A 72,089-nucleotide genomic window follows, 5' to 3' on the forward strand; every position below is an offset into this window, starting at 1 on the left:
TTAGATATTATTTTAAACATTGTGTATCTGCATGGGAAACTTTAATAACCATCATCATCAATCATCCTCCCAATAATCACTTTGGATTCTATTTGCATTATAAATGTTTCAGATTAATGAGAAGTCTTCTCCTTCTAATTACTTCTAATAGAACTGCACTGTGTTTTCTTTTGTTTTCTCTTGTCTGTTTCCTCCATCAATTGTATACACCCTTCCATTATTGTTAATTATTCCATGCTTCCTTTTAACTTTCCATATCTTTTTTCCTCATTTTTGCTACCTTACATACTTTTCAATCAATTATTTTTTAAATAATAAATCATTAAAAATAATTTTAAGCCATTCTTTCTTTTTTCTAAACCTTTTCAATATTTTTAGATTCATTTTAGATTTTTCTTTTATACTTTTTTCTTTGATTGTTAATTCTTTCCTTACTTTCCTTCTTCCTCTGTATTTATTTGTTAATTGTCCTTACATTACCCCCTTTCTTTCTTTCTTTCTTTCTTTCTTTCTTTCTTTCTTTCTTTCTTTCTTTCTTTCTTTCTTTCTTTCTTTCTTTCTTTCTTTCTGTCTGTCTGTCTGTCTGTCTGTCTGTCACCTGCAAAAATCTCTGGTGATTCTGATTCTGTAAATATTAATCCCAGAATAAAGGCCACGGTCCTCTTACTTAAACTACGACAGGTTAAATGGAGACATCTGTTTGTTTGTTTGTTTGTTTGTTTTTACAATAAAATTATCTCCATCTTAACATAATCAAATATACAAATATACACAAATGCAAATAAATGTAGATTTGAGAAAAGCACATCAAAAGAAATTCTGATTAATGTCATGAATCCCCAAATAGTAGCATGTTATATTAATACAGTATGATTCATGATAATCAGGAATACTGTCACGTGTGCGTTTTTGCCATTAAGCGCAGCAGCATGAAAATGTTTATAAACACTAACATTAAGTGGTTTTAACACAGGGCGGTCTGAGCGATCATGTTAACATGGAGGAAAAAAGCACTCTTCTCATGTATACTAGCCTTTAAAACTAAGGGTCTTGTTTTTGTTTTATTATTTCTTTTAAATATTAATTGGTATTTCCAATTAACTTTAAAAACGTGTTTACTTAACCCTTTTCAGATGAATAAATGAGAATTCTCTACTGTTATAGATCACATATTAACATTATTAATGCAGAAAGATGTAACTGGTTAAATATTTAGCTGGGGTAAAAGATGATTAAGAAGGATATGGAAAATGCAAGGTATTTGCTAAATGCTAATTTTATAGCTGAATTATTAAAATTAAGATGATCATTACATACAATAAAGTGTGCATTTATTTATGTTTACATTTTTTATTAAATGAAATGAAATGAAATGAAATGTAATCAAATTTTATACAATCACAGGCTTTTTTTTTCTTTTTTCATTTTCATTGTTTTTGAAACATCATGGGAAAAAAATCTCTTGCTGTCGACCATGAAAAGCAAATGACGTGTTTGTAAGACATTCGGAAAGCTGTTTTGCAGACATTGCTGATCTTGAATTTCAGTCATGCCATCAAAATGACTAGACCCAGAGTCAGTGTGTGATCTTTGGCCTTTAGAGAATCGAGATATCCTATCAGTCTGATTCATGCCATTCATTCTCAATCACAAGCAGCTCCATCTTATCTCAGTTAGCTGAATTTAGCTCAGAAAAATCCAAATAATGACTTTATAGCATAAGGACAATAAGGAGAGAAAGATTTGTATTGCTCTATAGCAGAGGGCTGTTGAATGTGCAAAAGATCAGTCAGAAGTTCTTTCTAAACACATAGGCATTGATTTATGGAAGGAGTCTCCAGTGTCAGCAAGAAAGTCTTATTTTAAAATTGCTGAGATGGGCACTTTGAAAGTTGATGATAAGTCAATAAGCTGGAAAATTCCGGATCATTTGTCTTTATCAGGGGTCTAGATGATAGCAGTAGCGTAAATAAATGCCTGGCTCAAGTGAAGTTCCTGAGTGACATCATAGGATATGAAGCACAAGATTAAGGCTTGCTGTAAAATTAGCAGGTTGAGGCTCCAGAGAAAAGCTGGAGGAACTCAATAATGCAAAGAATTAGGTAAAAGATAAAGCACATAGTCTGACACAACGCTGGTCGCACACCTGGTGCAGTAGGATTCAAGAGCACTCAATTTTTCTCTTACAGCAAAATATACAAAAGCTGAAAACTGTTTAGATGAGCTGAGGCTCAAATTGATTTCTATGACTTCATATCTAAAAGTATGGACTATATATTAGTAATTTGTACTTTAGATAGTTTTTATTTCTGGTAGATTAGACAGAGCCTAAATTACTGACTGTCTAGTAAGAAAGGATCCAAATATATACTTTTTATGAACACTAACTAATCCTATATTTCTACCATTTGGGAAAACCTTAAAATATCTGCCTTAGCAAAACCAACTAAATATGACTTGTAGAATTCAGGCTACAGACGGGTTCATTTATATAAACATTATTGCTGAATTCTAGCATTCAGGACAGAGCCAAAATGTCTGATACTCAAAATCCTAGCTAGTGATAAATTCTTATGTTTGGGACAGAGTCAAAAGCAGAACAAATGCAGTAACATTGCAATTTGTCTTCCATCACATTCCTTGTAAATGTCTATTTAACCTCCTTGTCATTCAGCCATTCCCCAGGCTGATGCTTAGTGTTTGTAAATATTTATCAGACGTCTTAAAAAAACCAGCACATTTTTCTTTAAATGTGCACCATCTCAAATTGCCATCTGTTCTTTTACACTAAGCTCATCTGCACTTCGATTTGTTTAGATAATCTTGGCCCCAGAATGGACTGGGTGGAATTTCAGGTTGCCTGCAATGATTTTAGAGTATACATGCCGTTCTCCGGCACAAAGCCATACAATTTCTCAGAGTACACAACACTTTATAAAGTTTACTTTCCTTTAAGTAGACTTTAATTTAAGTCCATTATGCAACCTACAAGTCGTACTCAAGGGCCCAAAAAAGTGAACAAATGTCATGAAATCAAAATAAGTACAGTGAGCCAAAAACGTTGTCAAATTTTTGCAAGCCAGACTAAACATAACTTCAGATAAAACAGATAAAAAAAAAAAACCCTGAATGAGTATAGTTGACTGGGTGATTGAAACACATCCAATTGTCAATCCTCAGTTTGTACAATATCAAGACTTGAGCATTTCAATACCAAACCTCACCTCACCAAAACACACTTACACACACCCAAGTCAAGTCAAGTCACAATTTATTTTTAAAGTACATTTTAAAATAACAATTGTAGACCAAAGTGCTGTATAGAGCATCAAAGAAAGGTATGGGCAAGCAGATAAAACATAAAATAGACTTGACACTGATTCATAAGATAAAACAAATATGTTTTAATATGTGGCTTAAAATCATCAAGATTAATTGAGGACATGATGTGGAGCACCAACTTATTCCACAGTTAAGGTCCAGCAACTGAGAATGCTCTGTCATCCTTTGTTTTTAATCAGGTCTAGGGGAAAGTGAACTGCAAGCTATTTGAGGACCAAGTCTCTCTGGGAAAATGAATGGAGATGAGTTCTGGCAGATAGGCAGGTACCAGACCATGTAGGCTTTTATACAAAAATAAAACAATTGATTTAATATGGGAGCCAGTGACGAGAAGCAAGACCTTAGCAGCAGCATTTTGAACAAGTTCGAGCCAAGATACAGACAACTTAGACGCCACCAGAAAGAGTGCATTTCAGTAACCAACTTGACGAAATAAAGCATGTATCAATGTCTCCAAATTCTTAAAAGTTACAAATGTCTTTAACTTAGCAGTACACCTTGATGATCAAAGATGCCTTTTATGAAACAATTAATCTGTCTTTTAAAATTTAGCTGAGTCAAAGATAACACACACACACACACACACACCCACACACACACACCACTATTTTATTAGATTTTTCATCAAACACACAAACATTAGCTGCATCTCAATTCCCAAAAGCACACAAGCACTAACAGGGGTCACAGTCTGGTGTGGAATGCCACATAGCTCTACTTATTGTTTCAGCCGCTTATTTTAGCTTCGTGGTCAGTTTATTTTTACAGAGGGGTAAAAAAAGAGGGGGACAGGAAGGGAAGGGCAGTGTCCTTAGGGGGCTATATTTGGGCAGTGACACTTTATCTTGTTCCCTTGATGGCCTGTCAGTGAGCATGAAGGTGTTTGATTATCTCCCTCTACTAACAACGCGGCGTAAAGCTTTGTAGTGCGCAGGATTGGGGGAAAGCCCATTGTTCTCTCACACACACACACACACACACACACACACACACACACACACACACACACACACACACACACACACACAATCAGTGTTTGCTCCTCCTGCAGTTTGCCTAAGACCTAAACCTTTTTGCACACTATTTACTCTGTACTTGGAACTTCACCCATTTATTCTGTACACCGGTCGGGCATACCATTATGACATTATAACATTATAACTGAATATCTTTTCATCATGGCACCTGTTAGTGGGTGGAATATATTTGGCAACAAGTGAACATTTTGTCCTCAAAGTTGATGTGTTAGTAGCAGGAAAAACTGGCAAGTGTAAGGGTTTGAACAAGTTTGGGGCCAAATTGTGGCTAGACGACTCGGTTAGAGCATCTCCAAATCTTGTGGGGTGTTCCCGGTCTGCAGTGGTTAGAGTCTATCAAAAGTGTTCCAAGGAGGGTACAGTGGTGAACCGGCGACATGGGCATGGGCGGCCAAGGCTCATTGATGCATGTGGGCCCGTTTGGTCCAATCCAACAGACAAGCTCCTGTAGCTCAAAATGCTGAAGAAGGTAATGCTGTTAATGCTCAATTGTCAGAACTGTTTTGGAGCAAAAGGGGGACTAACACAATATTAGACAGGTGGCCATAAAATTATGGCTGGTCAGAGTATGTGGCTTCATTCACAATAGATCTTAATTTAATTGTTAACTATTTTGTTAAAAAAACACCAACTAGGGCGCTCTAGCCTTTAGGACAGAGCCAAAATGGCTGACCTTCTAAGACTAGCTAAATACATTAGTTGGAATTAAAATAGCTTATGGTGTAATAACAACTAACACTAACTCGTCATGAATTTGTTTGGGACGAAGCCAAAAACATTTACTAAGAAGACTAAACAGACCCAACCTTTTAACATTTGGACCAGAACCAGCTAACTAGCCACTAGTACAGAACCTAGCATTTGGTGATGAACCGAAATGGGCAGCATTTTAGTGATGACCTGGTAATCGTGTTGCTTTAATATAATTTGGGTTTGAACCAAAATGGCTTGACATTTAGTAGGACCAGTAACAAAAAGGAGACCAATATGTCTGACTGTTGGTAAAAAAAGCTTTCAATTTTATAAATTGGGACAGAGCCAAATCACCTGAAATGTAAGTAGAAAAAGCTAAAAAAAAAGAAAAAAGAAAAAAAATAATGCAGCCTCGAGTACAGGGGTCACCCACGGGCCTTTTCTAAAAATAGCTTTTTCCTACTTTGTTAAATCATTGTTGATCATTATTATGAGAAATCATTAACATGATTAGTGTATTCACATAGATGAATATCATTAATTATTAATAATAACATATAATAAAAGGTAAATTGAGCAAAATTGTCATTTCAGATCAAACTGAAAACTGTGTGTATCAAACTGGTAGCCCTTCACATTAATCTGTAACCAAGAAGTAGCTCTCAGTTTCAAAAAGGTTGGTGACCCCTGATATAGTATTTAGGACTCTAGTACATTTATGGACAATATTGCTAGGTGAATAATTATACAGTAGAATCTGACTTGTGATTTGGAAGTTTTTCACAAATCAGATTGTGTGGATCAGAATCAATAGTTTTTGGGAGAGAAACAGATACCAAGAAGATTTGAAATGCATCACTTTATAGTGAGTTTACGATTCATTCTCAGGTTACAGCATGAGAACATTAGCATGCTCACTGAAGCAGTGACTGTTAATGAGCGGAAAACAGGTAAGCTATCTCTAAAGGAACACCGAGAGGAGGAGTAAAGGAGAGAGAAAAATAGAAATGACTAAAATTGGAAGAAGTGAATAAAGAGGTTGGGTGTGTTCATATAAACCAGAACATCAGAACGCACATTTCTGTAATTGGAAGAAAGCAGTAGACTGGAAACAATCACAGTCACCCAAAGTGACTCCCTTTTTTTTCTCTCTCTCACACACACACTTTAGACAGGGACAGGAACACACACACACACACACACACACACACACACACACACACACACACACACACACATTCACACAGCCCTCAGACAAGGACAAAATATTCACATCTCAGCCAGGGTCAGTCTATGCCCAGACACACACACACACACACACACACACACACACACCAGACAGGGCCAAAGTACACACGAATCACTGTATCAGAGATCATACACAATAGGATGAGAACATGAAACAAGAACATGGTTAGACTACAGGCACACACACAAACACATTACACAACACATTAGCAATGTGACAACAAAACATTAGCAATGGGACAAGGTCACAACAGAAAGCCAAGTCCTGCACGGAGTTACTCACTGCAAACAAAACCAAAACATGGTCAGACTTCACACACAGCTAAGGAGACTGTTCTGACAGAAAAGTGAGAAAGGTCCACAGTCTGGTTGTTCTACACGGCAAATTGGACACACAGGAGGAATTCAGTGTGAGTACACATTGAGTAAAGATTTTGTCCCAGCTCCTCCAGACTCAACACAGCCATACACACACTTTAGATGGCAAGACAGACTCTCTCTCTCTCACACACATTCTCAGACAACAACTGTAGACGTAACAGTTGTTATAAAATACTTTATATAGCAGAAAATAATGAAATAGCATTTTTTAAAACCTTTTTTTTTTCTTAAAAAATGTATGACTTTTTCTGTTTTTCTTTTTTTTTTTGCTAATCCGATTCACAAGAACACAGCACAGTATAAGGTCTAACAACTTGTTGGTCAGTTTGCGCCTTCTGATTCCAGGAAAGAGTTAAGATAGCCATCTCTCTTTCTCTCCCTCTCCCCCGCCCCCCCCATGCACTCCTACAAAAGAAGCAATTCTTCCTCTAGTGCTCCAGGTCGCCTAAAGTTCAACAGCTATTATTTTTAGCTGGAGGGAAAGAGAGTCAGACAGGGCAACCATGAAAACCAAACACACAACATCTCAGTGCTGCTGCAGAGATTCATTTGATTAAATAAATAATGAATTTTCACTAATTTAGACACTTTTCTGAAAATACTCCATTAGCAGTAGATTTATCCGAGTGCGTTTGTTTGTGTTGATTAATAGCTTTTTTATATCTAGTAGGAGCCACTTGAGGAATGCAGCTTGGTGTATCGTTGCCTTATTTAATATGCAAAGTGGCTCTACAGCCCTTATGGAATTGCTCTTATCAGTAAATAATCAACAAATGACAGGTGGTGGTGATTATTTAAAGTTCTTCCAATATTACATCTTTATTATAGCAGCTATAAACAGTTGTTCCCTCACCAGCCTCATCTCACACAGAGTTCCTGCAGGTATCATAAAATGTATTTGAATGCCCTTTTAGTGCCAGATTTTACACACACACACACACACACACACACACACACACACACACACACACACAAATTAGAAACGTTTGGAATTTGGTTTAGGAGACAGCTTACAGGTAGTCGTCGACTTACGACCACGATTGGGACCGACAGACCGATCGTAAGTAGAGTAGGCTATATGTACAGTAAGTAGAGTAGGCTATATGTACAGTATTGTGAAATGATGCCGGAAGCTGGTACGCACTGTCGTATGCCGCGGCTAGCGATTGTGGTCGTAAAGTCGAATGGAATAAGTTGCATAGGTCGTAAGTCAACGACTACCTGTCAATCAAAAAAAAAAATCAAAAAGCAGACCACAACTAAGGAGAAAATAAACATTTATCTCTATGTATATCATACTGCCATTGAATACGTATGACCTCTTTCAACTGTATCCCCAGATTTTATCAGTCTGAACGACAAAGATTTGACACAGGCCATAGTTATTTAGTGTCTGTCTTTTACAGCCAATTTGCCTTAATTTGTACTTCATCATTTGACACCAAATTGACTTTCTCTTCTCTGTCTGCTGCTGCCCAAAAATCTGTTACAACAATTTTTCACTGGCTGTTGATAATTACCAAACTGGTTCCATTTGTTAATCAAATTAATGTACAAATTTTATGACAGCAAATCAAAGTTATTAATTGTTAAGCCTATATACAAAATAATTGCAAAGGATTCTATCTGCAAGTAGGAATACAATTTCATTGTTTAATTAAATGTAATGCCATTTATGGCCTTATTGGTTCCCCCCCCTCATCATGGAATTAATAATAATAATAATAATAATAATAATAATGATAATAATAAAAAAGAAAAATGCAACTTTTCATGTTTCCAAAAATCCACATATTAGTACAGCAGCTATACGTTTCAAGGGAGTTTTATTCAATACCAAAATTGTGTATGTATTAATTATAACCCTAACCCTATTTCAGGTCAGGCTTTATATGCCAACCATTATATTTTATATGCTATCCATTGTTGCAACACAATAAAAAATATATCAAAAGAATAAGCTACAATAACAATGGCATTCTCTTTTCTGTGGGTGTTGCAGGACCTGTGTATACAGTACATTGTTCCTAAAAACAGAAGATATTCTGGAACATTGGTTAACACAATGTATTGGAAGAGAAAGCACAAGGAAAAGTTTACAAATTACATGATTTTATTATAAAATATATCCCACAGAATCATGAACAGCTGGAGATCTCGCCCTCACACAATCCTCTGTTCAACACCTCATGGGTTTGTGTGCGTTTCAGAAATGGTCCTGGTTACTGCGGCTCTCTCGGTGCTCTGTCAGTGATGTCACCACGTCCTCCACTAACATTTGTCCTAGTTGTTTTCCTCCTCTTGTTCTCACGCTGACTGTCCTGCTCTGCCGCTCCTTCTCTCCAACCACTAGGAGAACCAGAGACAAGGATACAAGAAAAGAAACAGAGAGGAGGACATATGATGAGACAGAGAAATTTTATAAATATATTTAATGAAGCTTAATTAACTACACATCAGCAATAAAACCCAGCAACCAATCACACATCAGAGTTAAACAACTTATTTGTGTCTCTTACCAAATATATAGTTGTATTGGGAAAGCTGTGCTGAGCGAATCTTTTTATTTAAGGTGGAACCATGGTCAGTGTCAAGGTCAGCCATAAAACCTTCTTTCTTCAATCTCTGGACCACCTTAAATTTACCACAAATGATTTAAAATGAACTTAAGGTAGTAAGTTATTTATTAAATTCACTAAACAAATTTTAATCATGTAAACTAATAACGTTATTTTCTAACAACAGTGAGAAATGGTGGACTCACGTCCAGGCCGTACTGCTCACTTTCATCCCCTACTGGCAAAACCATGACCTGCGCTGGGGAAAGCCAGAAGGGCCTGAGAGAAATGAACAAAGGTCAATTGCATGGTCAATCACTTTCAGCCAATCGCAACACACTTTACCCACGAGTGTCAATATAATTTACTATATATTTCTCACCATTTTCCACCAAAGTTTTCAGCTAGAATGGCTATCATTCTCTCCAGTGAGCCCAGAACGGCACGATGCACCATCACAGGTTTGTGCATCTGTCCATCCGCTCTGAAAGAGAAAGCATGAAAGCAAAACCAAATTTTGTTATACCGACATGTTAGAATGCGAGAGAAAGAAGTAATATAGGAAGAGGAAAAGGGAGAGAAAGTTTGACAAAGGGAAAGAGAATGTGAGACATTTATAGAGGTAGAAAGAGAGACAGAAAAAGACAGGTAAGAAGGTGAAGAAAGAGAAGGAAGGAGGAAAAAAAAGGAAAGGATGAGTAAGAAGAGAAAATGTAAGAGAGACAGACAGAGGGGTAGACAAAAAGAGAAATACAAAAAAAACCCCACGTCTACAAAGAAAGGAGAGCCAGAGCTAGAAAAGGAGAGACTGTTATCAAAGAAAGAATGTTTCAGTGCGAGTGTACGTACCCTACATACTCCAGGTTGAATCTAATTGGCAGCTGGAAGTCCAGCTGGATGGTGGCACACTGATGCTGTCGACCAATTGCATCTCGGATTTGGATATCAATCTTAACACACACACGCAAACAAAGGGTGAGACCTCAAAGTCTGTGGACGCCTCAGTGACACTAAGTATTTGTGTGTTTGTTTGTGTGAGCCTAAGCATGGAGGAGATTACACACGACAGTGTGTTCTGGAATGTGTTCCTCGAGGACACACATGCACACCACCCAACATTGATGATGATCATGATTGAAACCATGTGTGGTTGTTTATGCACATGTTGTGTGTGGCACCTTTGGACCATAAAATGCTCCATCACCGGGGTTAAGCTCCCAGCGCTCACCAAAACACTGCAGACTCTTCTCTAACTGCTACTCTGACAGGCAGAGAGAGGGAGGGACAGACAGTGAGAACGACAAGGGAGAGAGAGAGAGAGAGAGAGAGAGAGAGAGAGAGAGAGAGAGAGAGAGAGAGAGAGAGAGAGAGAGAGAGAGAAAGCATCAGGGTTAGGGTAGCTTGTGTGCCTATGGCTCGACTGGCGTGTATGATCAAAATGTTACCTGTTCTGCAGTATCCCAGAGGGCAGAGTCTCCAAGATACTGAGTGGGGCGAGTGGAGAGCAAGCAATGGAATGTGAAACCAAACACATGATACACACTCCTTACAAAGTCCAAACATCCGGTGATCTCTTCTTCTAACTGCAGAGAGAGATTAACATGTAAATAATGATGCAGAGGCCACATCACTTTACTGAAACAGATATAAGCACCAATCACTGAACAGCACACTTCAAAAAAGATTTAACTATAATGAAGGGATATTTGGTGCCACCCAGATGAGTATTGGTTTCCTTTCAAGTCTGGCTCCTCTCAAGGTTTCTCCCTCATACCAGGGAGTTTTCCTTGGCACGGTCACCACTGGCTCACTCATTAGGGATAAACTTGTACATTTCAACAACATAACCTTACTATAGGTGTAAAGCTGCTTTGGAACAATATCTAACGTTAAAAGTGCTACACAAATAAAACTGAATTGAAACTAATAGAATAAAAACAGCAGCCACGCGCACGGACACTAACACTAACACACATCTCCTTCACATTAAGATCTCATGTCCACTTCACTAAGATTAACTAACAAGAGTCTACTTTACTGGGAACCAACATGGCAAAGCCACACCCTCTTCCTTTGCTGAAAAGCAGAAGCCGCAGCTGGTTCACCTTTCACTAACAGCCAAAGTATTAATACCCATTTCACTAACGGGGACTGAAACAGAGACCACACCCCCCTGACTTGGACAAGTGTAATTTAACTCTGTTATTTAGAGGCTCGTGACTGTAGCACGCATTCACATTTTTGGACTATATCAAATTATCGTGTGTGTGTTTGTGTGTATACCTGCTCTGGTGTGCAGAAGATATGTGCATCATCCTGACAGAAACGTCGTACCCTAGTGAGGCCCCCCAGTGCCCCCGAGTGTTCGTTACGGTGCAGTGCACCAAAGTCGGCCCAACGGAGCGGCAGCTCACGCCAAGATCTCACTCTCTGCTCGTACATCACACTGCAGTCAATTAACACAGAGACATTTTATTACAATAAAACAGATCATTATTTTACACATATTTAATTAATTAACACAAATAACCTCATTCATCAGGTTGATATGATATATATTACACAATTTAAAAAAAACTGTCTAAATTGTGTGTATACATTTCTATATATATTTTATTTATTTGAATATTTTTTATTATTGAATGTTTTGAGGAAGTCAGCTGTCACATCCAATAATAAAGAGAAGCACGTCTCATATATATTTTGAGTTACATCAGTCATTTGGAGGGCGAGTTTTCTTGTTAATATATACATATATAAAACTTTATAATAAATAGTTAATGAATCAAAGTAAAATCTATTGTATGATGGAGTTTTGCCGCTAGCACACATTGCCATAAGAACATATGTGGAATTAAAGCCGCTGGCTGAGATTCTACCAAAAATACGTAAACAGCGTTCATGCAGTCTGTTGTGTAAGAGAAGGGGGCATGTCCTTACCAGTGCGCAGGGCAGTTCATAGGCTTGAGGGCAAAAGTGTGTGGCTCACATGTAACTGTGAACATGTTCTCGCTGTAGTGTTCCCAGTGACCTGAGCGTTGCCATAACGACGTGCTGTACAGAGTTGGGGTCACAACCTCACTGAATCCACGCTTCCTGTACTCACTCTAATGGAAAGAGGACAAGACAGACACTTTTCCAGTGTTTTTACCCCCAAGTGCCCACCTTATATAATGAGCTATTACAAAGAAATAAAATAGAAATTAAGTAAAACATTTATTTGCATAGATCTGGATTAATAATTCAGAAATTTAGATCATTAAAACTAAACAATAAATAATAAGTTCTTACATATAAATATGAACAACAATATATATTTATTTCTACTGATATTGTTTTCTGGTAACTATATATATATATATATATATATATATATATATATTAGGGATGTCAAAGATTAATCGACGATCGATTAATTGTCGATAAATATTTTAATCGATAAACCTTATCGACGGTCGATTAAGCATGATCACCATTAACGTACATAGTTTGAGACGTGGGCAGCTAGCTGGTTTGCCAACCGCCAAAAGAGGACGACGCACGCGGCTTATGCCAAAACATGTAAAGTACAGCAGTTGTGAAGGAAAATGAAGCGAGCACGCAAGAGTTTTTTTTGGGCTCATTTTATTTCAAATGGTGATAATGTTAATTGCAAACATTGTGCCTGTGTTTTAAAATATAATACATCAACGAGCACCATGATATATCATTTGAAAAAAGTGCATCCAGCGGTTTCCGGGACAGGATTTGATTCGACACAGCCAACAATAACCTCCATTTTAGCCGGGAAAAAGGTAGGAACTCAGAAGGCAGAAGAAATAACTAAACGACTGTGCAAAATGATTGCAAATGACATGTTGCCTATAAGCGTCACCGTAACAAAAACTTGCTGACATGGACGCACGCTCGCTACGATTTCCGCTCTATGGAAGTGCGCTCCACTCAGTCGCTAACCGCCCGAGCAAGCGCTCCGTTAATATTCCGCTGACGCTCGCCGTAAACCAGTTCCAGCTCCGACATAAAGTTTTTCTAGTAGGCCTAATTGTTTACTGTTTGTACCAAAATTCTTTTATAATTGTCTAAAATTATGCATGCTGATAAATAGCAATTATGTTTCCAAACTAATTTTTTAAATTCTTCTTAATTGTATTAATTGTATTAATTAAAATGTATTAAATATATTAATCTATCCTTAGCAAACATTCCTAAAATGCAAAAACTGAAAAAGTGTATTTGATTTTCATTCACTTTATTTCCGTGAAAATAGCTGCCGTTGTTGTTCAATAGAATATTCAAAATAGGCTCATTAAAACACAAACGCACACACTCACACGAGATGAAATGTGCGAGATCTTTACAAAATACACATGGATTATAAAGCATGTGAAAAGCACACACAAGATAAAATGCACTTAGAACGCTTGGATTATGAACTGGGTTGAGCGAGCGGAGTGGAATCTTCAGAAAGGCGCTCTTAAGGAAATATTACCACTCCGCTTCGCTCAGCTCATATGCCAGAGTGCATCTGAGACTGCGTTATATTAGTCATTGTATTTGAATTAAATAATTATATAAAATGATCAATCGATTCATTTTATAATCCTACTAGCCTTTTATTTACAGTAAAAACCCTTTCCTTTGTGGGAGGACGCTTGCGTTTTTAGTGTCATTGCACAACAATTCATGCGATAACTACTGTAGACGCATCTTGCAGTATGAAGGTTAACGATTAATCGATTAATTGATCGTTAATTTAAACGACGATCGATCATGAGAATTTGTCGAAATTGACATCCCTAATATATATATATATATATATATATATATATATATATATATATATATATATATATATATATATATATATATATACAGGAGTGCAGAATTATTAGGCAAATGAGTATTTTGACCACATCATCCTCGTTATGCATGTTGTCTTACTCCAAGCTGTATAGGCTGGAAAGCCTACTACCAATTAAGCATATTAGGTGATGTGCATCTCTGTAATGAGAAGGGTGTGGTCTAATGACATCAACACCCTATATCAGGTGTGCATAATTATTAGGCAACTTCCTTTCCTTTGGCAAAATGGGTCAAAAGAAGGACTTGACAGGCTCAGAAAAGTCAAAAATAGTGAGATATATTGCAGAGGGATGCAGCAGTCTTAAAATAGCCAAGCTTCTGAAGCGTGATCATCGAACAATCAAGCGTTTCATTCAAAATAGTCGACAGGGTCGCAAGAAGCGTGGAAAAACCAAGGCGCAAAATAACTGCCCGTGAACTGAGAAAAGTCAAGCTGCAGCTGCCAAGATGCCACTTGCCACCAGTTTGGCCATATTTCAGAGCTGCAACATCACTGAGTGCCCAAAAGCACAAGGTGTGCAATACTCAGAGACATGGCCAAGGTAAGAAAGGCAGAAAGTCGACCACCACTGAACAAGACACACAAGCTGAAACGTCAAGACTGGGCCAAGAAATATCTCAAGACTGATTTTTCTAAGGTTTTATGGACTGATGAAATGAGAGTGAGTCTTGATGGGCCAGATGGATGGGCCCGTGGCTGGATTGGTAAAGGGCAGAGAGCTCCAGTCCGACTCAGACGCCAGCAAGGTGGAGGTGGAGTACTGGTTTGGGCTGGTATCATCAAAGATGAGCTTGTGGGGCCTTTTCGGGTTGAGGATGGAGTCAAGCTGAACTCCCAGTCCTACTGCCAGTTTCTGGAAGACACCTTCTTCAAGCAGTGGTACAGGAAGAAGTCTGCATCCTTCAAGAAAAACATGATTTTCATGCAGGACAATGCTCCATCACACACGCCCAAGTACTCCACAGCGTGGCTGGCAAGAAAGGGTATAAAAGAAGAAAATCTAATGATATGGCCTCCTTGTTCACCTGATCTGAACCCCATTGAGAACCTGTGGTCCATCATCAAATGTGCGATTTACAAGGAGGGAAAACAGTACACCTCTCTGAACAGTGTCTGGGAGGCTGTGGTTGCTGCTGCACGCAATGTTGATGGTGAACAGATCAAAACACTGACAGAATCCATGGATGGCAGGCTTTTGAGTGTCCTTGCAAAGAAAGGTGGCTATATTGGTCACTGATTTGTTTTTGTTTGGTTTTGAATGTCAGAAATGTATATTTGTGAATGTTGAGATGTTATATTGGTTTCACTGGTAAAAATAAATAATTGAAATGGGTATGAATTTGTTTTTTGTTAAGTTGCCTAATAATTATGCACAGTAATAGTCACCTGCACACACAGATATCCCCCTAAAATAGCTAAAACTAAAAACTACTTCCAAAAATATTCAGCTTTGATATTAATGAGTTTTTTGTGTTCATTGAGAACATGGTTGTTGTTCAAATTAAATCCTCAAATAAAATTAATCCTCAAAAATACAACTTGCCTAATAATTCTGCACTCCCTGTATATATATATATATATATATATATATATATATATATATATATATATATATATATATATATATAAACATCTGAGTGAAAGCTGTTACCTTTATAAAATCAGTGAGCGTGTTGTAAATATGAGCTCCTTTAGGCAGGAAGAAGCAGCTTCCTGGACTGACATCATTAAAAAAGAACAGCTCCTGCTCCTAAAATAAAATAAATAAATAAAAAACCAACAACAGCATTAACAACACATCTACCTATTAACATTTGATAAAAATGACTAAACCTTTCCGATGCGGCGGTGGTCTCGTTTCTTTGCCTCCTCCTGTTCGTTCTCCCAACGCTCTCGCTCTTTCTCATTGGGAAACGAAACCCCCATAATCCTCTGCACACCCACTGTGTTGGGATTTGATGATAAAGTCACGGGGGAAACCTGCAGCATTCGTATTGAGAAATTAGTTTTAAGAAGAAGAGGAAGAAGTGGAGAAGTTTAGGACCCTGGGGATATTGCAGTGACTCACCTGTAGCATTTTAAAAGAGCGCAGGAAGCCTGTGTGAGGGAGGAGAGGACCGGTACACACACCTATACACACACCAAACCTACACGCACACACAAAATTACATGGATTTGTTTGTGTTATAAAATTGCCAATGAGATTTTTTCTTGGAGTTGAATAATGACCCCTAGTGGTTTAGTCGCAGCAGAGCATTTATTATCTCATATGCTTTATTATCTCTTTCTTGCTTCGATGCAAGTTTGTGTGACAAAAAGGGAAAAAACATTACTAATGCAAGCTTAAAGAAAACAGCGAAGCTTCTGACAGTGTCAATTGCTTTTATCAGGAAATAATTAAAAAAGGTAAAGAAAGGTTCCCTTAAAGTTACTTTTGGTGTTGTGGATTCTTCGAGAGGGGTTAGTGTGTGTGTGTGTGTGTGTGTGTGTGTGTGTGTATACACACACCTGTACACACTGACTGTGTCTCCAAGCATCAGGGACTCCTCGGCACACTGCAGCCTCACGTCATCATCCTACCACAAAGACCTCATTACACAATGTCACCGACACCATTAAAGCATGCAGCAGGAGTTGGGTTAAAGATCCTGACCGGTTTCTTACCTGGAAGAGCTGTTGGAGTTGGTGTGCACTCAGTGGTGTTGTTGTGATGGGCAGTTTTAACACTGCTGCCTCCACACAGCTCCGCTCCACCTCCTCTAAACAGAGTGAGCTGAGACACACACTACTGTTATTACTGACGATTGTGGGAATTTGAAACCTTTAAAAGTCAAACTCTTCTGACTACCAGCTCAAGACCTAGCTATGCTCTTTTACTATTGCCAAGAAAACATTTTGCTAAGAAAATATTTTACTATATAAAATGATCTATTTATAGGGGAAAAAATTGTGCAATAATTAAAAAAAATTATAATTCTTTATAATAAGAAAAAAAAAAAAAAAATTATATATATATATATATATATATATATATATATATATATATATATATATATATATAAAACCCATGCTACATAGTATTTAACATTATCTACATATTTCTAAATGTCAAACAAACAGTAAACAAACACTTGTAATGTAATTAAGTATTAATAAAAAATAATTGATTAAAAAAACTAAAAACTATTGTGCCACTAAAGAAATGACCAACTATGCATATAGTGCATCTAATAAGTATTCAAAGCACTTCCAATAAAATAAAATAAAATAAATAAAAACTTATTTACATAATTATTCACAGCCTTGACACACAAAATTGAGATCAGGTGCATCCTGTTTTCACTGATTATCCTTGATGTTTCTACAACTAAATTGGAGTCCACCTGTGGTAAATTCAGTTGATTGGACATGATTTGGAAAGACACACACCTGTCTATATGAGGTCACAATTAGCAGTGCATGTCAGAGCACAAACCAAACCCTGAAGTCCAAGGAATTGTCTGTAGACCTTTGAGACAGGATTGTATTGAGGCACAGATCTGGGGAAGGGAACAGAAACATTTCTGCAACATTAAAGGTCTCAGTCAGCACAGTGGCCTCCATTATCCATAAATGGAAAAGGTTTGGAACCACCAGGACTCTTCCTAAAGCGGGCTGCTCAGCCAAACTAAACAATCAGGGGAGATGGGCCATAGTCAGGGAGGTGAACAAGAACCTGATAGTCACTCTGAAAGAGCTCCAGCGTTTCTCTGTGGAGAGAGGAGAACCTTCAAGAAGAACAACCATCTCATTAGTAAAAGGCACATGACAGCCTGCCTGGAGTTTGCCAGAAGGCACCTGAAGGACTCTCAGACTATGAGAAACAACATTCTCTGGTTTGATGAAACAAAGTTTGAACTCTTTGGCCTGAATGCCAAGTGTCATGTCTGGAGGAAACGAGGCACTGCTCATCACCTGGCCAATACCATCTCTACAGTGAAGCATGGTGGTGGCAGCATCAAGCTGTGGGGATGTTTTTTAGCAGCACAAACTGGGAGACTAATCAGGAACGAGGGAAAGATGAACGCAGCATGTACAGAGACATCTTTGCTGAAAACCTGCTCCAGAGCGGTCTGGACCTCAGACTGGGTGACGGTTCATCTTCCAACAGGACAACGACTCTAAGCACACAGCCAAGAGTGGCTACAGAACGACTAGGTGAATGTCCTTAAGTGGCCGAGCCAGAGCCAAGACTTGAACCCGATTGAACATCTCTGGAGAGATCTGAAAATGGCTGTGCAACGACGTTCCCTGTCCAGTCTGGTGGAGCTTAAGAGGCTCTGCAAAGAAGAATGGGAGAACCTGCCCAAAAATAGGTGTGCCAAGCTTGTAGCATCAAACTCAAAAAGACTTGAGGTTATAATTGGTGCCAAAGATGCTCCAACAAAGTATTAAGCAAAGGCTGTGAATACTTATGTACATGGGGTATTGTTTGTAGAATTTTGAGGAAAATGTAAAGTGAGGAAAATTAGGAAATTAAGGAAAAAGTAAATTTAATCCATTTTAGAATAAGGCTCCAACATAAAATGTGGAAAAAGTGAAGCACTGTGAATACTTTTTGGATACACTGTGGTAAATAGGTAATAAATAAATATACAGCAATAAAAATGAAAATTGTTTCGAAAATATTTCAGAACTATTAAAAAAAAAAAAGCACTGTACTAAATGCATATGTAATAAATACATACAAAAACTATAATATAAATAAAATGAAGAGTATGTAGTATTAAAAACTTATGTAACCATGAAAACATGTTGCAGTAAATATTATAGGGGGAAAAACTAAAAAGAAATTAATAAAAAACAAACAAAAAAAAACAGTAATTACATAAAAACTTTTGTAAAATGTATTAGGAGACTTGTATTGTGTGTGTGTGTATGTGTGTGTGTACCTGTGGTCCAGTCTGTAGTCGCAGAACAGTCCAATGTCTGAAACGCCTTCACGGCACACCTGAACACCAAACTGTGTTTCAATCACACTTGCCAACACACACGCCGCTGTCCTCCACACCACCTACACACACACACACACACACACACACACACAAACTGTAAGATGTAAGAGATTTATTTTTTAAATGTTTCTCCCTCTCACAATCACACACACCCACACACCTGCTTTCCCTCTGAAGAGTCGAAACAGAGTAGCTGCAACTCACAGTCAGCCTCTAGGGGGCGAGATAAATCCCACAACGTGCCACTCACCCTGCTCACTACAGCCCCTTTAACCCTGCAGAAATGGTGACAATTAAGACCCACCTCTGTTTGACTAAGAGGTAGCTGCCAATAAGTAAAATCAGTGTGTGGACTCACCGGGTATCCTGAGCTATTTGCAGTGGGGTCGTAACACCCGACACCCCTTTCACTGTTCTGCCATTAGCCAAACGGATACTCAGCTCTCGTCCAGGTTCTGCCCGTTTTTGATCTGACCTTTGTGAGAAAGCATCAAACAGTTGCAGTCGCTGTAACTGGCTGGCTGAGGGCTGAAGCTGTAAGACACATAAGCAAACCCCCCCCAGACACAAGCAATTACTTGATACCATGTAGTATTTCAAGTCACATATTTAACATGAATCAATGACTTTTCTGTAGATTTCATTCATTCTGTAGATTTTTCGTTTTGATGATAAATACAATATTGATGTCCATTTTGAAACCCAAGGCTACACAAATACTAAATGTCAAATACACAAGCTGAAAAACAAAACCAAAACAAAACAAACTAATTAAAACATTGGGCTGTGGCCTTATACCCCAAAGTACTCAAGTACTTAAAAGCCTTTCTACTGCAGTGTGTAGTGAATATCACAAAATTGTTAGTTTTGCACTTCTTTTTTCTTTTTTTAAAGACGACGACATTCGTCATTTGATCAGCAGCCGTTAACCGTATCCATTTAGCTCTCTGTACAAAAGGTAATGGGTGTGTGTGTGCGCGCATTTCAGCATTAGAATTGATCAGGAACGGGATACAATATTGCCATTTAAATTTAGTTCCTTCCTCCAGCTGCAGAGAGGTTTTCTAACAATTACAGACTTTTTATGATGTTGCACTTTTTTTTCCTACACATCTACTGACCAATCAGAATCCAGAATTCAACCTATTTGCTAAACATGTATTTGATAAGTATGTCTGCAAGAGAGTGAAAGGTGACAATAAAATGTGTACAGAAGTGAGAATTTAGAATTGGAACAGAGACAGTGAAATGAGTTTTCTAACTGCGGTTTGTTTATACACTTGTGATGCTCTATTGTGCTTCTCTGGATGGTCACATGATGTAGCGTGTTGACATGGTGACGTTTGCAACCACGATTTGAGCGTAATAATATGAGGCTGTGCAAGAAGACAACACTAAAATACTTAGTTTACAATCAGAACATGAGCATGGTAAAGTGCATAAGTTGGTACACCCTGTGGTTTTGGCAGAAGGGGGTGTGTGTAGTTGTTAATTAGACCTTTCAGTTGTTGAAAAATGACAGAAAATATATAATGTAAATCCGTGCATAATTATATATCTAGTCTGTTTTGCTGATACTTCTGAATGTTAAGTGTGGTGTTGGGGTTGGACAACATATTTGTTTATTTAAAAATAAAATATAAAACCCATTTACAGAAGTGAGAAATCTAGAAGAGAAAAAAATCTATGCGAATCAAATAGAGGGGGGGACAAACTAACAAAAAAAGGAGATATGAAATTGTCAGATGTAATTAAAACAGCAAACAATTTTGGATGTATACATAATGGATCATTTTGGTAACCTCCCAATGAAGCAGGGACACAACAAGGACCAGCTGTACAACCAAACACTGAAGACAAGTATATTGCTGAACTGCTCTTGAAATTCAACCAGGAGACATGAACCTACACTTCAGTATCACTGATCAGTATCTGTGCCAGCTGCAGGTCAGCACTGTATATAAGCAATTCTTTTAGATAGAAATGAAGTGTACTGCAAGTGAATCGAATTAAATGCATGATGTTAAATGGCTTCTTAAGTCTTGAACACATTAAAAAAAAAATTCAAACCTGCAGCAGACTGCACTCTTAAAAAATGTGCAAGGAGAAACACTTCTGTCCATGACTAAAAAGAGGATTTAGGGAAGGGAACATTTTATGTGTTAGTGGTCGGGGGAATCACTTAAGAGTCCTGTAACTAAAGTCCACATTACTTTCTATCTGAACGTTTCCTCTTCAGCATCTCAAAACATCATTCACGTGAATCATGTCGATAACAATTTCACAGAGCCGCCTAATAAGCGCAGGGCAGAACAATTAGATCCTACTAAACAGTTCTTAAATGGGTGTTTAGATTTAGTGAAGTCAAAATTATTTCAATATTGTATATAACCTTGCTGTAGCCTCTGTGGCTCCTTAACGCCGACCTCAGGGTCTCATGCCGCACAGCTCGCCGCAAACACAATGCCACCATCATCCCTCCTAAATGTTTACAAGATCAATATCTATAATAATAAAAAAAATAATACACCATATCTTTTTTTTTTATTTACTCCTACAACGTCGTTCCCTTTCGTGCTCTGTGCGCCGCCATGTTACCGGAATAAAACGGGAAGCAGACAGCTGATTGGTCAGACGTTTTCCAGAGGCTTGACCAATAAGAAAGCGAGACAGAACTGCGTGGGGGCATTCGAACGAGTCAACCACGCACCAACAATGCGCATACAGTAGCCTTTTAAAAATAACTAATTACAAATGAAATCAACCCGAGATAATTAAGCTTGTTAGCGTAGGTCCTCAAAAAATAAATAAATAAAATAAAATAAAAAAACAAAACACCAAGTGAGACAAATATTGCACTATAAAGGATTTAAAATCGATAGTCCTTTTCTTCTATTTTTCCCTTTTCTATTTTTTAAAATTAATTAGCATATTAATTGAGCTGCATTTAACAGTATTTAATACATTGATCATATCTAAAAGTTTTTATTATACTTAAACAACTCATTTATAAATTAATGCTATAATTAGATATTTATATTTAAAAATCAATACAGCAACCTTCACAACTGCATCAAAATAGTATTAGCTGGTGGAATAACAATAGTAGTTGGTAATAAAAGGAGAGACTAATAAACATCCCCTGAGTCTTTCTATTTGTTGCCAAAACGACAATGTTGAATGTTTACATATGTTTGTCTGGAATGTAGATGAGTACAAAAACAGAAATGGTCACAGAATGTTCAGGAATCCATGTTGTAATGGAGTTATAAATCAATACATCTAATTAGCAGCCTGTGAACATTTCAGTTCTGAGATAATCAATACAATGGAAAGGAACTTGACACACTATTGGTGGTGTGAAATTTGTCAGCGTCAGTCCTCAATTTAATTCTGTTTAACCGACATCTCCAAGGGTCGAAAGGATGAAGACCAATGAAATGTTAATCTTTTAGAAAACTTGTTCTACTTAAGGTCAGTTTTCGACAAAACACATTACCTCAGAAAAAATACTAAATGTGCAGACAGAAGGTTCTCCCGAAACAGGGTTGGGATCCTGTGCTCTTATCAGGACAAACCAACCCTTTAGAGTTCTATATTTGCCCTTATATATATATATATAAAGTTAAATAAAAAAAAATAAAAACACCAAAAAAAAAAAAACAATAGGGTTAAACTGGAGTCCTGACTTGAAACCCTCAACAGCAGTTCTGTAGGTTTAGACCGTGTGGATGAAGTTTTGATATTTATGCTCCAAGCAGCCGGTGCCATGTCTCAAACAGATTGTATAAGGAGAAAAAGAAAAAGAAAAAAAAAAAAAAAAAAAAAAAAAAAAAAAAGGTATTTTGCAGGATGGAGAGTGTGTTCATTTGCAAAGTATTTGATTCTCTAACAAAAAAAGTGTACTTTCATATGTAGCTTTGACAAAGAGCACTAAATTAAGAAGCTAATTGCCGTTTACAACGTTTCTTGTGTATTTATCAATAATGGTTGTGTCCTACACACAGAGATATAGAATAGTTTTTAGCAGTGAAGTAGTTCATGGTCAGACCTAGTCAGAGCAACAAAACTCAATTTGATTCCACCGTATGACTCATCTAGCGAGCTTATTTATATTCTGCTAACCAGAATGCACAGAATTGCTAGGAAAACAATCTTAAGACCCCTGAGCAATGGCTTGCTAACAGCCTCCTCAAAGGATAATTTATCCTAAATCTACACACTTGGCTAAAGACAAATTGGGAAACAAAACCACATGAATGCTGGCTCTGTGATATAGAGTATATAGCAAACTAGTTAGCATGGTTACTAGGTACAGCATGGTTTGTGCTCCTTAATGAAAGAACACACTCAAAGACTGAAGGTTGGTAAACACATTAAAGAGTGGAACAGATAACATGAGCTTAGTTGCTTATATACTAGCAAGCATATACTGTATACACGTGTGTTCACCTTTGTAAACTAGCTAGACTAGTTACATGTAAAAATATGCTATTGGCTTACTGTATGAAGTTATACACTCATCTAATCAGGGTCACATGGATGGTTAACAACTAGGAGCACTAGCCCTGTGGTCAAAGAATATACCCATAAATCAAAGTCTAGTGTTTGGGGGGAAAAAAGTGATTTTGTTCCTTATCTTAGTTCATGTGTTTATACATGAACTTTTAGAATGTGAATAGTGAGACTTGTAGAATGTCTAATAGTGTATGCATTCAGGAAAAAAGAAGACGCTGTATATCACCACCACCGATTTCCTCAAATGCTCACAGGTTATGAACCAAAATGGGGGGAAAATCACACCACTACTTGTACAAGCAGTATTAGCAGTATGTACATTAATTACAGCTCATTTCTCTGTGTGTGGGTGAAAACCAGTAACAAGACTTTCTTTCAAACACTTGATCCTCAAGTCCAAAGTATTTTATACACATCTAAAGGTAAAAATCAAATCTGAACTTTTTTGAAACATTTTTTAGCAATAATCAGCGTGCATATAATATTTATATATATATATATATATATATATATATACACATACACACACACACACACCACACAATTACACCTGTGTGACAATACTTTTTTCTTCAGCACATCCTTGTCCAATTAAAAAGTGGTAATCAATAACGTCTGCATTTGATTATATTTGATGATGTTTCAACAGTCCTTTTTACTTTTAACTGGCATGTTTACTGACTAGCAAAGTAAAATAATACTCCTTTGCTGAAAATGTAGAAATCTTATGCTAGCAATCAAGCAGACTGAAAGAACATTCTAACTTGCAAAGTAGAAAGTTTCCTCAAAGCCTATGTAGTAACATGGTGGTTAGCGAGTGAAGAGTTTATGCTAACTAGTTTTTATTGCAACAAACTAGGACATGGAAGTGACTTTGCTGATTTGAATGTAAAGTTCTCCTATTATGGGGAAATAAACGTAGATCTGAAAATGTCAATATAATGTTATGTTGTATGGCAACACAACATTCCAACTAGCTTTCTGCATACTGATAAAAACGCTTTCAAATTTAGCTGAGAATTTTATAACAGATTGCAACAATGCCCACTGGGCCACAACCTTCTACAGTGATTTTGACTCAATTCCTTACCAACTTTACTTAATGTTAATAATGCAAAAAAAAAAGACAAAGAAAACCCCCAAGAAAGGAGGAAAAGGCAGCTTCATTACAGGAAATAGGCGCATCAGAAACAGTATTCCAAAATTATTTCAGCTGGCGTTTTTTGAAAATTGAAACTGAAATTCCAAAGGAAAGGGAACAGGAAACAAACAAATTGTAAAGTGTAAGCTCCTCTTCTTTTACCTATCCAATCAGATTCCTACAAAACGGTATACACCATTTAAAAAGCTACGTGCATTATTGTGGCACGTAGTTTTTAGTGTTTCTCTGTTAAAGGATATACTGAAAATTTTAATATTCAGTGCACAGACGATTTTTTTTCAAAGGTTTTCTCTAAACCATAACCTTGCATTTTTGTCTTTCATAGTTCTAACGAGGGGGTGGAGCCTTATTATTTACATACACAATGCCAGAGTTCTGCATCCCCATGCAATAAGAAATATAAAACAAACAAAACAAAAAAAAAATTTAAAAAAAAAAGGAAAAAAAGGGTGTGTAGCTCAAATACGCAAACCGGATATCCTCTGTAATAGGTAATGTTTTTTCCATTAATCGTACATGTAGCTTGCTTGTGTACAGATTCAGATACAGATATATAAAAATATGCACATTTCTTATACACATTTCTTTGGAACAAAACAAAAAAAACAAAAAAAAAACAAAAAAAACAACACACCAAAAGAACCCAAATACCACAATTATATTGATAAAGAATTGTAAGCCCCCGATCATTCTTATTTCTCAACAGAGGGCTTTTATTATTAATGATACATGCCAGGACTAAAAAAAAAAAAAAGGATAATTTTAAGAATTAAAGAACAGGAAGCAGAAAGATGGAAGCATTAAGATTGAGTTGTGGTGTTATTTTCGCTAAATCAATTGTTTTAGTTAAAAGTTGTGATTGTATGTCCTAGCTGTTGAGCAACAATAAGCCTGCGTTCACGATAGCAAGTGACAAAGCCAAGCACACAACACTCTAGTATCTGCTTGCGTTTAGCTCCAATTCCAAAAGCACTTGAAGTTTAAAGCAAAAGTAACGCATTATTTTGAAACTAGACTTGGACCATTTGGTTTCCATTTCGCAAATTAAAAGAAGCTGTACAGACCACACTCAAACCTGGAGTGACTGTGAGTGACTTGCCGATTTCTAGTGTGAACGCAGGTTGATTCCAGATAATTATACATGTGTGAAGCAGAAGTTAGTGAGTTTACAGATTGAGTGACAGAGTTTGAGAGCAGGAATGCAGAAGCCACACAGAAAAGAGAAGCGCCTCTATTTACATTCTTAATTACAGACCTAGATCTAGAACAATCTAGTTTTGTTCTCACACACACACACACACACACACACACACACACACACACACAAAGATAAGTGGAAATGATCAGAATAACCACCTTTTTTCTTCCTGTTAATCTTCCTTTCTCTCCTATTTCATCCCACCATCTTGCCTAATTGGCTTTGAGGGAAACCAAGCTGGGGAAAATGCTGATATCATGTGACTTTAACCTTACAAGCAAAGGAGCAGTGCCTAAGCAAATGCACATGTCTGATTAGACAGCATTGCAATCTTTAATAGCGAGGAGGCAAAAAGGGTCGCTTAGGCGCGTGTAACGATCCACCACGGTAGGCGGGCCCAGGTCGCTTTGCACTTGGCAACAAGGGCTCTCGGGAAAGGGGGAGGGGCAATGGAAGCCTCTGTGAAGGCAAGCGAAGAAGAGGTCGGGGTGGGGAGGGCAAAAGTGGGCGGGGCTCTCTGGAAGAGGTAGGGGTTGTGGGTGTGGTTGGTGAAGGGGAGGTCGGGCTTTGACCAAGTAGTGGACGATGAAGGGGGCGCATGGAGTTAGATTTACCCCTAGAACTGTTAGAAGTGATAGCCCCACCCCCATGGGCTTTAACCACATCTGGGCGTAGATTAGCGGGAGGGAGGGGCAAAACTCGATCAATGGGGACCAGGACACCGCCCACCATCACAGCTGAAGTAGTAGGGGACTGAGAGAAGTCCCTAGAAGGGGCCAAATGAGGAAGAGGGGGTGGAGCAATGCGAGGAGGAGGAGGAGGGACAACTGGAGGGGCCGGGGTTTGAGAAAGAGGGAAAAAGTGAGGGGGAGGTGGTGAGGAGTATTGGCCCTGCGGAAGTCGCAAATGAGCTGGTGCAGATGTGGCATGGTCTTCAGAATCAGGACCATGGTTTCCAGGGTGAGGCATAGGTGGGGCTTCCATAAATTCTGCCTCTTCGTACCACACCCCACTGCCCCTGGTTGCACCACTGGACCTTCTGGAACCTCGACCAATCACGCGAATGCTCTCAACTGTCTGGATGCGGTTGCTGTAGCCAAGCTGATCGATGGTTGTGGCTTCATCGCCGGTTGCTGCAGTAACCACAGTTTGAATGCGATGATAGCGCTCGTTGTCTCCACTTATCAATTCCTTTTTCTTCGATGATTTCTTCCCTCCTTTATCCTCCTTGACTTTTTCTCGTTGAGCTCCTACACTAACTCTTCTTCCCTCTGTTTTAGATTTTGTGGCTAATTCCTGTGAGGAGAAGTGAGAGGAAGTGGAAGAGGAGGAAGGGGTATGGCCAGGGGATGCTTCACTCCTCCTCTTTCCCACTTCTTTCTCTTTGTTTTTCATCGCAGTCTTTCCTGACAGGGTGCGATAGTCTCTGTCTTTGCGCATCTCGTCTTCTGCGCCCCATGATGAAATGTGTGTTTTGTGGCCAATAACGCAGGGTGGGCTGTCAACTATTTCATCCTGTGTCGGCGTCCCGCCCCGTTCATCTCGAACTGGTGTGGCATCTCCGCCCACAAGCAGTGGGCTGTTACTTTCCGCTTCGAATACGCCTGCGAATCCAGGATTCACTTGCAGGAAGTTGTTGATTTTTGACTCTAAGCTCGGCATCACAACTTCCTGTCTGTCCTTCTCCCTCTCTTTCTCTCTATCCCTCTCCCATTCTATCACTTGCTCTTGCTCAGGCTCAAAGTTCAAGCTGTTGTTTTCAGAAGCTTTTGGAGTCTTCGGGGTGGATGGTGGTGTTGGAGTTGTGGTGGTTGTCATTACAGGTGCTGTTTCTGTTGTCGTGGTGACAGCGGAAGAAGAGGGGGCAGAATTTGGAGAAGTGAGAGAACCAGCCCGGGCTGACGAAATCAGAGAAGACAAACCTGAATGAAAAAGGAAAAAAAAAAAAAATGAACAAACCACTAAGTGTGTGTGTAAATATGTGATCTAGAGTGTGTGTTGTTACCAGGGTGTGTGTGAGTCTTTGTAAGCGCATTTAGGATTCCCTCTGGTGAAATATCCACTTTTGACAGAATACTGGCCAACGGATTGGGTGCTGCAGTTCCAACAGTGGGTGTGCTTTTTACTATGGGGGTGTGGCCTGGTTGTGTAGTGGGAGTTCCTGGAGAGGGGCGGGACACTGGACTGACACCTGTGTAGTAATAAACAAACAGGCAAAAAGAAACCCAGAAAGATTAGACAGATACATAGATGCACTGATTAATAAATACACTTATAAAAAAACTATTAACATACATTGCTTTTTTGGTTCATAAATACCATACAGACATGAAATCATTTGATTATATTTTCCTTTTTAATTTATACAAATTGTAAAATAGGAAAATAGTAAAAAAATATATGTAATTATATATTATATTACACAATATAATTATATATATATATATATATATATATATATATATATATATATATATATATATATATATATATATATATATATATATATATAATATATATATAGTAACTAAAGGTCCAAAGATGATGCATTTTTATTGAATTTTGCTCACCAGTGTTCTTCATGGCATTAGTGATGCTATTCAGGATAGAGCTGATCTTCCCAAGATCCACATTAGCCAAATTTAAAGGGGCGGAGCTGAGAGTACTGGTGGGTGTGGTCACTGTAGACAAGGATGTTGTCTGAGCTGCTGGTGGCTCAGGTGTTGTTTTTGTGGGAGTAGCTAAAGTAGGGGATTTATCTGCTGTTGCATTGGTGGCTTTAGAAACTGCAGACAGAGGGGCAGCTTTTTCTTTTTTGTCTTCAACTGAAATAAAAAAATGCTTTAAATATAAATACAGAAAAAAATATCCAAACAAACAAACAAAATAAAATGCTCACCAAAAATACTTGTGGTGTGTGCAGTCTCTTCATCCGACATGTCCATGTCCTCCACATCTCTGTTGTCTTTTTCATCTTTTGTCCGTTGGTTACGTCCCAATCCATGAAAGGGTGATTCAGAGCCAGAGGGTGAGGGCGCATCCTCCGAGGGTGAGGGAACTGGAGACTCGACATCGGGTAGTGTGGCTTTTAGAGCATCCAATTTGCGTTTCAAATTCGAAACACGATTTGCAAAGGTCTTGTATGCCTGAGCAGAGACCAACAATTAGTGACATATTGTTCTATTGTAAAATTCAGATCTAGACTTTCATTCATTTGACACTGAAACTAACAAGTGATTTGTTAGTCAAGAGTTCACACAAAAAATTTATTTTTTATTATTTTTTTTTTTACTTACATTAGCGACAATTTTGACCTCTTTGTACTGCATTTCGTAAAAAACGTCAGCGTTCCCCAGAGCCTCGAGCAGTGCCGGTTCTGTCTCCTTCTGTCCTTCCAGAAACTTCACAACCTCCTGCAGCTTTGTGCTGCCTTCCTCAAAATCCTTTGAGAATTTATTTCCTCCTGCTTTATCTGAGTCAAAAAATAATAATATTCTGTGACACAACATTTAATTAACATTTATGAAAGGCACCTCCAGTGTGAGCATAATGTAACATGCAGAGAAAAAAAAGAAGAATCAAAAACCTTTGAGATGCTTGAGAGCTTCAGTGCTGTAGACGTCGATTCTGAGAGCGGCGAGTTGTTTCTCTTTCAGCTCGCTCTCCTCTACAGAGCGTTTGTACGCCGATAGGCGCTCGATAAAAGCTTGAGGCTGAAGTGTAAACAGATCATAAACAAAGACTTATTTTTGGGGAAACAGGGAAGAATCAAATATTATAATTCAAGATACTTACTGCAAACTCTGCTACAATCTTGGACTTGAGGGCAGCTTTAGGGGTAACTGGAGATGCAAGAAGAGCAAACATATGAAAAAGAAAATGAGTAACAATAGCACATTGCTATAAATTAGCACTAACATTATATACAGTGGTCCCCTGGAACTCGAGGGGGTTATGTTCTAAGACCCTTCCATAAGTTCTGAAAATCCACGAATTTTGGACACACCCCTGCAGCCTCCATGATACTTTAGTGAATTCATCAAGATATTATGTCACGTTAATACAGTAACGTGTTTTAAAAAATGTAGTGAAAACATAATTTAATAAAATTTTATTCCTAACGTTCCTGAACATGGATTCCAACGAATTTTAAGATAATTTGCTGTTATTTAGATTCCAAATGAAAACCTGCGAATGTTCTGAACCGCGAATTATGGGCGGGCGGGCGTTGACTGTACTTTAAACTCATTTTACTTCACCTGAAGGGGGTGCTGTTTCTTTTTTCTGAAGATTTGTCTTCAGTTCGGTGATTAGCTCCTCTGGGTAAACGCTCCGCTCCTGCCAAATATTGAAGATTCTCTCCACTGACTTACGCACTTTAGCATCCCTACAGCCAAACAATACAGAAATTTAGTTTTGAACTACAACAAAATAATTCAATGAAAATTTCCTCTATTACACACACACCTGACCAGCAGAGCGGCATTAGGCAGGATTTCAGCGAATGTGCTGCGGTAAACGATGGCGTTTTTCCTCTTGCAGTTCTGAATGACATCATTAGCAAGGTAGAAGAGATTCAGCCTGTGATTGGCATTCGCTAAAGAGACAGAAACCAACCATGTTAGCATCACACATTCAAATAGTTTAAAACAGTCTTTAAATATTTCACAGTAGATTTGGAATTGGTATATTTAGAACAACTGTATTTATTAATTAAAAGTTGGCTTATTGTCTAATTGAACTTGTGTTTAAAAAATTGTGACTAAATGAAATCAAATCATATAACTAACATTTTAGTAATTAAAATAAATCAAAACTTCTAAATCAACCTTCCATTTGTAAAAAAATAAATATTTCACATACTGTAAAAATGTCTAAATTTAATAGTGAAAGGAATAAGGAATTCATTTTGAACATCACATTACCATTTATGTCAAACAAGTTACAAGGCTCTGTACTGCCCCCAGAGTAAAATAAATAAAGGATAACATTATGTGAAATGTGCTGCCAAAGAAACTACAAGCTGTGAAATCTATTTTTACCACAACTTAAGAAGCCAGAAAAGAACAAACATTCTTCCAAAATAATAGTTTTAAAATGCTCTACTCTTGACTCAAAACTCCAGCAATATGCCTCTACTGCATAGCAAGACCCTCTAAATATAGCAAGACCCTTTAAAACTAAGCGCTACAACACGGTAAAGCTCTCCATCATTTGAGTCTAGCAAACACAAAGGGCCTCTACCACACAACAAGCATCATTAGGCATTGACCGCAACCACAAAAAAAAAAAAAAAAAAAAAAAAAAAAAAAAAAACAACAAGGTAGGCAGCAAGACCATTTACCATGAAGCAAGGCCCTAACACCACATGGACCAACACACAAAACAAAAACATGAAAAGAACTCTGTCAAGAACATCTCAATCTTGCAAAAATAAAAATTTCTACCACGATGCACAAGCAATGAGATTTTCTACCGATAAAGTGCTGTTAGAACGGTTTTTATGCAAGTCTATGACAGATGATGAATACAGTGTATATCATTGGATATCTTGTTTTGATGGAAGGGCTTCAGAACGTTCAATCAATGGTTTAAATGAAGGTGATGTTTACAGTTAACTGCAAGCCCCTTTGCCACAAAGCGAGACCCTCTGGTATGCAGTTTAGTCTCTTTTGCACACAGTTAAACCCAAACTTACATAGTAAAACTGGTCTCTTTTATGCAACGAAACAATTTAGACCCTGTGCAATGAAGATACATTAAAACATAATTAATCTTTTAAGCAAGAACACCCAGTATGATGCAGCAAGTCCTTCTAGTATACAAGAACCTTTTTGCCAAGCAAAAGCAGCATTACAGTAAGACCCTCTGCTCTCACAGCAGCCAGACCCTCTACTGCAGAGCAGCAAGGCCTTCCATTACATTTGTGCAGTAGGTTTAACCTCCTACATTCGAACTTTTGAGGCCGTAAAGCTTTAAGCTCCAGAATGTCCTCAGTAATGCGAGTTCCTTCATTTTAGCCCTCTTTTATTATTTCGTATTTGCGACAATAAAGCAAACTATATAATCGCTAGATTGCACTGCACCATACAAAAAAAAAAAGATTTGATACTATAGTCAAGTGAAAAAATCTGCACCCCAACATATAGACAATAATATATTCATGCTGGAAAAAACTTTTACCTGTTTTGCTTCACAGATATTCCTTTATTACCTCAAGTTACCAAAAAATAGTGCACACTAAAATATTAACTTCCAGCAGTCCAGCACATACTGCCTGAGAAATACATTCTACAGCTGTCCGTTTTATTTTAATATTATCTCTGTAACTGTTTCAGCTGTCACAGGCCATACATTCTGTAAAATGATCAAATAAGTTAGAATTGGGAAATAAATTAAGATCTAATTTTGTCAATCTTGTTAATCACGTGACTTTAGTTACTATGGCTATATAACATATAGCAGAATATTCCAAACAATAATTCACAGAGTAAAGTAAATTGAGTTGACACTACACTATATCATGCTGAGTTTGTCTAATAATTTATTTCCCTCTGTTTTATGCCTATAACATTTTTTAAACACCTACTCCCAGGCAGTTTTGTGTCAGCAGTTCCTGTTAACAGAAACAAAGGTCACCCAAAATGCACAGTCTGTAACATTTTGCGATTTCTGGTGTCTGATTGTTTGGTGTGGCTATAACAGCATGGAGCAAAACTGACTTAATATTTTGCAGTTGTGTATTGGATTGTAACAAGATATTCCCAATGGCAGACCTAGAAGTATGGCTCTGTAAATATCTTAAATAAAGAAAGAAGTATTAAGAAGAGAGCAGGTTACATCAGCCTGCTAAAGAGGATGGGTTTCCTGCAGGATCTCGACATGTTTACGCCTAGCTAATCATGTAAGCATCAAGCAAAGTGTTGTTATTTGAAACCACTGAATCCAGTATAAAATTGTGATTGGGTTCAGTAGCCTCTGCTTGTTATGTGACCAGGTTCGTTGCTTGAAGAAAGGTTTGAATACTAAAGCCTTATTTCTTACAAGAGTTTAATATTCATCTTCTGCTAGCCGTGTGACTGGATCCTCGGGGTAAACATATCTAGAAAACTGAATATACACAAGATACTAGTGAAGTTCGATTTTGAAACTAGGTTAACACTTGTGTTAGGATCTTGTGATACGCTTCACCAAATGATCAGTCATTTTTTCTGCTGGATGTTATGTAGGTGGTACTAATCTTAGGGCAAAGTTTTCACAAACTTTACCCTTAAAATTCCCCACTCATCTCACCCACACAGTAATCATCCACTCATGCACACAAACAGTGCCCAGACACTTGTCAGATTTATCTGAAAGGCAAGTTTGATGATATTTAATAGGTTAGAGTAAGTAAGAGTGTGTATGTATACAGTATTGTGTAAAAGTTTGAAAAATGCTGTGGAGTAAAATAAGTGGTAGCTTATTTTCTTATTAATTATAAAAATGCAAAGTGAATAAACAGAACAAAAATACAAATCAAATCAATATTTGCTGCATTTGCCTGCAAAACTAATTCCTGCTGTTTGAGATACACTTGCACACAGAGTTTGAAGGCAGGCAGGTTGTTTCATACATCTTGGAGAATTAACCTCAGATCCTTTTCTATCTTCATGTAATAGCAGACAAACATAATGACATTGAGATCATAGTCTGTGGGGGCCAAAACTATTACTTCAAGGACTCCTTGTTCTTCTCTGCACTGAAAACAGCTCTTAATGACACTGGCTATATGTTTGGGATAGTTGTCCTGCTGCAGAATAAACGTTGGTTAAGTATCTGACTGTGTTGCTCAGCATTTAGGACACAATTAATCCTGAACAAATCTCCAACGCCATTTGCAGAAATGCAGCCCCAAACTTGCAGGAAACCTCCACCATGTTTCCCTGTTGCCTCAAACACTCATTATTGTAACACTCTTCAGCTCTACGAGAGACAACTTTCCTCCTGCTACAACCAGATACTTCAGATTTGATCTTATCGGTCCAGAGCACCTGCTGTTTTGGTGCCTATTTGAGTCCCTTAGCCTTGTTTCCTTGTCAGATGTATGGCTATTTACACGCAAATTGTCCCTGAAGTCCACTTCAGATTTCTCCAGATAGTAAATAAGTGTACCTGAGTCCCACTGGTTTCCAACAATTCTTTGCTGATTTTTGAGGGAAGTAATCATGGTGTACATTTCATCTGCTGCATTAAGTTTAGGTGTCCAAATGCTGTCTCTACTCTTCTACTACTTTCTGCATCTTCAAAATAGCCTGAACAGCACATCTGGAAACCCCAGTCTGCTTTGCCTGGGGGAGACCTTGCAGATGCAGTATAAACTACCTTGAGTTTTGATGCTGTGCTCAGTCTTGCTATGGTGTATGGCCTGTTCCACCACCTCACCTAAGCAGCAGAATTTGGCTGTTCCTCGCCCAGTTTAAAGCCTCCAACACATCTTAATGACTGGATATCAACCTACCTAAGAAATGGATGTTCCTCAGCACCTGCTTAGTATAACTGGTAAATCATACACCCGACTCTGATAGTACAAAATCCCTGACTTTGTGAAAGTGTACAAAAGTCAAAATGGAGAGCCAAAGTGTAGTCGCACCAAATATTGATTTTAGATTTCCCTTCTGTTCGCATTTGGTTCAGTGGAAAAAAATTGATGCACACTTATTTTCAAAAGCATTCTTACTCTACATTTTTCACACCTGTAAAATGTTTACAAAGACCAAAATAAAAAAACTTTCTTTCGGCTTCTCTTGTTAGGGGTCGCCACAGCGGATCATCTGCATGTTTGATTTGGCACATGTTTTTACGCTGGATGCCCTTCCTAACGCAACCCTCCACAATTTATCTGGGCTTGGGACCGGCACTAAGGCTTGTGCAACCCTAACGGCTGGGGGTTGGTTCCCTGACCAAGGATCGAACTCGGGCTGCAGCGTTGAGAGCGCCGCATACAAGAATCAAAATAAAAAATACCACAAAATATTATAAATTAGACCTAATTTAACCACTTACACCACAATCACATCACAAAGCTCGATCATATACTCAACAGGTCACATCACTCAGCTGATCTCAGCCAATCACATCATTCAGTTCATCACTATGCTCCACTGATCACCACCCAGTCACATTCATAACATTCCACCAATAACAACTGTTGATCCAGTCACCTCTTTTCATGCTACTACTTAAAATACCAAAGCAGTTACAACATTAATGCACACTGTATAAACTCGACTGTGATCACCACTATAAAAACATGCAATACACAGTGAACACTGTGCAAAGAGACACAAAGTGGGTTTTCCCTACAGATTCTGTATCCCACAATGCACAACGGTGTAAACATACAGACATGTCAGTTCATTATAAAGCAGGGATGTACAATCTGACCTCGCAACCTTTCCCAGACCCTGTGGTCTGAGAAACGTGTTTACAGGTGCATTCTGGGACGTTAGCGCAGTGTCACTCTAGTTCCGAGTTTAACAAAACAATAATACCTTCAGGAAAATGAAATTTTGACAGTTGCTTGTGTGGTTTCTTCACCTCCAAAACTTTGCAGTGTCAGAAATTATTATATAAACCGGATTTGTATCTCCTTGTGCGCGCGTGCTGTTTTGTGCGTGTGTGCGCGTGCGCTCTCTGCGACATGGAATCATTAAAATAAAATATCGAAATAACATTAAGGGTTGATACGAAAGGTTGCAATTTTGATGCAAAACTAAATGAAATTAAGGCAACGTTGCTGAAGTGTCCTGCTTTACAAGCCTGGCCTGTAAGCCAAAGCCCAGCTGTATAGCATGCTAGCAGCTCTCATGGTGTGTACGGTGCTGGAATATTCCCCCGACGAGCAACAATAAAAATTAAAAGTCCACAGTCGAAAACGAAGGACAAGCGGCATTTTGCAGGGAAATGAAAACACATAACAGAAACACCACACATACATAAACGCGCGAGCGACCTGCTTAGTGTTTGTGTACAAGCCGAGGCGACTCACATTTTTTGAGCCACTTCAACCAGGAGCGCACTACGGCCCCGTGGTGTTTCTTATTCTCGAGGCACCACGAGGACAAGTTCTGTATGGACTCCATCGTGTTCGTAACTCCCTGAAATCGACGGTCCAGACTCGCTTCCAAAGCCGCCGAAGAGCTACTGCTGCTGCTGCGGCCGCCACTACTGGCCGCTTCGGCTCCGGCCGCCATCTTTCCTTCCCTCTCCTCCTCCTGGGCCGAAACGAAGCTTCATTTACAGAACAAACCGCTAGGGGGCACACAGGTCCACAAAAAATCTATCGAAAAACTTGTAATGTTTCACTGCGTTGTGAAAGTATTTGAACTCTTCATCCTGTGCCGGTGTTTTTATTTTTATTTTTTATTATTATTTATTATTGCTACAAAAACAAACAAACATAAAAAAATCTTAAAACTGGCCTTGTGCGTCACACTGCAGCATATCACAGATAAAACCTACGGGGACAATTGTATGAAGTTTCTATTCTGTTTGGATCATGTGCCATGCAAAAAAAATAAAATAAATAAAGATTAAAAACACAACTGCAATTAAAATTACTAGACAGAATTTAAAGAGCAGAGACATCGCCCGCATAAGACTAAAAATAAAGATGTTTATTGTGAAGCTGCAATGACTGTATGAACAAATGTGGGTAAATCCATTCCAAATGAAAGTACTCATAAGCAGTATGCTTCTGTGTTTGGCATTTCTTTCTGTAGAAATTGATTCCAGGGTACAAACTTTATATCATGTACACAACCTTAAATGTTATATCAAGTGGAACAGATACTATTGGGAAATTAGGACATGTCATTTCATTTATTCCTTTTCACAATCAAAATTTATAATTTATGACAGTTTGAAAGGTTTGATATGTATGCACAAAAATATGCACCTGTGGATCGTATAGCCTCGAGAGAGATGCAGCTTCTGAAACCACTCACTTGGAAAATACTCTGTTAGCAAGTGTACATCAGATGTACATTCAAAATCAAACAAGTAAGTGAAAGTAGGGAATGAAGTTGGTAACTCAGATTTGAGACACCACTACAACATGGTACAGTATAAAGGATATAGGCGGCGGTTTCAGATACAGCCAGAGACAAACACACTGCCACACTGCCTCCTATTCCCTCCTCCTTGAGCCATAGATCTCTCCACACCTGTATGTCTTAAGGCTTATTCACATACAAGCCTAAAATTTGCACATTGTAAATCTGATCTGGTCAGTCAAGAGGCCTTGAGGTGATTTCTTAAAGACTGACCCAAATGCACAATAATGGTAAAACTGTATGATTATATTTTCGTACTATTGTCAGTGGGAAAAGTCTGACTAAAACACCACACTTTTTTATTTAACCTTTAACAAAAACAGAAATCATGCTATTTATTTCATACATTCTTTAAATTGACTTTAATTTTTAATACAAACAGTGTACATTATAAAAAACGATTCTTCAGTCAGTCCATGGCACAACATTCTCCTAAAACATTTTTTTTTCAAAAGCAGTCACATTTCTATTTTATGTGCAAATGCAAAATAAGTCATCACAACACACATTAGCAGAACAAACTCACAGCCATCTCTGGTAATGCGCGTTTCCTAAATGCTGCACCCTTTACATAAGGGACTGCAGAGATCTCAATCTCTCTCCTCAGTGTCCATCTTCAACACAAGTCCACACATTCCTGCATTTCTCTCTAATGTGAGCTGCTTCACACATTAAGACACACATGGTGGATGTGGATGTGTTTGTGTCTTGAATTCTAACATGCTAATCCATAATTCGATTTGCTGCTGCAGATCAGAAGTTGGTGTTTGAGCATGAGAGACAGCACTGTGTCCTGTACAGGTGATGATTACACACTCTGTGCTGCAGCACCAGATTACACCAACTATATGTGTCCTTACATTCCATGTCTGTAACACACACAATCACACACATAGTTTCAACCTCACACATGGTTTAAGATTGTGTAATATATCTGATAAATAAATACATAAACATATACAAAAAAGTGTCACAAAGGGACAGACAGGCAGACCAGACATATAATGTTAAATAGCAGATAACCAGGTAATAACACAGATGTATAAAACAAATCAACAGATAGCCATATGCAACAATAGAACAGATAGATAGATAGATAGATAGATAGATAGATAGATAGATAGATAGATAGATAGATAGATAGATAGATAGATAGATAGATAGATAGACATAAAAGGCAGTCAGATGGACAGACAGAGAGTGACAGAAAGATATATGTGTGTACCACTGTGCAGCTGAGGGCAGAAGTTGGTGTTGCAGATTTGAGACGTGGCCGGTTTCAGATGAAGGGAACAGGTGGACGAGGGGCGGCTGTGGAGGAGACACTGAACAGAGCGGTGCTGGACACCACCACCACATGACACTGTACACTACATACACACATACACAAAGAGTTTTATGTACAGTTAACCGTGTAACTTATGTACAGTTAACGTGTGTGTGTATATGTGTGTGTGTGTGTACCTGAGACCAGGTTGATGTATACCACTGTGGTGAGTGAGAGCGGTGTGTGTTGATGCAGTCAGGTTGGACACACACTCTCTGCAGCTCGGCTGATGGTTTGGGAATGTGTTGGCACTGCTTTTCCGTTAGCGTTCTGTGTTTTCCCATCATGTCCTTCTCTATACACTGCAGAGAACGAAGCTGTACACCTTCACCACATGTCACTGAACACTGCAGACACACACAAGCACGCATGCACGCACACGCACACACGCACACACACACACACACACACACACACACAGACACACACACACATCGACTAACATTAAAAAGCTGCACCTCTAATGTAAAGAATAAAATAATTATTGATTTGAATCACATTCTCATGGCTTTTATATGTTTTTATTATTCTACTGCTATTATCAGTGGTGCTGTCTGTCTCTCTCTGTCTGTCTGTGCATTAGTCTGTATAAGCCTGTTTTAAATGACTGCCTGTCTGTTCTATTTTCAGTCTTTCTAACTTTCAGTGCATTTGCCTGTCTGTCTTCATGTCTAGCAATGTCATTCTACATTATTATCTTGTTGGTCTTACCTTCTGTCTGTCTACATGTCTGGCAGATTGATTGTCTGTCATTAATTTGCTGCTTGTCCTAAATGTCTAATGTGTTACTGTCTTGTCACTCAGTCCAGTCCAGTCCAGTTTCATTTGTCGAATTTTCTTTCTGTATTTCAATGTCAATGTGCTTGTCTGCAACTTGGCTAGGTTTGTCTTTATTTCTCTCGATCTGTAACGGTCTGTCCACTTATCTATATGTGTCTCTCTGTCATGTTTATGTTAGTGTGCCAACTGTCTAATTACTTAACTACCAACCTCCCTGTATGCCTGTCTATTTGCCTATCTCTCAAACCTGTTGCCAATGAGTGAAGCTCCAGTGTGTGGTGTGTGTTCTTGGGCAGGGTTTCAGGACACAGTCCTCCAGGCTGTGTGGTTTGGGCTCGAGCACACACTCGCTGTCTGGGAGAACAAGGTCACGCGATCCCGGAGATTTGAGCACACACACAACTGCCCTCCTCTGCACACCATTACCACACTTGCGTGAACACTGACACACACACACACACACACACACACACACACACACACACACACACACATCATCATCATGAGTGAGGGTTGAGGTCACAAATTAGTCTTTCAGGCCATATATGACCTATGATCTGATGTATGTGAATGAAGAGTGCAATATTAAATTGTGTATGTGCATGTGTGTGTCCTCACCTGAGTCCAGGTGCCGACGTTCCATGCAGGTGGGCACGAGTGTGTGTTACACGTCTGTGTGCGTGCAGGTGGAGGCTGGACACACTGCTTATCACTCACCACCTTCACCCGAGTGTGACTGGCTGTCTGAACACACTGCACCTGCCGACTCTGTTCCCCTGAACCACATGTACGACTACACAAATGCCAGTCTCCTACACTCCATCTGCACCATTACACACACAAACAAAGTGCTTGAAATTATTATAAGCACGCAAAAAAGTCGTTTCATCTAATATATCCAATTTTAGATGTCTTTGTCTATCAAGCTGTTTGCCTGTAAATCCATTTGTCTCTCTGTCCGTTAATCTGTCTGTCTGTCAATTTGTCTGTCTCTCTATTTTTATAAGTCTACATGTCTTCATGTCTTCATGTCTCTCCATCTATATAGCTCTCTGTCTATTCATCAGCCGGTCTGTCCACATTTTTATCTCTTTATCTGTCTACCTGTCTGTCTCTTTATCCATTTATTAATTTGTTTGTCTGGTCATATGCCTGCCTCCCAGTCTATTTATCTATCCATCCATATACAGTAACATGTTTTTTTTTTATTAAAAGGAGACTGAGAGCACTAAAGAAAAACTTGTGACCTTTGACTGTACACAGTGTGTGTCCAGGATTTACACCTCAAACACTCGAGTACAGAAGGATCCGAGACGATCTATGCTCATGTGCCCTGTATGTGTGTGTGTGTGTGTATGTGTGTGTTGCACTGTAAGTTGAACTCATGCTGATGTCAGGTCTTAAATGTGATCATGTTCTTATTTCCATGATGTAATGTGTAAAAATAAAGGACCTGCTGAGACTTTGGTCGTGGAGAATATGTGTGTGTGTGTGTGTGTGTGTGTGTGTGAGAGAGAGAGAGAGAGAGAGAGAGAGAGAGAGAAATCCATTCTGGAAGCTGTTTATTCCCAGGTCACATATTATTTACCTGTGAAATTAAGACAAGCAAAGTTCTAAGGTGGGCACGATAGGCATAATTGTTTAAAAAGTGTACTAGAAAACAGGCATACGTCATATTTTGACAAATATAAAAGAAAATTTGAAGCCTAAGACATTACAATTTATTTAAATTGCTGTAAGTGACACAAATCTTAATTTTTTTTTTATCAGACATTGGCATAGAGCAAATACATGCTGTTTTACACTGTATATCCTATTTAGGGCTTTCATTTTGGTATTGAAAACACTTAATTTTAGGTAAAACACTTGTAAGAAATATAAAAATTTGGCTAAATATCTGAGAAAAATGAAACATATGAAAAGGCAAAAGGCATGAACCCAATTTTATTATGTGAATGTGGATAACCAATCAGAATTCTGTTTAAGTTTTAGCTCCACCCATATCTTGGCGATCATTTTAGTAAATTTTTAATGTCTTGAATTCTAAATTATTTTGCCTTTTATTTGAGCTGGTACTTGATTTTACAGTAGGTTTTTTAAATTTGATATTTTACAGGTGTATAACAATGGCATTACCTGGTTGGGCAGGGTTGGGTGTTACAGGAAACAGTGCCAGTTTTGGGTCTAGATTTGGAGCTACAATAGGATGTGTTCACTTGGACTCTCTGATCCTTATAACACGCTGCCTTCGTTTTCATCTCACCTAAATGACGGAAAAGGAGACGCTTTACAGTTCGAACATCATTACTTACTAATAAGCATACAAATTGCTGTATATTACTAATTATGCGCTTATTTATTAGTATATATTAATTATGAAAGCTAACGAAAGTTACGAAAGCTAAACAAGTGTCACAAAAACAGGTGAAGAAACCACATTCATGTTAACAAATCAGTGACAAGACAATCCCAAAACAAACCCCGAACAGTCATCTTGACATTTTATCATAGATTATGATGCTAGCACATAATCACAACAAAAGCAATAATGTGAAAATGCTCATATGAACCTGATCTGAATGAGACCTAGGCATAGTGATGATAAGTCAAGGTGAACAAGTAGAACTATGTTGTTTAATAATTGGCTAAAATGGCATTTTAATGCTTTTTTATTATTGAACGTTATTTTCTTATTTTAAGTTTTTCTTTGGTTGTCTGTGGTCTTTTCAAGCTTATATTTGAAGTTCACTATTCTGTAGGTACTAATCTTGCTCTAACTGCAAGGTACTGAGTAATTATAGGGTTAGGAAGGAGGGGACAACATCCCACCCTTCTGATTTCCACTGACGGGATGGGAATGGAGTAAAGTGTGCAGGAAATAACCCTATTTAAGGCACATCTAAAGACCATGGAGATCATTACTAGGTCATTGACTAAACAATACCTTAATAAAAGGTGACATTAAAATGCTTATAGACACTGTTACTAGAAAGGACACTTCTAAGTGTTTGTGTGCGTGTACCTCCGGCACAAGTAGCAGAGCACTCGGAGCGAATCACAGCCCATGTATATTTGTGTTTGGGCTTGGTTACCTTCTCTGCTTTGGCTTTAGTTAGTGTGTATTCCCACCGCACCCCTGGGTTCGAACCCTGAAGCAGGATCTGAAAACAGAACATACCAAAAATAAGTAAAATTTTTAGCAGCTAAAAACTAGCAAAAAAACAGAAACAAAGACCCTACCTCTACCACTAGAGTTTCACTGGTGGGCCCTGTTGAAGTCAGACTCTCAAGACCATTATAGGGCCGTTTGTAGTCAAACACTGACCCCGCAACAGAGTAATGTCCAGGCCAGTCCACTTTCCAATGACCATTTAGATAGTATTTCCTGTGCGTATTTCTCAGGGCAAGGAAAGATCTCGAGGAGTTTGACTCCACCACACGAATACTACGTGCACCTGGTGGGATAGTGACCACTCCGTAGTACTCTAACACACAGAGAGAAAAACAAAAGAAGCAAAGATAAGTGATCATATACTCATGAACCTGAACTATATAAGAGAGTTTAAGTTGCTTGTGCGTAATTCTGTTTGTTGTATTGACTTTACATTTGGTGTAAGACATTTTCTTTTGTATTGGTTTAAAATTTGTTTAATGCTGGTTGGTGTATTGGCTTTACATTTGGTGTATTAGTTTTACAATCGTTGAAATGCTGTTTGGTGTATTAGTTTTAAAATCGTTGAGATGCTGTGTGGTGTATTGGCTTACATTTGGTGTAATACTGGGTTGTGTATACTGGTTGGGTATTGCCTTTATGCAAACAATTGGTGGAATGCTATGTAGTATGCTGTGGTATATACAGTCAACCCCCGATAATTCACTGTTAGAAACCCGCGGCTCAGAAAATTTGCGGCTTCTCATTTGGAACCTAAGTAAATGCAAGTTAGGAATCCGCAGCTGGACTGAATGTCCAGTAACAGTAGGAATAACATTTTAAACTATGTATTTAGTCAAATACTGTACACTATTACGTTTATAAAGTGATTTAATGTCTAGATGAATTCACAAAGGTACTATAGGGGTTGTGGAGGTGCGTCCAATATTTGCGTATTTTCTGAAATGTTTTGTTTTGGGGGACCACTGTACTGTATTATTGCTGTTTGGTGAATTGGTCTTACGGTTGGAATAGTGTTGCTTGGTATATCGGCCTTTATAAAGTTTGCAGGTAGAATTTTTTCCATTGCAGACACCACACATATCCAGTACTGCTGTCGAACCCAGCTTTTGGTCACAACCCACTTTCTGTAGGGGACAATGTTACATTTTTAATCCAACATAACAAACAAACAGAAACACCACAGTTGCTATTGGAATAAAAAATAATAATGTTTCTTAGCAATTTCTTTTTACAGTTTTTCCACAGTTATACTATAATATATACAGTTATGCTAAACTAGTGTATATAGTTTGTTAAAAATACATGAGAACTACAGAATGATAAATGCTTAGCTAGCTAAAACACTGTTAAATAAAGTGTTATTAATTCGTCAGAAGTGTGTTTTTATACATCATCTGGTTATTGTCTATGCATTACAATATTAAATATCTCTATAGTTGACGCAAACACAACTTTTACTAAAAACACATTACCTCACATAGTCCGTCAATACACACATTGTTGCTGCCCACTGTACACCGTGTTCCATCACGGACTTTGTTGGAAAGTGCAAAGAAGAAGTCATAGCCCTCAGCATAGCAGTAGAGCTTGCACGCATCATAATCTTAAAAAGCACACATGATTCAATAGAAATACACATACAATTTTACTGAGTGTGTGTGTGTGTGTGTGTGTGTGTGTGTGTGTGTGTGTGTGTGTGTGTGTGTGTGCATGTGTGTGTGGACTCAAACACACACCTTTAAATTTCATGTAAGGCTTCCATCGGTAATAAAGGCCACGGAAGGGCTTTGTGTCAAACTCTGAACACTGAGTCGCTCTGAAGTCCATTGCACTCGAAGGACAGTCAAAAGTGTTACACAGTTTATAAATACGAGACACACCCTCACAAACATTCCCTCTATTCACATCCCTGCAGAGTAAAAGAGAGAAAAAGAAAGAGATGAACACATAGTGGATGAGTACAAAAGAGGGAAAGAGTAATTGCGTTATAAAAGAAGCCAAAATAATAGTCAAATACAATAGTTGTCAAATGTGTGTTTGTGTGTGTGTGTGTGTGTGTGTGTGTGTGTGTGTGTGTGTGTGTGTTTGTGTGTAAGAATACACACTCTTCGTGGTTGCACTGTCGCTCTCGGTACATCACACCACTCTCACACGTCCTGGAGCAACTTGACCAGTCAGTCCACTCCGACCAGTGACTATGAACAGGCTGGGGACCTTCATCACCCCTTTTCACACACTCTCCACGATGGCACCACTGAGAAAACACACCATACATAAGCACAAAATCTAAAATGTATCACATTTATTTTTTTCCCCAAATGTTAAATTATCATGCTCTAAATTTTATTTGAAGAGAGTGTAAGTAATAAATTATTTTTTTACTCTCAATGTCCCATTAATGTTCGTAGATTTAATGAACATGAACCATCTGCTGAGTCATTTGTTAGGAAGTGTAATTCCAGTATTTAAAACAGTTGTACCAATTTACAAACACGTATGAACTAAATGTGGATGTTCCAGTTTGTTGTGTTTTGATTCTACTGTACTGTGCCTTTAAGTTTTCCATGTACTGTATGTGATTTAATTGCTATGTTTAAATTAGCCAAGTTGTAATCCTTAGTCCTTAGCAGTCCTTAGCTAGCTTATGCCTAGAAGCAATTTTCTTTGGAGTCAATTTGAAGAGCTAGCATGCTGTGTCCCAGTTCTTTTAATGAAAGTGTGCTTATAGAAATTAAATCAAATGGCTGAGGTTTAAATAAAAAAACTAGCTGGACTCTTGTGGTGCAAATGTGATTTTCACCATCTCAGGGCCACAGCTGGAGCCCTCAGCTGCTGGCATGAATTTGGTCTCGCATTTTCGCCCGCTGCGATGACACCACAGAGCCTTACAGATGTCCTGAGACACACATGCAAACACAAAGGAGTGTAAAAACAGGAGATTTAAAGGGGGTCTTCTTTAAAACCAGATCTTTAATCATTTTATTAATATAATCATGTTTTTATTCTCTATTTAAAATGCATGGTGTATTCTGATTGACTGAGATAAGAAAGGACAATTACAATAGCATTTATTTACTAAATCGTTAAAGTTATTAGCTACTGTAACTTGTCTTGTTCTTCATATTTAGATCAGCCTAAAGACACATAAAAAACCCCAACAAAGTCATACATTTTTAATTATCATAATCCCAGGATGACTTGTGGCACTCCTCTAGTCATAACAATAATAAAATAAAAACAGATTGTAGTTGAAGTGCCTTCCACAGTCCTCATCCTCATCTTTATCTTAAGCCGATGTACAGACTTTCTCATTGGCAATGATCCAGTGTAAATTTAGCTTTATTTTCAGAAATCTGCACTTTTTGCACTTTTATCATACATCCCGGTGGGCCTTGTCTTATTTTAGTGCACTGTTTAGGGCAAAATCTTTGGGTTCATTGAGTTTATGAAGGCAGGATTTGCAACAGGGGGGCTCAAAATCAGTATGATCAGTATGAAGCAGACAGTATGCTTTCTTGCCTTTTTGAAGTTCAGTGTGCAGAGTTTGGCCTTTTCTCCGAATTGCCACTTGCACTGTGTGTCGGTGTCATACAGCTCACCGGGAAGCTTCTCTGGATATTTGTATTCCTCAATTGCCTTTGGTTCATCCGAAAGACACATAGCTTGTGAAGTGCTGAACACACACACACACACACACACACACACACACACACACACACACACACACAAACCATCAAGACTGGCCCTAATGAAATAGCTCACTAAACTCAGTCCTGTCTGTGAGGAACCTGATATTTCACACTTCACTGGTGTGTTAAATAATATCATCGTATCAGCATGGTGGCCATCTTGGCTCCATTTCAGTGTAACATCTCTGTAAATAGTGGCTTTAGAAAGATGACGCTACGTCTAGACACCGGAGACAGAATGAGTGTTCTCTGTTTAGCCTGAGGTATCTCTTTAGATCTTATAGTAATATGCTGTAATGTTTTATTTATAATTTCATCCTAAAATGTTAAATATATCAATTTTAAAATATATAGACGGTTTTGCTATCTATATAAACAAACTTAGGAAAACTGAAAATGCTTTATGTGTAGGTATTCATTATATATAGTCATGTGAAAAAGAAAGTATACCCTTTTTGCATTCTATTTTTTTATTTACATGACATACCCAAACAGATTAGGATGATTTCCCTTTAAATGTGGTTGCTCTCAAGGTTTCTTCCTTATGCCACCTCAGGGAATTTTTCTTTGACAATCGCACCTCTGGCTTTCTCATTAGGGATAAACTTATTGGCATTAAACTTATAGGCACTAGCTTATAAATTAAAAATGTATAATCCTGTAAAGCTGCTTTGGGACAATGTACATTGTGAAAGGCACAATACAAATAAAAGCAAGCTGAAATAAAGAAACCATGTGTAAAAAACTTAAATAACGTTTATTTGTATAGAACTTTTAACAATGGACATTGTCTCAAAGCAGCTTTACACAGATAATGCTGAAATAAAGAATGAAAAAGATTGAATAATATTGGTCTTGATAAGTATAAGTTTGTCCCTATTAAGGTAAAGTAAAAAACTCTCTGAGATGGCATAAGGAAGAAACCTTGAAAGTGCGTTAGTGCTGAAAATGCTGTAGTCCTGTAGTCAGTAAAGCGACTGCTAACATTAAGTAAAAACTAAATACACCTTATGATTCAATAGCTTGTAGAACCAGCTTTAGAAGCAATAACTTGTAAACTTATATTATATTTATGATTATATTTTATATCATATTATTTATATATTATTTTAGTCTCTCGCATATTGTTCAATCTTTAGTTCATTGAGATTTGTGGAGATTTGTAAATCACAGCTCACTTAAGGTCCACCCACAGCATTTCTGTCAAGATTAAGGCCTGGACTTTGAGGTATAACGGCCATTACAATACTTTGACTCTGTTCTTTTTCAGCAATTCTACAGTATTGTAGATTGTCCTGTTGCATAACCCAATGTCAGCCAAGCTTTAGCTGCTGGATAAATTGCCTCATATTAGACTCTATATCACTTATGTATGTAGTGGAATTCATGGCCAACTCATGAAATATACCACTCATAAAATTGTAAAATAAAAAACGGTTTTGAAAAAAATCCACACCTGAGAAACCGTGTGAGATACTGGCGGCTGCAGGATGACCAGGAGAAAAGTCCATTGTCTCCTGCGAGTGTAGGGGACATGATATTCCCAATGGACTTTTTACACACATTTCCATCACCATCATGGACCATTCCAAAACTGGGAGCATCAAATAAAAAAAAAATTACACATTGTAAAATAATTAATAAATTGCGTTGAATTAATAACTAAATGAAGATATTTTTTTTTTACTTGTGTCCGGACTCATGAGCGATGGTGAAGGCAAGTCCAAGTCCAGTGTCCTCATTAATGGTGCAGCTCCGGTATTTACTGCACATCCCACTAATTGGAGCAAAACCTGGTGGAGATCAGGATCGATTTCATTAAAACAATATTTGACTGGTTACATGTTGTAGACCATCCCTGAGGCAGGTCAGTCCGCATTATCGCTTACTTTTCAGCTTCAAAGTACTGACAGTGAATTTGAATGAAAAGACTACCATAAAAGTCATTACGTATTTGTAACTTTCTCTGCTCATACTGTGTTTTTTTGCTGGAATAATGATCACAGTTTCACGAGCATTAAATGTGTGATTTTTCGCTAGAAGCTAAATGAAGCGTGACACTAGTCTTTAATCTTCTCTTCTTTGACCTGGCAATGGCGTGAGATCTTCACTAGCTCTCTCCTCTCATGCACTACAGACTTTAAAGAGGTTTTAATCACAGCCCACGGCCCCAATCACCCCGTTCCAAGGTATCTTTGAACCATTGCCTGATGGCTAAAGAGCACAGCTAAAAGGATAGGAGGATAACACAAGACAATTAAAAACAACAGAGATGCTGATTGTATGTATATAAATAAGCAAAGACATAAAGAAAAGTTGTAATCAACAATTAGTGAAGGATAGAATAAAGAATAATAAAAAAGAAACAAGAAAATTGGAAAAGAACCAAAGATAAAGAAAGAAAAAAGAAAGAAAGAGAAATAAATAAACAAAAAACAATGAAGAAAAGTTTGTCTGATTGTATGCGTGTGTGATTCTTTTTTGGTAAGTTTGGTGAATGACTTTTTTTTTTTGTTTGTGAGTTTGTGTTTATGTGATTGCCTGTTAGTGTTTGCGTGTTTGTACCCAGAGTGTCACATGGCTCATTCTTCCATGAGCATATGTCCAATCCTGTGAGCAGGATGGCGTGATCATGGCGGCGACCTTCACGACCAGCCAGAGCTGACTGCCACTGACAAAAACTGCTGAGAGTGTGATCAGCGTGATGACTAATCACCAACCCCTCCTGAACACGGGTGAAAGAATAAAAGAGAGAGAGAAGGAGATAAAGAGTTCAAGTGAAAGAAAAATAGTTTAAATAAAAATTTGAAATGTTTTTCTTACCTGTTCTCCGCTCAGCAGGATCAGACCCACAATCACTACATTAATGTTTCCTCCTATCGTTCTGTCCTTAAACAGGGTGGAGACCTGCACCCCAAAGAGAAAAAAAGAGTAAGGAAAGATCAGGCTAGCAATAGACAGATGAAACACAAAAGATGGAAAAGACTGAAAAAAAGGAAAATTGACAGTGAGAGTATAAGACTGTACATGAATAAAAAAAGAAAATGAAATGTGCTTTTTACTTGTCACATGTACTTTACAACACAGTGAAATAATTTTTCGCATATCCCAGCAATGTAAGCCAGATGGGGTCAGAGCGCAGGTCAGCCATTTTAAAGTGCCCCTGGAGCCTTGCTCAAGGGCCCAAAGAGTGGCGATACTTCGGCTCGAACCACCGACCTTCTGGTCAGTATCCCAGTGCGCTAAACACTTAGCTACCATAGGAACGAATAAAATGTGAACTGAGTAACTGGCCATCAGATTGATGAATGGATGGATGGATGGATGGATAGATGGATGGATACAAGGATGGATGGATGGATGGATACAAAGATGTTGGATGGATGGGCTAGTTTCGAGTGAGATAAATTAGACCAAGGGAGAGAAAGAGACAATATCAGCAACTTTGATGATGAAGATGTGTGTAGCAAATACAGAATGTAAGCAATGGAAATATACAGTACATGGGTGGGTAGCAGAACAATATGTAGTGGTAAAATTCAGGAACGTATTAATAGAAAAAACAAACAGAAACATGACGGATGGTGATGAATAGTGAGAAAATTGGGATTGTAACTAGATACTAGGTATACTAGACAAACAGTTTCAGCATGTTGTGAATGGTAATGTTTTATGTGGTGATAAAAAAAAAAAATGAAAGCAGGAAAAGCAAACTTGGAAAGATGAATAGGTGAATGGATAAGTTGAATGAATAGATAAAATCGGTGGATAGATTGATGAATGAACAAATTTATGGGTGGCTAGATGGATGGATTGATCGATTGATGGATAAAATGTATGAATGAAAATGAAAAAAATGAAGGAATGAACTGAAGAGTAGATGGATGGATATAAGGGATGAGGGATATGTAGATGAATAGGTTGATGGCTGGATGGGTGAATAGGTGGAGAGACGGAATCACCATGTTGAGGATGGTGAGAACGAATGTGGTGATGTTCTCTCGTCCATGATTCTCCATCATCTTCTGATCCACGACCACCAATGTCTCTACATTGAGTCTGGGATTAGTGTTTGGCCTCACGGCTCGTCTTCCTCTAAATGTTGATTTATACTCGTCAGGAAAAACGTAAAGATCTTCAGCAGGAGGCTGTGGCATATCTAAGAGACAGGAAAAACTGAATCAGAAACAATAAAATATGCACACCAGCCATCCAATCAGAACCAAGCATTTCTCTTTACCATACAGATCAACATCACATGCTAAATAATGTTCTTACATACATTTTTTCTTTTTTCCGCAGTAATGTTGTTTCTGATGTACTCCATGTGTATAGTCATCGTCACTGTGACTATGACGCCGATGACGGTGTTTGGCCCTGCCCGAGTGTTCCAGCATGTGTGTGTGTATCCTGTAGAGGATGTGTGGATGGTGTTCAGGTGCTGTGGTGTAGTTTTCATTCTTTAACTGGTGAAGGAGGAGCGGCTTCACGAAGTAATCAACCTCCTGGGTTCGAATCAAACCTGACTACACACACACACACACACACACACACACACACACACACACACACAGCATTTTCAGTTAAAAAAATTCAAAATATATTTTTATTATTAATATTCAATCATTAAATCATTTTAAATTGTTAGCATTAGCTAATACAATTTACAGCATAATGACCTGTGTGTGTGTGTGTGTGTGTGTGTGTGTGTGTGTGTGTGTGTGTGTGTACATATCCATCATCAGATTACACAGACTGGTGTAAATAGTAGTTGTAAATACAGCTCTGGATGCTACACACACACAGCACGTCTCAGTGCTGCCCCACATGCAGCTTCTGGCACAGGCCGCTCCAAACAAACTTCTCATGCTACTTTCTCTCAAGTTACCCCCACACACTGCTACGGTAATGCCTAATATGCGTAAGAACAAAACCGCATAACTCGTCTCAGGTTGAATATCAGTTCATTGTGTGTGTTAAACACCATTGTGATGCTAATTCAGTGATTATTGACAATGTTTCTGTTTTCACAGAATTAACTCAGTGAATATTAGCAATATCCGCTTACTCGGACTGTGCTTTCCTTATTATTATTATTATTATTATTATTATTATTATTATTATTCCTAAAATAAAAAATAAATTAAGGGTGAGAATGTCATCACATCACATTTCATTTCATATCGCTCGACTTTTAGTCTGTCTGTTAGTCTCTTCATCCCTCTGTGAATGTGTGTGTCTTTGTCCTATGCTCTTTTATTTTCCTACTGTAATTGTCTGGTGTCCTCTCAGACCTTTATGTGCTTTCTTCACACTCAAAGCCAATACCCTGTGTATTTTTTTGTTTTTGGCAGTGACAAGTTTTTACTATTTCTCTCATGTGACACAAAACCATGTGACATTGAAGACAGGTTGGCTGAAATGCAGAAACTTCACAGGGGGCTTTTGAGTGTAAAGTGGATCCACAATGACAATCCCAATTAACATTCCAGTGAAGCCGTTTGCTAGTCGGGAGGTGTTTTATTGTGCACACTCTCTCACACACACACACACACACACACACACACACACACACACACACACACACACACACACACACACTCACTGGCTATTCTAAAGTTTTGACACTAGAACTAAAGAATTTATACTTTAGGTCTACAGATTTATAATAGAGCGTTTATACCAAAAAATCTCAGTCATCAAGGTAGCTGATTAGCTTATTGTTAGCCAAACACAAACATGGAGACATCCATATAGTTTCCCTCACCTTTTTAAATGTATGGATGTAATAAACAAAGAGGTTCAAGGTTCTGCCTTTTCTGACCAATCAAATGTAAGCTTAGGCTGAGACACTAAGGTGACAACTCCTTCAGTGCAACTGACAGGTTGAGAAGCAAATGCAGCACCTGTTTTTCTAAAAACAAATAGATTTATACTGCATATAAATTGTCTGTTATGTGATTTTAAGGTATGCCTACATTCATTCAGCATGATTTAGCTGCAGAAATTAAACAACTGTACTTTTATTTACTTTCCACTGACATCAGCGTGAACGCAAAATGAAGCAGCTACAGCAGATAACAAGAAAATGTGTTGGAAATTAATGAATGAATGTTCAAATCTTCACGTGGCTGTGTCATAAACCACACACTACTATTTCATTATAAGAACCTGTGGTTAGCTCACACTGTAGCTACATCAGTGCATGCAGAGAGGAATTACTCAAGTCATGGTTTTAGAAGACCGTTTGGCAATATATGCCATATATTTTTTTCCCTGCTAAATTTTATGAAGTCAGTTTGTAATGACAAATGATGACTTCCTTTTTTAACTGTCCAGGTTTTTATGCTATCTTAGAAAAAAGGAACGCTAGCAAGGTAAAACGCTTGTTTTGACAATTACATTATAATTATTATGACAACAATAATAATACGTGTAACAGATCCATGTGACAGGAAAATGCTAAACTGCAACCTTAAAACGGTATTCTTGAAGATTAAAAGAATTCAATGACTGACATCATGATAAACTCTTTGCTGTGTAAAAAATGATAAATTTCCATGCTGAGGACTAAGAAAAAAGAATGTCAGGGAAAGTCAGTGTCTTTTGGGACTCACAGAAGATTCTCTGTCCTCCAGTAAATACTCGCTGACCCTAAATTTGTGTGGTTAATAGGAATTTGAGGAAAAAGTCATGAGAAATGCAATGGCACATTTTTGTCACTCTCTTAGTCCATTAATAGTTTCTTTTCTTTTTCTTTTTGTATGTTGCTTTACATCTCTTCATACAAAGAAATAGAGACTGATAGTACACAATGTATAAATTAACCACTATGTGCTGTTTCAATAAACAAAACAACATTTTCATGGCGACAGTAAACATATTTCATCACCACCACATGCCAAAGTGCTTATTGTTCCTTTATATCGTAGCAATCTGTCTATAATCATCTTTTCTTGTAATCGTATTTATTACAGGCTGACACGTTTATCTGTTTGTAGCTACAATTAATATTGTGCAACCAGCAGATGTCGTTCCCTCATCAGCATCAATAGCCAAAAAATAAAATGCCGTGCAAAAAGCTAATTATTTACAAACATATATATTTATATATAACTCACCATCCCAGTGCACGTAGACAATGCTACTGTTGAGTTCAACTTTGACCTCAGTGACCCCTGGTAGAAGCAGAAGTCCTCTCCAGGGAATGTCTCCAGCTTCTCTGTGCCATTTTTTCCTAGAGTTTGGATGGTAAATCCTGGAGCGACAAGACCAACAGAGGGATGCAGCTCCATGTGAAAGTTTTGTCCGAGACCATGGAGCCGGAAATACGCAGTGGAGGTAATGTCTATCCCATGGTCCTCCAGTGAGCGCCTCCTACGATGATGATGAGCAACGGCATGGGAAACGTATCGCCCATGACTGTCCACCTCATATGGGGCCACAATCTCATACTCTGTAAACAGAATGGACATCATGTCAAAGATTTACTTTAAAGATAAATCAAGTGTTTATGTGGTGAAATATGAACAGAATCTACTTACGTGAGACTCCAATCTCACTCTATTCTTTATTTTATAAGGACACTTAAGAAGTCTGTTCAGAGGGAGTGCACTAAACCCTAAAAATATTAAGATGGTGGTCCCGGAATATAGATGGGTGGGGCCTCCTTCCTGTCTCCGCTGTCAATCAAAGAGACACGGGTGCCTTTCATCTCACATATACACAACAGTTATGAGTTTCATGTTTCACTACTTCGTTCCCAAATCAGTCAGAGCGTGAGTGAGAGGAAAATGCTTTAGGAAAGTTAACACTTTTCTGTCCTCTGCATGCTTTTAGCAGCACAGCCACCTTACACCAATAGGAGTGAACATCCTACCGGTGTTTGTGTCTGGGTCTGTGTGTGTGAGTACTGATTGAAGAGCAATACTTACAAGTTTTTCTTGAAGGACAAACTTACTTATAAAGAACATATTTATTTTTTATCACCACATTATCTGTGTAAAGCTGTTTTGAGACAATGTTCATTGTTTAAAGCGCTATACAAATAAAATTAATTGAATTAAATTGAATACATAGGACTGGATGGACAGATTCGAAGATTATGAATATGTGTTTATTAAGAGAAAAGAAAGAAGAATGTGTGGGAAAAGAAGGAGTGAGGAGATGAATAGATGGTAAGAGGAATAGGTTGATCCATGATCCAATCAATACATTATGTGTGACTACGCTTTGGCATTGAATTCCTAATTTTGCACAGTTTGTACACTTGCACTAAGTCAGGAATTTTGTAGGCTCATGTGTATGATTAACCAATTATACCAAGCAGGTAAGAGCATATGTAGGATGAAACACAGTCATTAACCAAATCAGAAACAGCTGTTTAGGAGGCTTAAAACTGGCTAAAGAACAAACAAATTCTGCTACTAAGGTGAGTTTGTGGAAAACAGTATTAAGTCACAGGCCATACACCATGGCAAGACTGAGTACAACAACAAGTCACAAGGTATATATACTGCATCAGCATGGTCTCTTCCAGGCAAAGAGTTCAATGCAGACTGTTTTTTTCATATGTGCTGTTAAAGCTACTGTATTTTAAAATAAACCCCATAATCAACAGGCAATGTTGAGGACAGTAGGTGCAGTTGTTGGCCAAGGAAACTTAATGTAGTGGATTAAAGACACATCACGCTTACTTCCCCCTCAACATCAGTAGATGTCCAGCAGTGCCAGCAAAGACCTGGCAGAAACCAGTGGGACCCAGGTACACTCATTTACTGTTTGAAGAAGTCTGGCTAGAAGTGGTCTACATAGAAGAATTGCAGCCAAAAATCCAAACCAAGTGGAAACAAGGCTAAATGACTTAACTTTGCACGAAAACATAGGAACTGTGGTGCATACAAATGGCAGCACGTGCTCTGGACTGATGAGCAAAAATATGGATATTTTAAAATAGGCAAGCTCGGGACAATAATGAGTGTCTGCAGGCAACAGAGAAACATGGGGATGCATTTCTGCAAATGGAGTTGGAGATTTGTTCAGGATTAATGGTGTCGCCAATGCTGAGAAATACAAAATATTGATTTAATTTGGATTTTACTTCTATTAATTTACTTTCCAGTTTTGTTAATTGAGAAAAATAAACTATTAACACTTCTATTTTTCAAAGCATTCTTACTTTACTTTGATTTTTTCACAAGTTCCTACAATTATTTCACAGTACTTTACATCTTGAAAAAATGGAAACTTGCACCAAGTAGCACAACTACAATATTTCACACAGTTTATCTGTTTAACCTGTTTTTTATGTCAGATTTACACTATGAACATGTGTTTTCGGCAGACATTCCACATAAACACGGTTTTCAAAGGAATAAAGGAAAACTAGCTGCTGAAATTAGCTATGACTAAACAGATGGAGTTTAACCATAATTTAAAACACTACAGTTTTACTTTTTACAAAGTTGTCTGTAATTTTCTGAACTTTCTGAAAATTAAAAACAAACTACAATAGTTGTCGCTCAGAAACTCACAATTCCAAAAAGTTCTCACCTGCATTTGAAGGTAACTGGAGAGATTCCAGCAGTGACCGAGATCTGGATTCAGTGCTCTTAAAAAAATACATATATAAAACATTCAGGGTTGGATAAAAATGTACACTTTGTTGTTAATTACAGAACAACACATTATAATCCATTAATTGTTGCATTCAATATACAAGAAACAATTTCGCTACTAAGCACCATAGATCCGGTCACTTTTGCTGAATGACCTCTCTCAGATGCCTTAAAACCTGGCAGTAGAACTCACTATTGTTGGTGTGGCTCCTGGGGGGGAATATTCTTGATGCACAATGCCACAAGTTTAAAAAAAAACGAAGAGCATGCACTTGGTTGAGCTGCGGACCTGCCTTGCCTTTTTCAGTCATGAAGATGATGGACTCTTCCACTGTGAAGACTGTTGCTTTGTCTCAGGGTCATCACCGCTAATAATCCTTGACATTAAGGACGGGTCATCCACTGGACACTGACGGATTCCTTGGAAGACTTTGACGTGATGTTTCTTCTGCTCTTGGGTCAGCAGCCTTGGAACAAACTTGGCAGTAACACATCGCGTGTTCAAGTCACACATGCAATTTGCCTGGACTGTGACACACCAAGAATGGCAGCAGTTGGATTGTTCTCCGACAATCATCATGTACAAGTTGCCGAATGGTTTTGACATTTTCAGGGGTTGCTCTCTCGTCGTCTTCCAGTGATGTTCTTCCGCTCTTGAAGTGCGCATGCGACTTAAAACACCTCAAAAGACTCAATGCAGCGTCATCGTAAATGTACCAAATCATGTCAAAAGTCCTGATGATAATTCCAAATTTTTATTTGTCAGTCTATAAGGCCTTCTTCTAGTCTTCAGTAGTCCACTGGTGATGCTTCATGCCTCAGGCAAGCCAATTTTCCTTATTTTTCTATCTTAACATTGGCTTTTTTACTGCCACTCAACCTGTCAAACATACAGCGTTTTTCTCTTCACACTGAGACTTGCTTACTTTAACCAGTATTAAGCTGTGCTTAAAGATGTTATCCAGTGAGTTGCCTATCATATAAACTGTTGACTTTTAATAACTAATTTCTCTTAAGGAAAGACCTAAATTTATAATTGTCTGTCTTCCCATGTTAATTGCTGTTTTCATGTAATTATGAGAGCAGTATAATATCAGTAATAGCAGTATACTTCCTACAGTACAATACTGTCCAAATATTGCTTAAATGGGTGGAGAAATGCAGTCTGTGCCAACACACTTTTTATAGAGTCAAAGGGTTCGAGACACCTGTAAAAAATGTTAGCATCATCTTTAAAGGCTTAATTTAGTTTCATTGCTGCTGTAAGTTGTCAATTTATTCTTTCTTTCCTGAAAAAGATTTTGAACTCTGAAATGTTTTAAATGTTTTATAAAACACTTACCTTTCTACTATTACCACACACTGTATATATATATATATATATATATATATATATATATATATATATATATATATATATATATATATATATATATATATACACACACACACACACACACAAAATGTTATATTATATTTATTATATTATATTGACAGCATGCATTTCTGTTTTTACATTTTATCAAAATTAAATAAATATAAAAATTGCATCCTTTCTTTACTCAGATATAGAAAAATTTAATTTAAATCACTACACATTTGTTTTACTGATGCGCCAAGTCTCAAATCAAGCACATAAACTGTCATTATGCACACATCCAGCAATTAAAACCGTCCATGTGGAAACATAGCAAACGTTCCGACTTGGTGTGCTGATGATTTACCTCATTTAAAACACCATAATTACTTTAAAACATTTACAAGGATATTTTGTCTTCATGCCCGTATGGTTTCACAAATATTGTTCATGCCCATGTTGATTAAAAACTTTCTATTTATTTTGGGTACATTTAGAACAGATAAAAATGTGCGATTAAGTTGCGATTGATCGTGATTAAATATAAAAAAAAAATATTAACCAAAAATGTGTAATGAATGTCAAAATGTTGAATATTTGATTTCAGAATATCTTTTAAACACATACTTAATGCTACAAAAATCTAAATTATGATGCCATTATGTGCTACATTTAATGTAACACAACAGGTTTAATTTGCTGTCTATTTTGAAAGTCCATGTGGAAAAATATAAATACAAACAAACAAATAAATAAATACCAAAATGCATGATTAATTGATTCTTTAACGTTTACTTTTTTTTTGCTTACCTGTATACATGGCAAATTGAGAATAAACACAAACAGCACGTGCCTTCCAGTCCAGCTCCTTCCATTATTTATAGCCATTTCCTCTAAGGATTAAACTAAAACTAGTCAATGCAGAGAGAGTTGATTTATGATCCGCTTTACTCCCTGAACGCACCGGGAACAGGACCACCGGCACCACTCCGGGCTCAGAAGTCCGCTGCAGGATATTTCCGGTCTTGCATGATCACCGGTTCAGAGTTACTGCAAGTGCCTCAAATCGCAAAATTCACGTGGATGCCATAAAACTACGTTTTGGTGCAAAGCTCGTGACGCATCCCGGAGCGCGAGCCTGCTTCAGAGTTTCCCCGGTACTGATCCCATTCTTTCTTTCTTTCTCTCTCTCTCTCTCTCTCTCTCTCTCTCTCTCTCTCTCTCTCTCAGTTTGTCTTTCTCTCTCTTTCTCTGTCTGCCTGTCTCTCTCGCTTTCATTATCTGTCTGTCTCTCTCTCTCTCTCTCTCTCTCTCTCTCTTGCTCTCTATGGTGGGGGCACCCACAATAAACTCATCCTAAATTAGAATAAGTTTCCCTAATAACAAAATGTGCAACATCAGCGTTTTGAGTGTGTGTGTGTTTAATTCAGGTTCAGTTTATGTTAGACTATAGGGCTCTAACGTTACATTTGCATTCCACACGTGGTTTTCTTACACTATTCGTGGTTGCTTTAAACTCACCTATTTTATTTCTAAAACATGATACATGAATTTTCATAACAATATGTCACGTAATTGAAATGTTTGTATGCATACAAATGTGTGCATACACGCTTTCTGAACACTATTATTTTCTATAATCTACAGGTGTGATTTCTCTTTTACATTAAACAAAGAAATACACTGTAAATTTAATCAAATACACTGTGGATTAGTATTATTGTGACAGAAAATCACAAAAATAATTAATCAAGTATCATTAAGATAAATGATACATGTAGTTGAAAAAGTCTTTGTGAAAGTCATTTCTGAAAATTAATAAATTATGTAAAACAATCACATTTGAAAATAAATAAACAGGTTATGTATACAAGTCACAAAAAAAAAATTATGAAAAAATCATAGAAGAAAAAAAATGTGTAAAAAGATTTAATTGTGAGTGTGTTGTATGAATTCACTTTAGGTTGACAGATCGGAGCTACCGTGTTTGGGGCCACACTTGATGTTTCACTGAGGATATTATAGTAGGCTGTAATGTAAATATTTATGATCCCATTTGCTGTATGTTTCAGCAACAAGTAGCTGTGACTAATCTTCAGCTGCCTGTGAGAGTGTAGAATTTATCCTTCAGTGTTACACTGGGATTTAAATATTAGCCATGCTGAGTATAAAAAAAGGTGTCTTTTTTGGGGGGTTTAATGTAAACATTAAACTCTGGCTCTGTTCCCAGGGCTACCATTTCCAACATTTAACAATGGCCACCATGTATAAAATTGTAGCTGTGTAGATTGCAGTCTAAAAACCAGTTTAATATTTAGCATACAGATCACATTATGTTATACACATTGTTTAATCATTACAAAAATTGCTCAAATCATTATATAGTAGGTTTACTGGTGGCACTACTGGTGGGGCTGAGTTTTGTGTATCTGTCCCACACTGTCTTGTGTTGTCTGTTTGCACTGTCATTTGTCTTGCACGGCTTGCACTAGGTTCCCTTTCAGGAACTCAAGCTGCGTCAACAACCCCGTGGAAACGCTTCCAAGTCCTGACATAGGACATTCTGGGGACCCTGCTGGGAAAGGGCGTGTTGCATCTCATAACACGGTGCCCGCCCTGCCCCAGCACCCCCAGGGACCTGGCCCGTTTACCCTGCCACGCTCAGTGATTCAGGGTATGGCCAGCTCAAGCGAGCACACTCCTTGATTTCCGCCCGGATTCGTAACAGACTTGGAGAACTGCACCCATAAGGGACTACCTGGTAGCCTGGGAAGCTCTGCCAGATGTGTCATAATGGGTCATGCACACTGTAGAAAAAGGCTACATGATTCAGTCAAAGTCTCGTCTGCCCTGATTCGATGGTGTGTGTCCCACCCTAGTGGGACCCGAGCAGGCTCTGTTCATGGAAATAGACACTCTCCTGAGAAAAGAGACCATTAAGGTGGTCTCTTCATCAGACAGAGAGTCTGGATTCTACAGCCAGTACTTTATACAGAAGTTCCCAAAAAGTAAGGTGGGTTGCATCCTATCCTAGATCTAGGGTTAGCTGAACCACTTACTTTTAAGGCTCAGGTTCAAGATGCTGACCCTCAAGGAGATTGTGTCTCAAATCAGATCCGAGGACTGATTTGTCACGGTAGATATAAGGTGTGCATACTTTGATGTATCCATCCTCCTCTCTCACAGGAAGTTCCTGAGGTTTGCTTTTGGGGCTGAAGTGTGTCAGTATAGGGTCCTTCCGTTTGGTCTTGCCCTGCTCGGGCTTATGGCAGCAGTGTCCAATGTGATTCCACTTGGTCTCCTGCACATGAGACCCCTTTAGTGGTGGCTCAGGACCCAAGGGTTTTAATGCAGGGAAGGGGAGCGGTCATTAGTGGCCACTCCGCCCAAGGTCTATGGGAAGGGCCCCATCAGCTGTGGCATATCAATTGCCTTAAGATGCTGGCAATGCTTCTAGCATTGAAGCATTTCCTACTGGACCTCAGAGGTCACCATGTATTGATCCGTTCGGACAACACCTCGGTGGTCTCGTACAACAATACACATTTTGGCATATCATGGGGCAGAGACCCTATAGTGACGCATTTTCTCTGAGGCACCCAGAGGCTGAGGCCCTGGTGCGCCTTAAAGTGCCTGCGCCATCATGTTGGAGGCTCTACCCGAGTCCCCCTTTAAGTCGTTAGACGAGGCATCTTAGAGGCACCTCACAGTCAAGACTGTGTTATTCCTAGCCATTTGTTCTCTCAACAGAGTAGGGGATTTACAGGCCCTCTCAGTGGCCCCTTCTTTTCTGGAGTTTACTCCAGGCATGGCCAGTGCCTTTCTGTACCCTAGAACAGGTTACATTCCTAAGGTGCCCTCGGTTGTCCCACGACCTATCAGGTTCCAGGCATCCTATCCTCCTCCTTTTCAGGCCCCAGACCAGGAAAAGCTCAACCGGCTATGTCCGGTGCGAACGCTGGACACTTACATCCACATGTCGAGTTCGTGGAGGAAGTCAAATCAGTTGTTCATCTGCTATGGCCTTTCAAGGAGAGTCCTTCCTGCTAATAAGCAGACTTTAGGCAGGTGGATTATCGATCTAATTGCATCCTCTTATGAGTTATCTCGTCCTATCGGGATCAGAGCGCACTCAACCCGGAGTGTGGCAGCCGCTAAGGCTTGGCCCTTTGGAGTTTCACTCCATGACATCTGCAACGCTGCGGGCTGCAGATTGCATCTCAGTGCCACTCCTGGCCCATCTATCCTTCGCCTAGCTGTGCCCCCACACACTAGGCAGGGATTGGTCAGTCTGGCGGTATTGGACTCTTGTTTCCAAAGTGTTGTTGACACAGGTCAAATTCCTGAAAGGTAACGTCTCCAGGTTACGTATGTAACATGCCACACTTCCGGCCTCCCTGCAGTGCTTCTTTCTACAGAAGCTTGTGTTCTGCTCTATGTTGTGTGATGTAGCTCTGTGTTGTGTGATGTAGCACCAGGGCTCTGAAGAAATGTTCTCATTTCACTGTGTACTGCGTCAGCTATATATGGCTGAAATGACAATAAAAGCTTCTTGTCTTAACAAATCTGCATTCTGCACTTAAAAATATATATATGTAAAAAACTTTGATTTACCAAAAAAGTTATTAAGGGTACTGAGATTTCTGCACCTGTCATCCTTCATTAATAGAAACGAGAGACTGTATTCAGTTCTCACAGACTACACACACTGTTTGCTGAGTGGAACCAAAGATAAGTAACTGTGTGTGTGTGTGTGTGTGTGTGTGTGTGTGTGTGTGTGTGTGTGTGTGTGTGTGTGCGTGCTGTCCGGGTGAATAGAAGGGGAATTTTTTTCCCCTTCACATTTGGTCCACATCCAGTTTCTCCCTTACTGCTAGATTTACCATCGGCAAACTTCATTTAGTCAGCATGGTGTGCATTTGAGACGCTTATCCCTGAGGTGGATTTTTCACTTTTCAGACAAGAGAAGATCCTTTTTGCTGCCACAATACAGGCACTGAACTTTTCCAATTTCCATCCATACATAGAAGTTTGTGTATAGTATGTGTAGGTTTGTCCTGTATAACACATGCAAACTACACTGGCATAAAACTTGGTAGGTGCTCTCTTAGAATGAAAGATGCACAAATAAATGAATAGAGAGACATTTTGGGGGCATTTATTGTAATTTCCATAAATACAAATATTACTTAATAATGATAAAATGCCCATATGGTGTTCTTTGAATAACTGTTGCTAGCATTGGAAAAACATTGTGGGATAATGAGGAATAAAACACTTTGTAAACATGCTGGTATTGGAAAATATTCACCTTCAGGATAGAAGAGTGGTCTACTTCATTAAATCACACTCACTGTTAACTATTTTCCTGCAACACTATGAGTGTTTTATACATTAAGCTAATTACAACTATTGTTAGCTATTTCTATTTAAATTGTAGTATGTTCCATGTAGAGACACCACACCCTCATATATCTCGTTTCATCTTCTGCTGTTTTTTTTTAATTTTATTTACATAATGTACCCTTTTACATAAAAAAATATATAGACAAGAATCAAACATCACACTCTCTTGTCATGCTCGCATTCCTAAAGCAGCACCTTTATACTGGATCGTGGCCTCTTTCTGTGACCCGTGCAGCAGAAACGGCTCCAATTATCCTCCTTCACATCTGTGTGAGCATCAGGGCAGAAAGAGCACACTCCTGGAGAGGCAGATTAAAAGAGCGAGCGTGGCAAGTTCAGTCTCATGATTCGCAGCAGGAGGAATAAGTTACCACCTTGGTGTTTGGTGCACGGTGTGGCTTTTTGGGATTAAGAAAAGTTCAACACGATCATCGATCAGCACTTTCCATTCAAATGAAAATCACAGTCATGGCTACATCCCAACTCGCACACTAATGTAATTTGCAGTGTGTTGAGCATTGATGGAGAATGAGTGCTAGTGAAAGAATACTAGTGTTTTAATTAAGAATCTCTTGCAGATATTGAATTATTATTAGTATCCAGTATAGTATGACTATTTTAACAGTGACAAATTATAACAAACAAACTAAAAAAAATTAAGATACACTTTATGAACAAACTTTTGTGGGAATGTAACCATAATATACATATGTGTCTTTTGAAAATATGCAACATATGAACATATAATAAATGTGTTTTTATAAACACATTTTACATGTTTTGTTATAATAACATCAAATGGGGACTAAATCTCCACTCTTCTTGTAGACAATTGTGTTTTTTCAGACACAAAGGCAATAGACAAGGCAGGTACATAGGTCAGTCAGTGTTCCAATTTATTCCAAAATGTACCCTTCTACAGCAGTATTATTATTATTATTAGTTTTAGCAGTAAAGCACTTTATATTTGTATTAGAATGTCATTTATTTATGGTTGTTTATACATCAGGATTTGTAATAAATACATAATAAATGTCATTTTTTTATGGAAAATATTTGTGTTTTGCAAAAAACAAAATATCATTTATAAATAAAGATGGTTTGTATTTATTAAAATATTGAAGTTTGGTGTTTGATAGACGTTTGAGGTTATAGTTGGAAAATTCTGGTGGCTAATACTAAATGTTCGTCTGATAAAAGAAAATTTAATCAAGTGGTTATTTGAAAATCTTTGGGTCTAGGGTTTTGATAGGAATGTTAGTGTTTAGTGGAGAATGTTAAAAATTATTGCTTTTAATAATGCATGTCAGTGTTTGATTTGAAAACAGGAATCATTTGTGTGATTAACGATTAAGACCGGTTTGATTGAGTATATTTTTGTTAAATGGTAAACACTATTATTTGGAGTATGTTGATGCTGGTGTTCAGTAAATAATGCTAGTGTTTTAAAGACAATTCTGGTATTTATTGCAAAAAATGTATCACTGTTGATTAATGAAAAATGTTTCTTAGTCATTAGCTGGATGGTAGTGTTCCATTCATAATATCTGAATTAATTATAAATGTTCATATGGAGTATTTTTTTTGCATTTTGTTGGACAACAGTGGTGTTTGGTAAACTGGTGTTTTTGGGAAATGGTTAGAGGTACAGTAATGTTGTGGGGAGAATGATGATTGGCAGTGTTTAATGTTTAGTAAAGAATATCAGTGTTTGACAAAAGCATACTGATGTTTGTTGGTGTTAGGTATTTAGTGAAATGTGTGTTGATAAAAGTAGGTTTTTGCTGATGAATGCCGTTGAATTGGTGTTACATTCTGGTGATAGTATAAAATTATGCTTTAGAATAAATATTTGGTTTTCTTGGAGTGTATTTTGATTGAGGATATTAGGGCAGAGCTTTTTAGTGTTTGGTAAATGTTAGTGTTCCCTTTCAGGAACTTGAGCTGCATTGAAACGCTTTGGGAACCCGATAAACGCTCTGAAAAAATGTGTGAAATCAGTCAAAAATTTGATGCTGGACGTCACCGGTGGGGTGACGTCATGACCAGAAGTATAAAATGCATATGAGTGAGGGCAGCTTCTGTCAGTTTACAAAGTGCTCTGTGTGTTTGTGTTGTCTGTCAGATTGTTTGTCAAAAAAGAAAAAGAATAGAAAAAATAAATAAATTAAAGCAAGCAAAAAATGTAAGCACACTTTCTGGCTGTGCACTACTCCCACTTCCCGCTATATTACGGGGGTGGGGGGTGGATACGCACAGCATGTGTGTTGCTTGCTTGGGAGCGGAGCATGTGAAGTTGGTTCTCGAGGGAGCTGACTGCGATCACTGTGCTTGCATGTCTTTGTGCTTGCTCCGCTCCCGCTGGGCACTCTTCGAGGAGGGTGCCCTAGCTCCTTCCAGGTCTGGCCCCGCTCTTGCCGAGGCAGAGCGCTGTGCTAGCTCCTGGGGTTTGCAGCTAGCCTTGCAGAGGGTTTCGAGACGGGCATGTCCCTATCTCCAACCTCACCTGCTTAGTCCAGCGTTTGCTCGCAGGCTTCGGAAGCACTCCTTACGGCGGATTCTTCCTTCTCCAACGAACGCATGCAGCACGGCTGTCTTCCTCCGAGGAGTGGGTGGTTGCGCTTTGCGATACGGAAGCCGAGGAGCTTACAGAGGTTGTAACGCGTGCCGTTGCCAAGCTCTATATAACCTGGCCGGCTCATGAGCAGAAAGTGCTTTTATCTAGTAAATTAGATGAGCGCTTTTTGACACCCGTGTCACAACCTCCGCGTCGGGGTCTTCCCTTTTTTCCCGACCTGCACACAAGGTGTCCAGGTCATGGGTTAAGCCTTTTTCAGCCTGCCCCTTCACCCCCAGTTCTACTGTGTATTCCCACATCCCACACCTTCACAAAATGTTATCGACGATTGGCATTGAAATGTTGTTCTCGCCCACATGAAGGCGTTGGGGTTTTGGCTGAATGCCGGGAAGATTGTGCTTTCTCCATTACAGAGAGCCACCTATCTCAGTGTCATATGGGATTCGACTACTTTCCCCTGCCCACATTGTGTCAATCCTTACAGCCATCAGGAAGGTCAGAGAAGGGCAGCCTGCTGTACATCAGACCCCTTCAGTGGTGGCTCAGGACCTCACGGAGGGGCAACCCTCTCCGCACAATCAAGGTCAGGTGGCGATGCCTACAAGCTTTAGATGTCTGGAGAGATCCCGAGTTCCTATCTCTAGGCTCCGTGCTGGGAATCCGCTAATGACGGATGCGCCCCTCACGGGGTGGGGAGCGATCATGAGTGGTCATTCCGCTCAAAGTCTGTGTGAATGGCTCTATCTACGCTGGCACATCAACTGCCTAGAAATGCTGGCCATGCTTCTATCACTGAAGCATTTCCTCTCAGACCTCAGAGGTCACCACGTGTTGGTACATACGGACAATACTGCAGTGGTCTCCTACATCAACCATCAAGGTTGCAGACGCAGACCATCAAGGAGGTCTCCTCCTCCTCCTCCACCTCCTGGTAGTTCCAAAGTGGCCGAGGTTGTAGAGACAATTCTCCACTCCAGAGCTCCCTCCACGAGGAGGTTGTATGTCACCAGGTGGCGTCTGTTCTGCACGTGGTGTGAGCACCACTAGCAGGACCCTGTTCACTGCCAGTTGGTTCAGTGCTGGATTTCCAGGGGCAGTTCACCAAGGGGTTTGATCCCTCCACCCAAAGGTCTACGCGTCTGCCATTTCGGCATATCACGCCCCTGTGGCCGGGCAATCTCTGGGCAGAGACCCAATTCTAACACGTTTTGTCTGTGGCACCCGGAGGCTGAGGCCCCCTAGTGCATGGGTGGGACCTGGCCGTCGTTTTGGGGGCTCTGTCCGAGGCATTTTGGAGGCACCTTTCAATCAAGACCGCATTCTTGTTAGCCATCTGCTCTAACAAGAGGGTAGGGGACCGGCAGGCCCTTTCTGTGACCCCCTCCTTTCTGGAGTTTACCCCGGGTATTACATCCCCAAGGTGCCCTCGGTCATCCCATGACCTGTAAGATTACAGGTATTCTATCCTCCTTTGTTCCAGGCCCCAGACCAGGAGAAACTGAACCGGCTCTGTCCGGTGCACGCACTGGACACCTACGTCCAGCTGCTCGTCTGCTATGGCCCTCTCAAGAGAGGCCTCCCTGCTAATAAGCAGACTTTGAGCAGGTGGCTTGTTGATGCTATCACATCATCTTATGAGTCCTCTGGTTTTCCCGCTCCCTTTGGGGTCAGAGCTCACTACACCCGGAGTGTGGCTGCCTAAAAATCTTGGTCCTCTGGAGTTCCCCTCCCAGACATATGTAACGCTGCGGTTTGGTTCACCCCGCTGACCTTTGTGTGGTTCTATAACCTAGACTGCAGTGCCACTTCTGGCCCCTCAGTCCTCCTTTAGCTGTGTTGACAGACACACACAGCTAGGCAGGGTCTGGTCAGTCTGGCGTGATTGGACAAAGCGTTTTGACACAGCTCGAGTTTCTGAAAGGGAACGTCTCTAGATTACATATGTAACCCTAGTTCCCTGAGGGAACGAGATGCTGCGTCTCTATGCCACACCTCTGGCATCCCTGCAGCGCTTTCTTCTCGCTTACAAAAGCTGCCGCTGCCCTCACTCATTTGCGTTTTATACTCCTGGTTGTGATGTGACCGCACCGGGGTTGGCCAGCGTGCAATTCGTGACTGATTACACACATTATTTCAGAGCGTGAAGACTTGGGCGTGTTCTCAAAGCTTTTCACTGAGCATCTCGTTCCCTCAGGGAACTAGGGTTACATACGTAACCTAAAGATTTTCTTGCATGGTGGTGGGTGTTTTTGTATTATTTGCTATATGCCATATTTTATAACAGCGTTTAAGATGAGGTAGAAAAACCAAAGGGTTTACAACAAGAGCAACATGGTAGCTCAGTTTAGGACAAAGGAAAGTCTTCTATAAGCTACTGAGTGAGAGTCTAAAGGAAGAGGTTAAAATCTGGCTACATTCCTATTATGTGTTACAAATGATTTACCCAAGTGCCAGTCTGTATCCCAAGTTCCAGTGTGTATATGAGAGAGAGAGAGTGAGAGAGAGAGAACACAAATGAACTCACAAACAAAAGAGGGAAAGTGAGCCAGAGAGGGCTGAATGAAAGAATCCCACAGCCAGAATGTCTTTATGTGCTCTCACTTCTCTGACCACTCAAAGTGCCCTTTTGCAAAAGGACATGAGAAGTGGTGAAGGGTTGCGTGAGAGCAAGAACGCCAAATTTCAGAGCTCCCCAATGATCTGTAGTCGGAGACTGTGATATTAGACTGAGTGGTTAATTTGGTAGTTTTATTTTGCGATGCTGCTGCTTGGGGAATTTGCACAAACCCACTGAGTAAAGCTGAGTCAGAATAGAAGATGACAGTGGTTTTAATTTTTTAATTCCTTAACAGATTCAAGTTTCCAAAATTTAACTCAAAATAAACCGGATACCAAACAAAATATTACAATGGGGTATTAGATTCCAACTTAAGAAATAAGGTAGAAATGTTTCTCAAAAAGTGAAACAGTAGACACAAATGTCTATGAGTCACTCTTGATGCACGTTAAGATGCCTCGGTCACATGTCTTACCTACATCCGCTACCTTCTTAAAGGGGCTGCTCCGGCCGGTAACACATAATACATTACTGCTAAATTTAAACCCCCAAACTAGCAAAGTGAACAAAAAACAACACAGTGGATTCATGATTATTATATTTAAAAAAAAAAAAGTTTTTATGCCGGTCGTATCATTTTATTTTGTTGTAATTATCCGCCACACCTTAAAGGCCGGACAGTGAAATATTGTCTGACATTAAACCGGTCTGTGATGTTGGGGGCCGCTGTCCTAATTGGTTTGATATATATATATATATATATATATATATATATATATATATATATATATATATATATATATGTGTGTGTGTGTGTGTGTGTGTGTGTGTGTGTGTGTGTGTGTGCGTGCAGGTGTTTTTGTAATGGTAAATTATTCAAATTCAAATTTATCCTGAACCTTCCCTAATTTTGCCAATCAGTAAAATTGCTTTTTTTTTTTTTTTTAGCTCAGAGACAGAAATCCATCATATCTACAAGCACACCCAGTGTTCCCAGAATAGTTCTCTAGCTGCATGGCAACAGTGACAAGGATAAAACTGTAAGGAGGTGTGTTCAGAGTCCAGAGGAATGTTTTGAATATTCAGAGTTGGGTTACACACAAGCAAGTAAATTTTCTTGCCTTCCTATTCGATACTCCTCCTTTAGCTAAAACATGTCCATAGGTTGGAACATAAGCTGACTAAGCACTCATCACTTTATGTGATCTTCATATGTTTAAGCTGCTTTCTCTTTTGCTCTTTTGTTGTGTATGTGTTTTGGCATTTAAGTACTTTTACTACCCATAACAATCATTTCAGAATGACATGTAAAGGGTTACGTTTCCGTTCAGTTGATTTCTTGAGTGTAGATTTTGAGCAAGTTAATTAAGTTAAATCTTTAATTAAATCTGAGGTCTGAATATAATTATTCTGTATAAAATCATTTAATTTAGTTTAAATATTACTCTTATTGACTAGTTACATGAGTCAAACGAATAGAAATGCATTTTGAATAAATGCTTTGTACAAAATGTGTCGATTCATGTTGCCTTTTGGGAAACTCGTGATGCTTAAGATGGCTGAGTGGATATCAACAAGGGCAGGCAAATTTGGCAAGACCATATTGAAAACTCTTTCTCTCTGTCCTGGGTGGCACATCATCCCACAGTCAGAATGAAAGGTCTGAGTTGTTCTGCGGAACGTCACTGAGAGACATTATTGGTTTGTCATTGATGCCCTAAGGGAGAGAATGTCCTAATAGAGACATGGGGCCTTTCAGTAGCCTGAGGAAAAAGGAAAAAGAGCACCAACAATGAGTAAACAATGAGAAATACTGAATATTCTGAAAAGGAGAATTTAGATGATGCCATCCCAGGAGTACAGGGCAATTGCTTTTAATCTTTTCCCTTATTTATGAAAATGTTGGGTTGCGACCTCTCATACACCAGGCAAAGGATGATTAAGTGTCAGAAGGTGAATGTATGTGTGTATATGTGTGTGCGTGTGTGTGTGTGTGTGTGTGTGTGTGTGTGTTAAAGGACTGCAGCCTCCTGGTTTAATCCCACAATGCATTTTTTAGCATCCGGCCTGCAGCAGCTGCACCTACTCCTGTTGCACCTCGACACTAGAGAAGAGACTCTCAGACTTGGACGTAGAGATGCATGACTTCACACACACACACACACACACACACACACACACACACACACACACACACACGCACACTATAATATCTTAGGGTGTGAGTGGACATGCCTCATGAGTTCCACTTGTGCTGGGAATGCTGGGAAACCCCTGTTTCACTGGGATCACAAAGACTAGGCTGTTGCAGTGGGAAAAAACTGCTAAGCTGAATGGTAGATAAGGTGAAACAGGAAGTGAGAGAAACCTCATGAGAAAAGACATTAATGACTAATGAAGTGACATGTTAGCACTTCTGTTTACTAAATATCACACTTTTTTCTTTGGGTTTAAAAGGAAGACAAAATCATATTTATATCCACAGCTAACCATTAAGTGTCTTATTCTCCAACATTCATCAACATGCTAGCTGTAAAAGAAATTTCAATCCAGTTACCTTTTCATGCAAGTAAATAGCAGTAAGCACCACCTGATTTTTTTCTGCTGCAAAGATAGATGGTTCTTTTTTTACACAGTTTCAGTTGATTAGTTGAAACAAATTGATTGTTTTTGTTACCAGTTACTTACAGCTTTTAAACACAACCTCTCTGCAATATTTTCCTCATCAAATTTCCAACCTACCGTATCCAGGACCAGCAGGAGGAAGTTGTCTTGCAGCAACTGTTCCGCAATGACTGTGCATCTTTTCCTTTCGGAAAAGAATTTGAGATGGGAAAATCCCCAACATTTGCCATGTTAAAAGCACTCATGAGGTCACGGGAATGCAGACATTATTCAGCAGCTGATGGTGAACACATAATCAGAGCCATGAAGCATTTTTAAAACCCTTGTTATCAAAATTGATGGATAGTTACAGAAACATCTGAGAGGAATTAAAATAAGACACCAAATGATTTTTGTCTTTAAATCTGAAAAGTCTTTAAATCTTTATATATTCGCCTTGATGCTGTATATTACATGGATAACATGGCACATAATAAATGAGGCGGTATCAAAAGTTTTAAGATGATTTCTGTTTACAAGAAAGTACTTTATTTATCTAAATTTACACACTATCACCTTCAACATAGTCAGCGATATACAGCGATGCAGTATTCCCTGCAGTCCTGCCACTTCTGGAATATGTCCTGGAAGTTTCCTTTTCAAAGTTTGCAAAGCACTTTCTGCGTTTTGCGCTGTATCTCCGCAAACATGTCCAAACAGCGAGCTCTGGATCTTCATCTTTGGAAAGAGGGCCGCAGTCCGCAGAAACCAAATCAAAGTGAGATCATGTGGATTGTTCTCTGATGATCATCATGCAAAAGTTGACAAATGATTTTGACTTTTTTGTTGGTTAAGCTCATTGATCTCATTGTCTTCCTGATCTCTTATCATCTTCTTCGGCTCTTGAAACTCAGGTACCGCTGAAAACACCTCGAGCAACTCACTGCAGCATTGCCGTATGTCAAACGAATGTCATGTCAAAAGTCTCTGTGGCAGATTTGCCCAATTTCATGCAGAATTTCACGTTTACTCTTTGTCCTACTTTGCTGTCCATGATGAAATAGAAGACATAATGCATGTGGTCAGAATAGCACCATTATTGTCAAACCTTTTTTATTTTACACCACCCTGTAAATACTAGTTATTAAAACAAGATAGGTTAGTAGTGAAAAGCACGTCTAGCTGAGGACCACACGCGCGCACACACACACACACACACACACACACAGTTGTCTATTTTAATAAGGACCTTCCATTGATATGCAGCTAATAAATGCTATGCCACACCTAAACATTTAGCCATGACCAAAACCAAAGTTTTCCTGCAGTTTTTCTAAACATTATTATTTAATCATACTGTGTGTGTGTGTGCGTGTGAAGGCAAAGTTATTTTTTATGTTGTTATAAACATTTTAAAATGTATTTTATAAAGAAAGGTTGCATTTGTGTCGTTAAATCGGGTTATGAAACACTTTACTGCCCTCTGTTGGTGAAGAATTAGCTTTACACACAAATACGTTAACAAAATAATCTGGTATCTCCTACTTCCGGGCTTTCCACACCTGCTTCCGTGTTTTCCGATCCCTCTATTTCCGGGGTTTCCCCGCAACTCCTGCATCCGGGTTTTGTTGCTACTGTCTAAATGCTTGTGGTTACTCGATCAGTACCGGAAACACGATTTGTACTGCGCATGTGCGAAAACTTATTTAGCATTTTTTATACAGCTTCAAGAATGTATCTAAAACCTGAGAAATTCCTGACATTTTAGCATTTATTAAAAATCTCGTGTGTTTCTTAAATGCAGACATTTATTAAAGTATGATGAAATAAGAACAGTTAAGTAGACCGTATTAAATACGTACAAGACACACTTTTTTCCATGGAATATTATCAAAGCGGCCATTTCAA

General features: G+C 38.7%; 2 protein-coding genes across 5 annotated transcripts; both read right to left on the reverse strand.

Moving 5' to 3' along the window:
• Window positions 1–8,796: 8,796 nt before the first annotated feature.
• LOC124384895 (threonine--tRNA ligase 2, cytoplasmic-like) lies at window positions 8,797–36,257 on the reverse strand. 3 transcript variants are annotated; one of them, XM_046847881.1, is made up of 18 exons: window positions 21,510–21,734; window positions 19,476–19,651; window positions 19,278–19,392; window positions 19,055–19,176; window positions 16,788–16,896; window positions 16,632–16,699; window positions 16,192–16,270; window positions 15,957–16,103; window positions 15,775–15,873; window positions 12,200–12,366; window positions 11,543–11,705; window positions 10,705–10,842; window positions 10,438–10,515; window positions 10,109–10,209; window positions 9,642–9,743; window positions 9,466–9,538; window positions 9,221–9,335; window positions 8,797–9,050 (listed from the first exon to the last, which is right to left on the reverse strand). In XM_046847881.1, the coding sequence occupies exons 1-18, from the start codon at window positions 21,591–21,593 to the stop codon at window positions 8,908–8,910; spliced, it is 2,079 nt and encodes a 692-aa protein (XP_046703837.1). In that variant the 5' UTR covers window positions 21,594–21,734; the 3' UTR covers window positions 8,797–8,907. The 3 variants fall into 3 exon arrangements, 2 of the variants coding, with proteins under 2 accessions (XP_046703837.1, XP_046703836.1); XR_006925645.1 differs by lacking the exons at window positions 8,797–9,050; window positions 9,221–9,335; window positions 9,466–9,538; ... (12 more) ...; window positions 19,278–19,392; window positions 21,510–21,734 and adding exons at window positions 26,154–27,917; window positions 28,001–28,186; window positions 28,566–28,820; ... (5 more) ...; window positions 30,463–30,592; window positions 36,026–36,257 and having other exon boundaries at window positions 19,516–19,651; XM_046847880.1 differs by lacking the exons at window positions 8,797–9,050; window positions 9,221–9,335; window positions 9,466–9,538; ... (13 more) ...; window positions 19,476–19,651; window positions 21,510–21,734 and adding exons at window positions 24,461–27,917; window positions 28,001–28,186; window positions 28,566–28,820; ... (5 more) ...; window positions 30,463–30,592; window positions 36,026–36,257.
• A 1,181-nt stretch (window positions 36,258–37,438) lies between these two features.
• LOC124384892 (A disintegrin and metalloproteinase with thrombospondin motifs 16) lies at window positions 37,439–58,231 on the reverse strand. Of its 2 annotated transcripts, XM_046847876.1 has the most exons (23): window positions 57,847–58,231; window positions 55,615–55,672; window positions 53,184–53,518; window positions 50,345–50,588; window positions 50,025–50,221; window positions 48,886–48,969; window positions 48,628–48,787; window positions 47,750–47,855; window positions 47,519–47,656; window positions 45,893–46,046; window positions 45,174–45,269; window positions 44,479–44,627; window positions 44,110–44,282; window positions 43,846–43,976; window positions 43,374–43,497; window positions 42,439–42,683; window positions 42,221–42,359; window positions 41,335–41,461; window positions 39,817–40,021; window positions 39,446–39,640; window positions 38,556–38,765; window positions 38,317–38,461; window positions 37,439–37,960 (listed from the first exon to the last, which is right to left on the reverse strand). In XM_046847876.1, exons 1-23 carry the CDS (start codon window positions 57,922–57,924, stop codon window positions 37,845–37,847), a joined length of 3,609 nt encoding a protein of 1,202 aa, XP_046703832.1. In that variant the 5' UTR covers window positions 57,925–58,231; the 3' UTR covers window positions 37,439–37,844. The 2 variants fall into 2 exon arrangements, with proteins under 2 accessions (XP_046703832.1, XP_046703833.1); XM_046847877.1 differs by lacking the exons at window positions 55,615–55,672; window positions 57,847–58,231 and having other exon boundaries at window positions 50,345–50,584; window positions 53,184–53,310.
• Window positions 58,232–72,089: the final 13,858 nt, after the last annotated feature.

The sequence above is a fragment of the Silurus meridionalis genome, chromosome 4 (genome assembly GCF_014805685.1).
Source record: "Silurus meridionalis isolate SWU-2019-XX chromosome 4, ASM1480568v1, whole genome shotgun sequence".
Taxonomy (NCBI): Eukaryota; Metazoa; Chordata; class Actinopteri; order Siluriformes; family Siluridae; genus Silurus; species Silurus meridionalis.

Excerpts from the sequence above, each read along its gene's own strand:
- LOC124384892 (XM_046847876.1), bottom strand. The coding sequence starts at position 57,924 with ATGGCTATAAATAATGGAAGGAGCTGGACTGGAAGGCACGTGCTGTTT. Across the intron at positions 46,047-47,518 it reads TATCTCACACGGTTTCTCAG|CACTTCACAAGCTATGTGTC; the intron begins GTGTGGATTTTT and ends GTGTGTGTTCAG. Across the intron at positions 39,641-39,816 it reads ACGTCGGCACCTGGACTCAG|TGTTCACGCAAGTGTGGTAA; the intron begins GTGAGGACACAC and ends TGTGTGTGTCAG.
- LOC124384895 (XM_046847880.1), bottom strand. The coding sequence starts at position 36,230 with ATGGCGGCCGGAGCCGAAGCGGCCAGTAGTGGCGGCCGCAGCAGCAGC. Across the intron at positions 30,593-36,025 it reads GTTGAAGTGGCTCAAAAAAT|CGAATGCCAATCACAGGCTG; the intron begins GTGAGTCGCCTC and ends CTGTCTCTTTAG. Across the intron at positions 28,187-28,565 it reads TAATGCCATGAAGAACACTG|GTGTCAGTCCAGTGTCCCGC; the intron begins GTGAGCAAAATT and ends ATTACTACACAG.